The 62,202-nt window shown below is 56.1% G+C and overlaps 1 protein-coding gene and 1 long non-coding RNA gene across 8 annotated transcripts; one reads left to right on the forward strand and one right to left on the reverse strand.

Moving 5' to 3' along the window:
* The first annotated feature begins 704 nt into the window (after positions 1-704).
* Positions 705-50,660, forward strand: KIF21B (kinesin family member 21B). Of its 6 annotated transcripts, none has more exons than XR_006707018.1 (37): positions 708-1,083; positions 14,381-14,603; positions 14,934-15,116; positions 17,468-17,617; positions 17,701-17,835; positions 18,234-18,401; positions 18,741-18,856; positions 19,372-19,567; positions 20,698-20,887; positions 21,879-21,942; positions 22,049-22,267; positions 22,605-22,686; positions 23,138-23,255; positions 24,096-24,287; positions 26,101-26,300; positions 29,499-29,606; positions 30,075-30,143; positions 30,547-30,779; positions 31,141-31,288; positions 31,534-31,728; positions 31,827-31,928; positions 33,163-33,328; positions 33,537-33,588; positions 33,774-33,831; positions 34,598-34,803; positions 34,882-34,956; positions 36,730-36,843; positions 38,573-38,611; positions 40,558-40,694; positions 41,635-41,815; positions 42,993-43,157; positions 43,493-43,610; positions 44,442-44,612; positions 45,157-45,356; positions 45,883-46,066; positions 46,502-48,947; positions 49,215-50,660. XR_006707018.1 is itself a non-coding variant. In XM_045456551.1 (35 exons), exons 1-35 carry the CDS (start codon positions 1,043-1,045, stop codon positions 46,554-46,556), a joined length of 4,869 nt encoding a protein of 1,622 aa, XP_045312507.1. In that variant the 5' UTR covers positions 705-1,042; the 3' UTR covers positions 46,557-50,660. The 6 variants fall into 6 exon arrangements, 2 of the variants coding, with proteins under 2 accessions (XP_045312507.1, XP_045312508.1); XR_006707019.1 differs by having other exon boundaries at positions 46,502-47,072; XR_006707017.1 differs by having other exon boundaries at positions 46,502-50,660.
* On the reverse strand, positions 8,256-11,108 carry LOC123586921. Of its 2 annotated transcripts, none has more exons than XR_006707021.1 (2): positions 10,549-11,108; positions 8,256-8,822 (listed from the first exon to the last, which is right to left on the reverse strand). It is a non-coding gene; the product is annotated as an uncharacterized LOC123586921 (long non-coding RNA). The 2 variants fall into 2 exon arrangements; XR_006707022.1 differs by lacking the exon at positions 10,549-11,108 and adding an exon at positions 9,426-9,866.
* Positions 50,661-62,202: the final 11,542 nt, after the last annotated feature.

The following is a 62,202-nucleotide window of genomic DNA, read 5'->3' on the forward strand; positions in this document are numbered from 1 at the left end:
GACCCTCTGCCCCCACGGCCACAAAAGAGTGTGAGGCAAGCTCAGGGGGTCATCTGTGGGTCATAAAGGTCAGTGGAACCACTTCGGTCTAGCAGAGGGAGGGGCCCATCTGGGCGAGGAGCCTAGCCAGGAATCAACCAAAAGATGAACTTTAAAATGCTGCAGGATGGAGGTGAAGGGAATCTTGTTAGTCACCAGCAAGAATCTCGTTCAGTAAAGGTTGACACATTCACTGTCATAAATCAGAAGGGAAGCTTTCCTGGTGCTTTCAAAATATAAACCGCTAATCGCTGTGGGATTCTTTGAAGTGAAGCACTCTGCTCCGGAGACCTGGGTTCTTACCCCTTGCTTAGCCACCAAATCTGAGTGACCTTGGGTGGTTCCCCTCTTTGCGTTCCAGTTTCCTCATTTATGAAACCGGGGTCCCATCTAGGCTGAGATTCTGCCACTCGGGCGGCTGGGGGGGGCAGAGGCTCCGGCGTGATCAGCTTCTGGGCCCTCCTCTTCCCCAGCCCTCCAATCCCGCCCGCCCCCCAGCGAGCGGGTGGACGCGAGCCAAGAGGTCCCTTTAAAGGCTCAAGTCCTGCCCCTGCCGTTGCCCGGGCCTTGGATTGGTGAATGAGGGGCGGGGCGGGGCCCAGTGCGGGCTCGGCGGGGCTCGGGGGCGGGTCCCGGGCCGGGCCGGCCCCCGCCCCCTTTGTTCGCGCTGCGGCGGGAGGTGGCTGCGAGGGTGGGAGGTGTGTGCGCGCGTGTGCCGCGCCGTGGGGAGCGGCGGGTCGCGCCGCGGGCTGTCAGCTAGCTGCGCGCCGTCGCCCGATGGCGCGAGGAGGCGCGCGGGCCCAGCCCCGTGGGGCCACCCCTGGCCGCGGGTGAGCCCCTCTGCTTGCCGCCCGCGAGCATGTCACCTCCAGCCGCCGCGGCAGACTCCGCCAGCAGTGCCCGCGCCCCCGCCTCCCGCAGCCGCAGCCGCAGCCGCTGCCTGGGGCATTGGCCCCCAGACCCCCGCCCCTGATCCACGCCCAGACCCTAGAGCCAGAGGACCATGGCCGGCCAGGGGGACTGCTGCGTCAAGGTGGCCGTCAGGTAGGGACCGGCGGCGGGGTGTGGGGGTGGGGGGGAGGGGGCGTGCGCGGAGGGGCTCGGGCTTTGTCTCGCGTGGGCGCCACTGGATTCGGAGCCCGCACTGCCGGAGGAGGGGTCGGCCTAAGCCGGGCTGGAGGGCGCGGTGAGCTGGACAGGCTGCCGCAGGGGATCGGCGGCCCGCGGGAGGCTGGAAGGTGGCTTTGTTTGGGTGGTAATTTCGGGCCCCTCTTGGGAGCCCTTAATGATCAGAAAATCGAATAAACAAGGAAATCCGGTATTTCACACCCAGCCCTGGCCCAGGCCGGAGCGTCTGTGTGTTTCCTCTTCGCCTCCCCTTGGGGCTGCTGTCTCATACTGGGATACTGGAGGGGGGAAATTTCCCTTCATCCACCCTAGTAGGCTACTTCTGTGCCCTTGGTCCAGCTGAGAAGGCAGCACACCCGGCCCCGGGAACCGGCTTGCAGACAAAGATCGATTGAGTGCAGGAACGAATGGAAGGGCTGGGATGGTGCCTTGGCCTTCCGTGGGGGGTCAAGGGCTTTTGGACAAAACGTGCTTGTCCTGTCCCCAACAGCTGATGGGGCTAGGAGAAGGAAGAGGTGTATCTGAGGTTCTACCTCTGAGAGGGCAGGAGGGTGAGACAATGATACCCCATCTTCAGGCACTCAGATAAAATGGAGGTAGGGTGGTGCATGGACTTAATCTGGGACTTGACAGAGACATCCTGACAGAACTGAGGTGTGGAGAAGACATGGCTGGGGGGGGGGGGAGGGAGCTTCTGTTGGGAGGGGTACACAGAGGTGCAAGGCAGGGAATACTGCAAAGTTGAGCCATCTGTGTCCTTTGTGTTGGGTGGAGATGCTTTACACCAACACCACCTCTCCCTGTTTTTGTTTTACGTCTTTCTCTTTGAGAGGGGGTCTCTTGGTGGGAGAGTGCCAATCTGGGACTGGTCACCAAGGCAGAGATGATGGCGAAATACACCCATCTCTGCCCCAGCTCTGTGTGATGGGGGTGGGGGTATGGAGGCTAAGTCTCCAGGGTGGGTCTCTGAGACCGATCTCTAGATTCCCTAGGTTGTAGGTGACCCAGATTCCAAGAGCCCATGGAAGTCACTCTAGACAGGGCCAGAGAGGACTATGGAAAAGCTTCCCCCTCCTTCCCCCCCGGGAAGATGCCCCCCCCCGGCAATCCCGCCAGTCCTCTGCAGCCCAGAGAGGAGGAGTGGACTGCTGATCGCGGCTCTGGGCTCAAGGAAGGGAGATTGAGGTGCCTCCCACCCGTGCATCAGGCAGCCTCAGCATCACTTGAACACAGCCTTGCTGGCCCTGAGCAGCCTGAGAGACAAAGAGGAGCCCTGCAGGTGCCTGGTGGGCTGGCCGGGGCGGGGCCTGGCTGCTGCTGGGGCTGACATTGCAGTAGGATCCTGTGGAGGTCGAGGGAGGGAGGGAGGAAGGTGGGGGGGGGGGGGGGGGAGTGAGAAATGTAAATATGACATCTGCAGCAGACAGGGAGAGTCCAAGTACATCATAAAAGGGAAATGAAGCCCTGACCCCACTCACTGTGAACCAGGGCTGGGAAGGAAGGGACATAGGGTGCTCGCTCCTCCCATGGGGGCTTTCCTTTAGACTTCATCTTATAGGAGAGGTCCAAACAAAGCCCCCTCTACCGCCACCACTGTCAGCCTCCCCAGGCCAGACTGAGGAATGGTGAAGTGTGGAAAAGCCCTGTGGAATTGGCACTTTGTGCAGTGGAGAGAGGAAGAGCTGGGGTTGCCTTCTTAGCACAGCCAACGGAAGGTTTCTGAGACCCTTTCCAGAGAAGGGAGTGTGCCTGCCCACTGCACCCAGTTCTTTATTTAGGGTGATGGACATCATCTCTGCTTCCCACTCAGATTGCTCTAGTAGTGTCCAGAGGCCCCCACTCCTTGCCTTGAGTTGCTGATCTCAGATGGAGGGGTGGGGAGATTTGAACATCAGAAGAGCCAGGCTAATTTAGGGGGCTCAGTCCACTTCTCCCCTCCCACTCCAGTGTGAGCGCCCAGCCTGGCACACGCCAGACCTCAATGGGCAGCCGGCCGTGGAAGGCAGACAATGCCTGGACAGAACCCAGTTTCTAATCAGAGAGCTGAGGGGAGGACCAGACTAGGGCTCCGGCCGGGACAGGGAGCAGATGGTAACCACTGAGGAGCTGTAGGGGAGAGTCCCCCACACTTTTGGATCCCCGTCAAGCTCCCATCCCCACCTCTAGAAGCCACTTGTCCCACCTAAAGGACTGGGTGGTGGGCTGGAGTAGAGTATTGGAGGAGGGCATGCTGCGAAAGGCCAAGGCTTTGGAACTGCCGAGGACCCAGCCTGGTGCTGTGTTCTGCTGTCTTTCTGACTTCCTGCAAGTCCTTTCTTGTATCTAACCAAAGTGCTTTCTGAGTCCCCATGAGAATATTATGGTGAGCCCTGGGTCCAACTCTTGGGACAGGGATGCCAAGAATGAGACAGACTTGGTTTGGGGTGTGTGTGTGTGTGTGCACACACACATGCATGTGCGCACGTGTGTGCACACACATGCGTGGGCAAGGGGGGAGGTTCTGGCGGGGCCTTTTAGACTAGGTGAGAAGTGCCAGGCCCAGGGCTCTTGGCCCTATAATCTCCTTGGCAAGAGGATCAAAGCTGGCTGTGTGCAGATCTCTGCAGGGCAGGCCAGGGCTGGGGAAGGGCTATAGGTGGAAACTTTCAGGACCTGGGGCTGTGAGATAAGGGCAGAAGGTCTAGGTGTGAGCAGACCCTATAAGCCCTACCCCAGGCCTCCCCAGAGTCTGGCCCATCTGTGTGCCCCTGAACCCAGGCTAGTTGCCTTTGCACCAAGGGATTCCCAGGCCAGCCCCTCCAGCCTGCCCTGTGATCCTTTTATCCATTAATCCCCTGTAGACAAGGACTCAGCTTCCTGGGCCTCTCTCTACCTGGGGATGGGTGGGGGTTGGGAGGATGGATGTTTGGGAGAGGTGAGGCTGAGCTGTGCCCTGCCCCAGGCTGCAACCCAGACCTGACTAATGTGGGGAGAAGGGGAAGGGGTGGCTGTTAAGAAATGCAAGTTGACAAAGTTGAAATTGGGGAAGGAAGCCAAGTCACATGGTACGTTTGTTTAAGACCCTTTCAAGCCCCACCATGAGGGGAGCCCTCAGTGCCTGTTATCTTTTCCTGGTTTCCTTTAGCTTCCTTCCTGTAGTGACTGGGGAGAGGAGGTGCCTCTATGGGTCCCACATCCATCCATGGAAACTACAGTGTTGAGCAGGGGCTGGAGGCAGATGGGGGAGGGGGACACGAGCCAGGGACCCAGGGAATAGTGTTAGATTGCACCCCTGTCCTCTCTCATTTGGGTTCTCTACCTGTCGTTATTCCTGTAGCTTCAGGCTACCCTGAAATCTTGGTCAATGTCTGTATAAATGTTGAATCACGAGAATTGATGGCTTGGGACAAAGAGACCGGAGAAGACCGAAAAGACTATGTGAGGGTGCCTTCAGAGTCCCCCTTCTCCACTCTGACAGCCCAAGGCCGTTCAGTGCCAATCAATGCCAGCTGTGTCCCATGCTGCCCAGGTTATAGATCTGGGGAACCCAGGCTCAGACAGGACCTCCTCTGCATGGAGACCTGAGAATCTTAGTGGTGGCCTCCTGCTGCAGAAATAGGGCTTATGTCATCACAAGGAAGTAGAGTGTAGTAACCACAGGCCCCGGAAACCGACCCCCTCCACCACCCAGCCAGCCTGCCTGACTACCTTGAAGCTGATTGGATCTCAGCTTTTGAAAACCTCAGAGCAAAGATGGGGTGGGGCAGGGGCTAAGGAAGTGGCAGAGGTGACATGAGCCTGGCACCCTTACCCTTCCAGTTCTGGGGGCAAAAGGCAGGACTGGGGCCAGTGCAGTTCACCCATTGGCTGGGTCATGGGGCTTTTTTTCTGTTTGTCCTTCTGGGCTTCGGTTTCACCCACTGTAGAACAGGAACAATTTGTTCATTTGTGAAGAGCAGTGGTTTGGATGAAGCAGAAGGCATATAGCCCATAAAGGGTGGACTCCTGAGGAATTTTTTATGTGAATAAAATGTTTTGAAAATAAGTTTTAACTTAAAGCCTACTTACGAGGTGTCTGTCTGGTTTGAGCTACAGAGAGTGTTTGGTACAATGAAGAGTTCGCCTCGAACCTCCTCCCCCTCCCTCCCTCCCCTTCCTTCCTTCCTTCCTTCCTTCCTTCCTTCCTTCCTTCCTTCCTTCCTTCCTTCCTCCCTCCCTCCCTCCCTCTCCTTCCTCCTTTCTTCCACTTATTTATAGCAGAAAGCACGCCAAGGTGGAAAGGAGACTGAACTGGAAGGTGGCTCAGCATTACCTCTTGAACACATGCCCTGTGCCAGGCAGTGTGCCTACATTGTCCCACTCTCCCCACCTGGAGCCCCACCAGCTGACTGATGTTTTTCTCATCTTATAGATGAGCGAACGCTCATAGCCAGTGAATGGAGGAGTCTGGATCTGAACCCAGGGCACCCTCACTTCCAAGCACATGCTCCTTAGACTGCTCTGAGCTACCTCCCAACACAGCTCTAATTAGCTCTTAGCCTCAGTTTCTTCATACGCTTTACCGTGCCGATTGCCATAACCACAATGCAAGAAAAGTACCTAGGAAGGCATTTGGTACTATGCAGATGTGCACCAAGGGGACATGGTCTGGATTTCCCTTTCTGGGGTTGCTTAGCCTGGGGCTGCCTGTCCCTTCCATGTCCTAGCTGTTTACTCCCTCCATGTCCATGCTGTTCATGTGTTTGAGGAGCTTCTCCCTTCCTGCTGGGTATGTGTCCATCCGTTCTCTCTTTCCTTAGATCCCTGCAGCGGTCCCTAGAATTTGTTTTCCTGCCTGAGTTCCATCTTGACATTCTCTAGGAAAGGAAGTTCTGGGGACAGCCACATTGCCTCTTGCTACCCCTATACACCCCCACACCAGTCACAGGGCAGAACCTCAGGTGTCTTGGGTCTCTTCTCTCATTTTGCCTTCTAGACATACGGCCTGTTGAGGAAAGCCAGAGGGACACTGAGAGGCTGCTAGGCTGGGTAGGAGAGGATGCTTCCCTGCCCTGGGAGGGGAGCCAGGCTGGGACTGGTGGACATTGGTCCCAGAGAATTACCGCCCCATGCCTATGGGCGTGGGGGCTGTGGAGCTCTGTGGGAGGGGCTGTGAAGCCCCCACGGCAGGTGACAGCATGGCCGTGTTCTGACCTCTGGAATACTTTCACCTCTGGCTGTTCTGGGCTGTGGAAGGGAGGCAGTGCCATGGTCCCCTGTCCCCAAATATCTGAGTCCCTATCCCTCTACCTTGCTGGGTAGAAGCCCACCATCAGAGCAGTGGTGGAGGCCACCTGTCCTTTCTCTAGGCTGGCTGGTCCTGCCTGAGACTGGAGTTAAGGCGCACTGAGGAGGGCCTGGCAGCAGGGACTGAGGGCTGAGGACCGAGGACCAGGGACAACATGCTGGGGGAGAGGCTCACTGTGCTCCATAGCCAGCTGCTCGGAGGAGGCCAGCCGCCTGTCACTCCGCATTCCTCAGCAGGGGAGGGTCCCCAGGGCTCAGTTCACACTGAGCTGTCCTCCATGTGATGCACATGCCATCACAGCTCTGGGCTCTGGGCACTCCCCACTCAGCCCCACTCTGCAGAGTCTCCTGTCTCCTGGGAGGTCATGGGAAACCCCTGCCAGATGCCCTGAGAAGGGAGTGGACAGGGAGAGCCATGCTGGAGCGCAGAAGAGCAGATGTTCCCTGCGCTGCGCTCACCCCTCTTCCCGGGCCCCTGCAGGGGGTGGGGGCAGACCTGGCCCCTGGCAGGAAGCCCTGGCCACTGCTCACGGCCCAGCCTGTTCATCTTCCCAGCTCAGGACAGGGCCCAGCCCCCTCCCTCAGCTTCTCCTGGCATCTCCGCTCCCCAGCCTCTGACACCTCACCCCGCTTCTGCTGGGGCACAGCTGAGATCGTGATGCCCTGGGGGCCATGAACAAGACTCCCCAGGTTCCCTCCCCTGTCAGACTGCCTGCCCCTCCCTGGTTGTTACTCAGAAGCCAGTGGCCAGGACTTGGATGAACTAAAAGAGAAAGGTCAAGGACATGTGAGGAAGGAGTGGAGGCTGAACCCCAGGTGCCCTGAATTGACACCCCAAGGCTTCCTATAGGTTTTCTTGGAGTGTCGGCACCCTCTCCCTGTGCACTTGGGAACATATTTGGGGGCAGAGGTCAAGCACAGAGGGTTGACAGGCCCATTTCACCAGATCTGCTAGGGCCTCATAAACCCATGCTTTCAGACCCCACAGTACAAAGCCTTCTTGTTTAGGGGTTCCGTGTCTTCTCCCTGAGGGCAGTCTCAAGCAGTGCTGGGGGAGGGTCTGAGAGGCCAGGAGAAGGTCCGGTGACAGGGCGACGAGACCCTCTGGCAGTCGCAGGGCTCTGGTGGCCCCCCACTCGGTATCCCTGCAGCTACAAGAGCCAGCACCCTAAATTGGGTCTCACCACCCTATTTTGGAGAGGAGTGGCCTCTAGGGGAAGACGCCTTCTCCGGGCTAAGTCAGCTAAAAGCCCCCGGGTGTCTGGGAGCCAGACTCCCCTGAGAGAGCAGGATTTTGCTTCCAGCCGTCTTCCCCAGAGCTGGCAGGCTGCCACGGGGAGGAGGGGGGAGAGGATGCTCATTAGAGTGGGGGTGTAGACGCCCTGTTTCTGCAGCAGAGGGGAGCTGCCTTCCTCTGGCAGGGAAGCAGCCTCCTGGGCTCTTGTCTCCATGCTTCTCCATGCTCTAGGCTTCGGCTTTCTTAACTACAAAACGGGGAAAAATGCTTTCCCAACAGACTGCTCGTGGCGCTGCTGGCAGCTGTTGGTAGGATCAGTCCGGAGATTCTCGGAGGGGATCATTTTTCTCCAGTCCGACCTCTCTCCTGCCCTGGTGCCGGGTTGCTCAGTAGATGCAGTGGGATTGGGCAGAGTCAGCTTTGGTTTGAATTTCATTTCCACCATTATGAATTGTGTGACTTTGGGCTTGTGAAATTTCACCTTCTGAGCCTCAGTAAAATGGGGGGGGGGGAATGGCCCTTGCTTCACAGGGTGGTCCTAACACATTACATGTGTTCATGTATGTAAATGAGCTTGACACATAGGTTCTCAAAAAATGTTAGGGTTTGTTTGTCCTTATCAGACACGGCACGGAAGAAGCCACAGTGATACCAGTGACTATGATTTCGGAGCAAAAAGATTCCACAGACTCCCAGGCTCCCCTTTCCAGGGCTTAACAATCTTTGCAGGCAGGAAGTTCTTTTTGCTAGCTTATCTAAATCCCTCCTGCTGTAGCTGAGGTCCCCTTTGATCTGGCTCTGTCACTGCTGAAGAAGAGCTGGTCCCCGGCAGGTCACAGCATGGCTAAGTGACTCGGTGTGCCAGGCAGACTAGGAGTCCCAGTGCTCTTCTCTGTGCTCCCTGCCCCCCACCCACACTTGCACACAACAGCTCAGCTCAGTTCCAGTTTACCCGTGCTGCCCTGTGGTTGGAGCCAGGCAGACCGCTTGGGGCTGGGCAGAAGGGAGGTCGTGGCATCTGCCCAATCTCAGGCTTGAGGGCAGCACACCTAGAGACCAGGCGATGAACTTCCTCATTTCTGCATTTCTCCCCAGGCTGTTCCACTAGCCTCTGGGGGCTGCTTTTCAGGATTCCAGAAGGGCATTAAGGATCCTATAGAAGATAAAAGCAGATAGGCTTATTCCCCCTGGGGTCTCTTCCAGAGGGACTACTTACGCTGGTTATTTCGGCCATCTGAGGGGTGATTCCAGTCCAAGACCCTGGTTCTTCTCCAAGCGTTTGAGGCAGAGCCTGGCGGGAGGGTGTCTCCCAGCCTGGAAGTCCCCAGAGTGCAAATTACTCACAAGCATAGCTGCTAACATACTAGTACTCTCCAGCTCTCCTCCTGGACTGAATCTTTGGGGCTGATGGCTAGTAAAGGTAGTCTTCCTAGAAGAGCTTGTTCTTTATTAGCTATGTGACCTTGAGCCCAGTTAATTTCCTCTGAAGTCTCATTTGTAAATTAGGGGCATTAGAATGAAGAATGATCTAATGTGCAAAAGCATTGTGGGTACAGTGTCCAGCAAAGAGGCAGTCTTGCCCCATAGTATGGTGGTTGTTACTAACTGGAGGAGTTGAGTAAGCGGCGATGTAAAGGGGTTCCAGGTGCCAGCAAAGAAAGGTGTCAGGAATCACAGACCATACAATTGTAAGAATTTTCTAGCACTCTGGAACAGTTAGTTCTTGATGAGTTATTTTAATATCACAGGCTGTTACCTCTCAGTGACGAGACTCTTCAAATAGAAAGAACCTGGGGCTGCACCCTTAAGAGCTCGGGGGACTGAGCTCCTAACTGGGGGGCAATTCAAGTTAAGAGCCCAGGGAAGGGCCCTAGCCAGCTGATGGGGTGGGACTAATTTCACCTGAGAAGCGGAGCCAACCCTTAGGAGCCCAAGGTCACTGGGCGGAGCCCCTGGGGGGGTGGTGATTGGCTGGCTCTGTGTGATGTCACTGAGGAAGGGGCGGGGGCGAGGGGAGCTAGCCTCATCCTCCCCCTCCTAAGCCAGGGGGCAGGGTGTGGGGGCTCCGGGCAAGCTACCCTTCGCCGAGGGAGCTTTTCTCCTTGGCAGTCTCTCAGCATCCCCCTTCCCCCCCCCCCCCCCACCCGCCCGGGGCCTGCCTCCTCCCGGTCTCTGTCCTCCCCTTCCGCTCCGTCCTCCTGGCTTCCCAAAGAGCTGAGGAACCGCTGACCTCAGCTCTTCCCGCAGCGCTGGGCTCGGGTTCGCGGCCTTTGTCCCGCCGCCGCCGCCGCCGTGGGCACCGACGGGTGGGGGGCCGACCCCGAGCCGCCTGCGCGTCCCTCGGCCGGTGCACATCTCTCCGGCGGTGGGGGAAGGATATTAAAATACCCTCCCACATCACACCAGTCCCTGCTCAATTGTGAGCAGAGGAAGCCCAGCGGCCACGCGCCCGTGCCAGATCCTGCCTCTGAAAAGCCCTGGGCCCTTTCTCTTCGCTCTCGCGCCCGCTCCCACCGCCGCTCGGTCTGCGGGTTGCCAAGCGGCGAATAGACCCGGCTCTGTTCCGGGAGGTTCCGGGAGCCTTTCTGCGCGGGGCTGTCCGGCCCGCCCCCTTCCCTCCCTGCCCGGACCTTGAGAAGCAATGGAGCGAGGCTTTGTAGGGGTAGGACCTGGGGTGAGGGGCTCCCTGGGTGCGATTCTAGTGGTCCCCGGACAGAAATGACATTGGATGTGTGGTCCACAAACGCAGAGCTGGCCCCGCGGGCCATTGTCTGCCGATTGGAGTTTCTCAAAGATTGCATTAAATTATAGTTTATCTTGATTACTGAGTTTTTTCATACCCCCTTAACTTTTGCACTTGTGGCGAATACCTCACTCACCTCATCCTAGTCCTGGATCTGGTCCACAGCTCCCGGAGTCTGTAGTTTACTTGGAAGACCCTAGAAATTGGTTTCCATCCCCGATCCCCCCTCCCATGCCGATCCCCCCTCCCATGCCGGCCAGGAGGAACAGGGCTGTGCCTGACTCCTATCCCTTCCACCCTGCTGCAACTAGAAAGCCTCCTCCTTCCCTTTATCTGGGGCAGGGCAGGGTGGAGTTGGCTAAGGGCAGCCCATAGAAGTGACCTCACCCAGGGTGGAGCCAGGAGGGGAGGCTGCTGGAGGGGAAGGTGATGATGGAGTTCTTAGAAAGTTAAAACTGGGAAGAGATCTTCTAGGTGACACAGGAGGAAGCAGGGGCTCACGAATAAGAAGAGAGTGGGGGCCGAGCCTTGTCAAGGACCTCGGACTCTATCTCCCAGCCCTCTGGTCTCCTACCTGTGGGATGTAGGTTTGAATGCTACACTGGGTGGTGAGGAGTGAACCCCCAGACAGCTGAGACACAATGTCTGCCCCTGCTGGATTGCAAGCCCTGAAGGCAGGGCCAGCCTGGTGCCTGGCCAGGGTCATGCATGAGCAGACAGATGTAGCAGGATTCCTTCCAGAGCGCGTCCCTGTCTCTAATGGTGGTGCTGTGGGAGGAAGCTTATCTATTGATTTGGGGATTGAGAGTTTCCCCAGGCAGGAGGTAGCTGGAGAAGCAGAACAGACTGCAGGCTTCATAGTCAAGCAGAACAGGAATTGGTACCCAACTTCACTGTATTTACTCTGTGTGTGACCTAACCACTTCAAGCCTCAACTTTCCTCTCTGGAAAATGGGCATTGAAATCCCTAGCTCATTGCATCACTCAAGTGAGCTAGTCTGTGGCGGGTGCCTGGCCCAGCTAGCATATATAAACTCTTAATTCTCTTTTGCTTCCACCTCTAGCTACCCATTCAAGTCCCATTCCTAGGACCAACACTGTCTCCCTCTTCCGGGTCAGTTGCTTTGGGAGTTAGTGACTCTTTCTGAGCCCATGTCCTCTGTCCCCCAGCTTGTACCCTTTTCTCTGAGTAACATTGCTCACCATCTGCACCCTGCAAAGCACCCTGGTGCCTACAGGGAGCCACCCTGGGGCTGGCTGGTGTCTTGGCCTCAGAGGACCCCCACATCAAGATGTGCTGGGCCTCACATCCCAGGATAAAGACCCCAAGGGGAATGCCTGACTGACTCCACAATTCCTGGACCCCAAATTCTGGAACCCCTCTTCGACATCCTCTTTCCCAGACTGCTCTTCTGCTAGCTCTCTGGTTCTTGGCAGGTGGGCTCCCCAGTGTTCTGGGGACTGGCCGTTGAAGGAGAAACTGCCCCCCCCCTCCCTGATGGGCCCTGACAGGCAGGGCTGCTGCTCCCCCTCCCCTGCTCTCACTGTCTCCAGGGATCCTGATTCGATTTCCTCCAATCATCAGCAGTGCCATCTGCCTGGAGTAATTAAATGGTATTTGAATTGGATCCAGAAATCCTATCACAAGCAGCCCACATGGTAGGGAGGGTGTCTTCCGGAGTTAGTGCTCGCCAGCAATGCTAGAAACTCCTCGGAGCCTTCCCAGGCCAGCCCCTGGGCTCACCTGGGAACATCTGGACGCCCTGGGCAGTAAGTGTTTGGCCCTGGGTCCCACGGGCCTAGGGGCAGAGCCAGGTCTGAGGGCCAGAGTCCCAGGTACCTACCCGGTGCCTTGTGAGCAGTGGCACTCCCCTCCTCTGGAGGTGCTATCTGTCTCCCTGTGTACCTGAGCCACTCTTCCCCCACCCCGGCCCACTGAGCCCTGCCCTTACTGACACCGCAGCACGGAAGTGTTGAAGAGGCCCTGCACACCCATGGTTCGAACCCCCACTCTGCTCCTCGCTGTCTGTGACTAGCCGGGCATCATGTCGTTTCCTCCTCTACAAATGGGGATGGCGGTATTCACCTCGGATGTTCTCTTGACGATCAAGAGGTAGTAAATGTCCATATGCTTAGACACCCCCTGGCATAGAGTGAGTGTGAATGCATGTGTCAAGTGCCACCCTTAGTGGTCGAGGTAGAGTCGCTGGCCCAGTCCTCTTCCTGGTGTGGGTCAAGTGCTAGTCTGCACGTCTAGACAGGATGAGCGAGTATCAGCTGCTCCCTTCTCAGTCAGAAAACAGTTCAGTGGGGAGACTGGGAAGCTGAGTTCTAATTTCGACTTGACCTGGAACAGCTGGATAGGGGGGACGAAGGTGGTAACCTCCCATTGCCGGCAGCCTCGGCGAGGGGAGAGCCGCTGGCCTATGAGAACCTGTTGACGCCTAAGGGAAAACACTTCTGAAGAAAACCCAGGCCACCATCTGTGGTGTGGACTGGGCGTGGTGTAGCTAACTTCCCCAAACCCTCCCCCAGGGAGCTACCCCGCCTCCTCCCAGTCCCCTTTGACCCTCTGGCAGCAAAGTGCAGGCAACAGGCTGACGGGAGCATCTCCCCTGGCCTGCAGCTCTGAGTGGGCCTTGGGGGCCGGGGCAGCCCTAGAAGGGACAGGATGGCGACTTGGTGGCCCTGGCTCTGTGGCTAGGCGCTCCTGCCTGGGCCCTGGATGCATGCTGGCCTGGCCCGCTCATTCTTTTCTTCTCTTGGTAAATGTTGGCTTTGGAAAAGGGAGCCTGACAAGCAGCTCATTGTAAGCGCCTGGCTGATAGGGCTGGCTTGTGTGAGCCCATGAGCGACAGCGCCTAACCCACCCCCCTTTTACTTTAGGCATTTGGGAAGTGCTTTTCTGCCAGTCCCTACAGCGCATGCTCACTGACTCACACTTGGTTGCCATGGGGACCTTACCATGGCAATGGCTGCTTGGAAGAGGGAGAAGAGGTGGCTGGATGGAGATAGCCCTATCTGTGGCTGGCTCCCACCCAGCCCTGGTGCCACTTTTCTTCCTCATCATAAGGGGTCCCAGCAGGATCTGGGATTGGGATCCAGGCCTGTGGCAGGCCTAGTATCCCTTCTAGAGGTCTCTGCCCTTCTCAGTGGACTTTTGACTTGGCCTGCTCTGTCAGGGCTGTGTTTGGCCTGTCCCCCTTGGCTCCTGGAGAGGAACCAGAGCTGGTGCCTAAGAATGTTCCGCCAGGCTCTGGCATCCGAGAGGGGGCTCTGCAGCTGGAGGACTGTTGCAGCCCCTGCAGGCCTTGGCAGAGGCTCAGGTTTGCTCTTTAATTCAGTCCTGAGGGGAGCAGCCAGGCCTGTCCCTCCGGTCCCCACCCTGGTGCTGAGCCTTACCTCCCCAGCAGGGGGCAAGCTGTCTTCTCTTCCTGATCTGCGGGACACTAATTCTAGGGCTCTCCGCTCAATCAGGAGTGTGTGCTTTAATGTCGGACGTGGGTTTCGTTCTGTCATATCCCACTGGACAACCTTAGGCAAGTCACTTCAAGTCCCTCGGCCTCAGTTTTCACATCTGTAAAATCAGGCAGATACACATCTCACAGATTTATAGTGAAGAAGACATAAACTCATTTAGGTAAAATACTTTTAACACAGATCCAATATATACAGTGCTCAATAAGTATTAGCAACTGCTCAATAAATGTTTGGGTGATATTTTTATTGATATTGATATTATATTTGGTATAATATTGATATTATTATTACTATTGTGGTATTATTACAAAAGTTGCCTCCATCCTCTGGGGAGGCTCCTAAGCTTCCTTCCTTCTCCTCCAGTTTGTGGGAGCTGTGGGGGGCGTCTGGGCGAAGGGGAGGCTTGGCAGGCAGGTGAGGGGGAGCGGGGGGCCACAGCACTCCCCTGCCAGCTGGGTCCGACCTGGGGCTCTCCCCGTCCCCGGCAGGATTCGGCCCCAGCTGTCAAAGGAGAAGATTGAGGGCTGTCACATCTGCACTTCTGTCACCCCGGGGGAGCCCCAGGTCCTTCTGGGGAAGGACAAGGCCTTCACCTATGACTTTGTCTTCGACCTGGACACCTGGCAGGAACAGATCTATTCGACCTGTGTGAGCAAGCTCATCGAGGGCTGTTTCGAGGGCTACAATGCCACAGTGCTGGCCTATGGGCAGGTAAGCCGCCTCCACTCCCACCAAGGGCTACTCTGACCCCCATCACCCCACCCGGTGGAAGAGAGAGCCCTGCCCCCTCAGAGCAGTGGCAGTGGAGCCATGGTTTTGTCTGTTGTCTGAGGATGCTGCAGCCTGGCTAGCTATGGGAGGGAGGCTGTCAGAGGAGACTTCCACAGGGTGTGGCTGAGGGAGGAGGGAGGGGCCAGGAGGGACAGGTGACCCGGGCTGGGAGGTGAATGGTAAGGAATTCTGCCCGGCCTGGGGTCCAGGGCTTGCTGATGTCCCCCAGAGGGTGCTGTCTAACACCTCCTTCCATCTTTGCGGGTGCAGACAGGGGCCGGGAAGACGTACACTATGGGCACTGGCTTTGACACGGCAACATCGGAGGAGGAGCAAGGCATCATTCCGAGGGCCATCGCACACCTCTTTGGGGGCATTGCTGAGCGGAAACGGCGGGCACAGGAGCAGGGTGTGGCTGGGCCTGAGTTCAAAGTCAGCGCTCAGTTCCTGGAGGTACTGTGGCCTCGTAGGGTTGGCAGGAGGGAGACTTGGGGGACAGCAAGACCATGGAAGCTGGGCTTACCCCCAGGACAGTGGAATGAGCCTAGGAAGCCGTGGTAGCATCTATAGCTGATAAATATCCTGCTGCTGGAAACATCCAAGCAAGAGCTAGAAGACCACTTGGTAGGACACTCTTAAGTGGTTTCCTGTATCAGAAGGGGCTTCAGTCGGGGCATCTGGGTGGCTCAGTCAGTTAAGCGTCCGACTTCAGCTCAGGTCATGATGTCACGGTTTGTGGGTTCGAGCCCTGCGTTGGGCTGTGTGCTGACAGCTCAGAGCCTAGAGTCTGCTTCGGTTTCTGTGCCTCCCCTCTCTCTGCCCCTATCCTACTCTCTCTCTCTCGCTCTCTCTCTCTCTCAAAAATAAATGAACACAAAAAAAAAGAAGAAGGGAGTTGAGTCAACGAGAACCTTTAAGATCTCTTCACACCCTGACTGATTCTCAGCTCTGACACTTACTAGCTATGTAACCTGGGGCACATCATGTCACCACTGCACAATGGTGGCTATAATATCTATTTCCTTACGAATTTTGTAAGGATGACACAGAAGCATATGCCTGGCACATAGTGAGAACTCCTCGGCTCTACCAGGTTGCTCCCCAGTCTCAGAGCGCCTGCCCTATCCCTTTCTGCCCGAGATCCTTCCTGACCCTCTGAGTCTTGTCTGACCCCAGGCCAGGAAGGTCCAACAGAAGGAGCTTTTCTTTGCAATAGTTCCTGCCTCTCTCTGGGAGAATGTCAGTGTGTCAGGGCCAGGATTTTGGCATCTGGGGGTTTTGGGGATGGAGGGAGGGATCTTTGGCCTATAAAGGGGCCTCTCAGAAGGGTCTCTAAGGAAGCAGGTAGACCTGGGTACTGCTCATAGGTGCCTGACTTGACCAGGCACCTCCTTTAGGACACTTGAACCAGGTGTCTTCAGTTCTCAGCATCTGAAGCTCCAACCCATAGATCCCCACCAACCCCTGGCACTGGGGCATTTGCTGGGTATGGAGCTGCCCTGGGCTCTGACTGTACCCAGGTTGTCCTCTGAGGGAGGGATGTGGCTCCAGCCCTCTGTAGGTCTTCCGTGGCCCACCCTGCCCACCGCACCACTGCTTTTCCCTCCTGGGCACTCAGAGCGACTACTTTCCCCTTAGAGGACCCTGTATTTTAGATGTGAGAGTTTTTCTTTGTCCTTCTGGACTTTTTGCTTCTGATAAATTGACTGCCTGTGTGTGTGTGTGTGTGTGTGTGTGTGTGTGTGTGTGTGTCCTACGGCTGTGTATCTCTATAAGCTTTTCCATCTCTTTGTTTTCTTCTTTCCTCTATCCTATTGCCATGGGAATCCCCAAAGAGTAGGGCAGTTCCTAGAAAACTCATGCCAAAGGGGGAACCACAAGGGGTTAAATGATGGTGCGCCTGTCTCAACAGACAGACAGACACCATGGCACCCACCTCTGCACCAGTCCCTTCCGTTTCCCCTTCCCCTTCCTGTGGAGTATTTCTGTTTCTTTAAGGCATCAAAGCCTCGGATGTCAGAGGGCTGTCGTCTGCCCCTCCCCCACAGGATTCTGTTGGCCGCTGACCAAGCTGCCCTGTCCCTTTTCCCATCCCCCAGCCCCAGCCCCCACCCCCAGCCCCGCCCCGCCTGGAGAATATGCCAACCCTTCAGCAGGTGAAGCTTTCCCTGCAGGGATTGCAAGCACAGGAATCTCCAAGATTGAGAGCATGTAAAATAAGGTGACTGCTCCTGGCCAGGTCACCTCTCCCAGTGGTCTCTGCAGGCCCTCCCCAGGATGCCAGGCCCTAAGGGCATGCTCTCCATGCCCACATTCCTTCCCCATTGGGAGGTAGTCGTCACCTCAACCCCCAGGGACCATCAGTCTCTACTGAGCTCTGCCTTTCCCTCCCTCATCTGAAACCACGTCCCTACCCCCTTTCCTAGCTTAGTAACAAACATAATAGGATCTGCCCAAATCTCGGTCATATCTTCCTCATTTACATCTAGGACGTTGAGTCCCCTTGTCCCCTTTAGGTCATTAGTCCCTTGCCAAGACTGAAAGCTGCTGAATGCTGGTTGCTTGGGCAGTGGAAACAAAACCTCAATATAGTTCTTCCCAGGACCCGGCTGCCCCCCCATACCTGTTCAGGAGAAAGATCATGGAATCTAGAACCTAGAGGGAACCAGCGTTGACAGGTTCACCTCCCAGAGCCTCAGTTTCTATATCTGCAAAATGGAGCTGATTTACAAACATGGGAAAGCCCCTTGGGGCTCCACCCCATGTGCCACGTGAACCCAGCAGCTGTTTCTGCCCCTGCCCAGCTCTACAACGAGGAGATCCTTGACCTGTTTGATAGCACCCGTGACCCTGACGCCCGCCACCGCAGGTCCAACATCAAGATCCACGAGGACGGGAACGGTGGCATCTACACCACGGGCGTCACTTCCCGCCTCATCACCTCCCAGGAGGAGGTGAGTGTCCACTAAAGGTCCGGGACAGGCAGGGGCTGACTGCGTAGCTGGTCTCCTGTCCTCACGTATGCCTCCCTCCCCAGCTGATCCAGTGCCTGAAGCAGGGGGCCCTGTCCCGCACCACGGCCAGCACCCAGATGAACGTGCAGAGCTCCCGCTCACACGCCATCTTCACCATCCACGTGTGCCAGATGCGAGTGTGCACCCGGCCCGACCCAGTAAGAAGCCCGCAGAGGCCCAGGAGCTGGCACATTATGGGGGCTTCTCAGGAGAGCAGAATGAGGAAGGAGCTGTGGATCTGAAACTAGCAAATCTGGGTTTGCCTCTGCCACTTGTTGATTTTTCTTTTTCGTTTTCCTTAAGCCTCAGTTACCCACCTGTACAATGGGGCAACCATGCCTCTATGGTTTTGAAGATTGCATGAGAATCGGGCATGTGCAATTACTGTGCACATTGCCAGATGCTCTGCCTGTGCAAGGGGAGAGGCGCCTGCAGCCTCCCTGGCTCTCGGCCCCACAGCGCCCCAGGCAGCAGTACTGAAGGACAAGGGCTGAGAGCAGAGGAGCAGCAAGGTGGGGCGAGGGCCAGGTGACTCAGACGCTGGCTTCTGCTGCAGGTGAATGAGGCTGTGACTGGGCTTCCTGAGGGCACGGCTCCCACAAGTGAGTATGAGACACTCACTGCTAAGTTTCACTTTGTGGACCTGGCCGGCTCAGAGCGGCTGAAGCGGACGGGGGCCACTGGCGAGCGGGCCAAGGAGGGCATCTCCATCAACTGCGGCCTGGTAGGCACACGCGGCGGGTCACCAGCCCCAGCAGCTGGCACAGCTCAGTCTCAGCCCCTCTCCAGACCTTATGGCCCATGGCTGCCCCGTCCTCCTTGGGCCTCTTGTTGGTTGCTGCCCAGGGCACCCATATGTCACTACTGTGAGGCCCTTGGTCCTTCACCCTCACTCTTACCCCAGTTCCTGATTTCACCGAATGATCACATCTGCCTAGAAACCCTCTGAGGGAGCTTGAGGGCTGCTGGGTCATCGAGGCAGGTACAGATGGCTTGGGGATCTCTTGTCCCGACTCCCTCTCTCCCTGAGTGCCTCCCAAGTGCCAGGGTCTGTCTCCCGCAGCTGGCCTTGGGCAACGTGATCAGCGCGTTGGGGGACCAGAGCAAGAAGGTGGTACACGTGCCCTACAGGGACTCCAAGCTCACCCGGCTCCTCCAGGACTCGCTGGGAGGCAACAGGTACCCTATAGCCAACATCCAGGGAAGGGGCAGGGTAGGCAGGAACCTCCTGGAGAATATCGATGTGAGGGTTTGATTCATGAGGACCTTGTGGATGAGGAGGCCTTCCCACTGCGGGCTGTGGGCTTGGGAGACAGCAGCCTCAAGATGCCGTATGACCTCTAGCCAACATGGTCAGACTCAGCTTCTTTGTCTCTGCAACCGGGAGAGATGGTCTCAAAGTGACAGAGCCCAAATGGGGCAATGGATGGGAACTACTAGGCAGACACAGAGCTGTGACTGGCCGTGACATATCACAACCTGCCAGCCGCCTTCACTGTGGGTTACCACCGTTGGAAGGAAGCCCTTGGCCAGGTGGTCCGGAGCCCCACATCCCAGGTTCTGCCCTGGTGAATGCCCAGGGCCTTAGGGCCTTAGGGCAGTAGGGGAATGGGTTGGGAGCTGCGCCCTGAGGCGATGCTTCTGGGGGCCTGGCTGTGCCCCTCGAACCTCACTCTCCTACTGCACCCTCCCAGCCAGACCATCATGATTGCCTGTGTGAGCCCCTCAGACCGGGACTTCATGGAGACGCTCAACACGCTCAAGTACGCCAATCGGGCCCGCAACATCAAGAACAAGGTGGTGGTGAACCAGGACAAGACGAGCCAGCAGATCAGTGCTCTGCGGGCCGAGATCGCGCGCCTACAGATGGAGCTAATGGAGTACAAGGCGGTGAGCACACTCCTGGGCGCGGCGGGCCCTTGTTCTTCAGCGTCCCTCGCACCCTGCCATCACCTCCCCACCCTGTCCCCACCACGTCCTGAGTATCGGCTCTGTGCATAGGGGTTTCCCTGGGTGAAGTGAGCACGGTCAGAGCCCCCCAGGGTTTTAGCATACTAAGAGAAAGGAGGGAACTCAGCTTCTGTTGCATAGCTCTTAAGCACAGGATGGACGCCCTGCTGGGTGTTTTCATGTCCGCTGAATAGGCTACGTTGGACCAGATGAGACTCCTAGACTTTGGTACAGAAGAAGAATTGATGGGGACCGCATGAGTAGTCCAGTGTGCCTGGGGGCCGGGCAGGGGAGAGAGCTGGCCCTACTCGCTCAGGTGGTCAGTCAGGGAAGGCCGCATGGAGACGGGGGCCTTTTATATGGATTTTGAAAAGTGAATGAGGTATCATCAAAAGCAAGTGGACCAGGCGTTCTAGGATGCAAACGAGCCATGTGCAAAGGAACAGAGATGGAAAAAATGGGTGCTTCTTGGGGAAGTGCCTAATTCCACATGACTGAGGCAAAATCAGTGGCTGCCTAGTAGCCCGTGGCTTGCATCTGGTACACGAATGGGTTTTGGTTTGGCTTGCCCTTTGTTTTAAAAGAATACAGCTTTGTTGTCTGCCTTTCTGAAAATCAGGAAATTTCAGTTTTTCCTGAAAAAGTTGAAGATCTAATAACATAGAGCACTAAGTTGGCTGGGGTAGCATATTGCTGCCCCCTTTTAGACTGAGTCTGTGACTCTGTTAGCTCCAGTCCCCACCACTCCCTGTCGTCTTGTACCCAGACTAATTTACTCATATATGCCAACTGCCTGGGCCCTTTGAGGTTTTGGCCCTTGGGTTAGCACTTATGGTGATATGAAGGTAGGTGCTGGAAAGGTAAGTCAAGGTAGGATTAGGGGAGGCTTGGAATGGCTGGCTGTAGAATTTGGACTTTCTGGTTGTCAAGGAGAGTATTGGGAGACAGGAGCTATGTTTTAGAAAACGTGAGGCAGGGGGAGACCAGCAGCACTGCCATGTGCATCATCAACCCCTCCCCGCACTACGTGCTCTGGCACCTGACCCCCCCCTGCCTGCCCCTCCTCCCAGGGCAAGAGGGTGATCGGAGAGGATGGTGCCGAGGGCTACAGTGACCTGTTCCGGGAGAATGCCATGCTGCAGAAGGAGAATGGGGCGCTGCGTCTGCGTGTAAAGGCCATGCAGGAAGCCATCGATGCCATCAACAACCGCGTCACCCATCTCATGAGCCAGGAGGCCAATCTGCTCCTTGCCAAGGCCGGTAAGTTGGGGTGCGCCAGGCCAGCTCAGACACCAACAGGCTGGGGCTCCTTCTCCCCATACCCACCCTAGGACATTAGGGAGGCTGGGCTAGCCGACCAGTCCACACACAGATCGATGCATTTAAGCATTTTTTTTCCAATTGATTTCATTTATTTTTTTATTTATTACTTTAAAAAAATTGTTTAATGTCTATTTATTTTTGAGAGAGAGACAGAGCATGAGCAGAGAGAGAGGGAGACATAGATTCCGGAGCAGGCTCCAGGCTCTGAGCTGTCAGCACAGATCCCAATGTGGGGCTCAAACCCACGAACCGTGAGATCATGACCTGAGCCGAAGTCGGACGTTTAACCGACTGAGCCACCAAGGAACCCCTCCAATTGATTTTAAACCTTTTTTTACGACACAAGTAATACATGAATACGTCTTCCTTGCTTAACATGCATGCATAGAGGTTAAAATCCCTTCTCACTGAAGTCTCCATTCCGTGTCTTCTCTACTTCTTAGAGGTAGCTCTGGGCACATTTTCCCATATTTTCCCATACCTTTGCTCCAAGTGTGGCTATGTATTCATATGGACGTACACACATATGTGTGTGCGAATATATACTGCCTTTTTTCTGTATGTGAGATCGTATGTGTTGTCCTGCGACTTCCCATTTTCACTTAGCCTTATGCTTTGGAGATCTTTTATTAAACATATAAATCTACTTCATTCTTTTAAGCTGTACAGTGTTCCATATGTGCCGATCATCGGCAGCAGCGCCTGCGGATGGCCCTCGGTTGTTTCCGATTTCGTGCTTTTACCAACAGTGCTTGTGTGTATCTGTGCACACGTACGCACCTTTCTTTGATGTGAATTCCTTTTTGGGAAAGGTCCGTGTGTGCTGTCCTACCGGACGCACAGGTACAAGACCACCAGCTTTGAGCCGCAAGTCCTTACCCTTCCTTGTCTTCTTTACTGCCCTCTCCTTGCCCCCTTCCCCCTCCAGGTGATGGCAATGAGGCCATTGGTGCTCTGATCCAGAACTATATCCGGGAGATTGAGGAGCTGCGGTGAGTAGGCCCCAGCATATCTGGGAACGGCAGAGGGCCTGGGCTGGGCCAGAGCCCAGGGCGATGTCAGCTCACCTGGCCCCGACCACTTACTCTCCCCACGCAGGACGAAGCTCCTGGAGAGCGAGGCCATGAATGAGTCCCTGCGCCGCAGCCTGTCTCGGGCCTCAGCTCGGAGCCCCTACTCGCTGGGTGCATCTCCGGGGGCTCCCGCCTTCGGGGGCAGCCCGGCCAGCTCCATGGAGGATGCCTCTGAGGTGATCCGCAGGGCCAAGCAGGACCTGGAGCGGCTCAAGAAGAAGGAGGTCAGGCAGCGGAGAAAGAGGTGAGTGGGGAGCCCCCACATCCCGGCGGGCTCTGCAGGAGCCCTGCCACCTGCCTGTGTTTAGCGGGGAGCTGCCCCAGGGCTACTTGGGAAGTCTCTGAGCACTTTTGCTCAGGCTTTTGGGCAGAAGCCACTCTCCTTTCTCTAATGCTGCACCTTCCCCCGGGGAGAGGGAGGGTGGAGATTACCCAGGGTTAATTCTAGATTGGGGGTAGAGAAGAGTAGCCACATTCTCTGCAGAACAGGAACCCAGCCCCATCCTCCTGCCCTATCCTACCCCTACCACCCCCCACCACACGCTCAAAGCTAACCTGGCCCACCCTTCACTCCTGGGCAGTCCAGAGAAGGAGGCCTTCAAAAAGAGGGCAAAACTTCAACAGGAAAACAGTGAGGAGACCGACGAGAATGAAGCTGAGGAGGTGAGGGACCGTCCCTGTCCCCTCCCCTCTACGTGCTCACTCCTGCATCCCTACTGAGCAGAGGGGTCCCCATGGCTACCTTGGCAGGATGGGAGAGGGGCTTAGGTGTGCCCCCAGTTGAGTTGATCCCGGAGCTTCCTTGTATGGCTAACTGGTTGCCCTGGCATTCTCCATCCCTCAGTCCCCCACCTCATTCCAAACGGGTGAGGCCGGGTGGGGAGGCTGTCCCCGAGGGGCTCTGCTCAGGCTGCTGGGGGAGTTGGGTGGTACTCTTTCAGGACTGGGGGTGGGCACAAGGGGCCCTGAGCCTGGTCTGCCCCGTTCCCCACCGTCTTGACACGCCTGGGGCATTGTCCAGACTCCCTCTGCTTCTGGACTCCCCTCCCCGAGGCCAGGCGCAGCCTGAGTGAGGAGGGTCCGTGGGCCTCCCCTAATGGTGCTTGGTGCCCAGGAGGAGGAAGAGCGAGACGAGAGTGGCTGTGAGGAGGAGGAGGGGCGTGAGGATGAAGACGAGGACTCGGGCAGTGAGGAGAGCCTGGTGGACTCGGACTCAGACCCTGACGAGAAGGGTGCGTGTGCCCGGGCTGGGGCAGGGGGAAGCGACACGTGGAGTAGTAGGCGCACGGGGTGGGCTGCCCGTCAGCCCTGGGCCCAGAGAAACTGCGTGGACCTTCCAGACTCAAGTCTCTGAGCCAGATGCTCCGAGGAGGGTGGGGGGGGGGGGGCGGGGAGGGGAGGTCAGGCCCCTCTTAAGGGGGTCAGGCCTTAACTGAGTTCTCAAAGAGTGTGGATGTCCAGGGCCCGGAACTCCCAGATGTGATATCGCCATCACCACCACCACCACCAAAGGCAATAGTAGTGATTAAGGATGGCAACGCTCATTATATGCTGGGAACTGCTGACCTTTGGCCTGGGTCGTTCAGTTCTCACTACAACTACAACCCTGTGCAAAGATGTTAGGACTGTCTCCCCCCCCCCCCCGCCGCGCGGCAGATGCAGAACCAGGCCTTGAATGTAGGTCTGGCCGGTGCCAAAACCCACTCCTCTAAGTGGGGGCACCCACCCTATCAGCTCTGCCCTGCTGCCATTTCCTGACCCACAGCCTTCCTCCTCCACCCCGGCTGGGTCCCATGCCATCTATGACAGGTAGACGTTGGCCTCTGGGGCACAACAGGGGTGGTGGGATGCCTAGACCACCCCCCCCCCCCCAGCTCCTGGGCCAGCCTCGAATTTCTGAGGCTGGTCTTCAAATATGTCACCCCATCCGGCAGCCCCTACCCACCATGGGACTTATCATTCCCTCCAGCCTCTGCTCGCTAACTGGGCGCGGCTGACCAAAGGAAAGCCCCAGCGCCCCCATCCGGCCCTAAGCCCCTGGAACTGGATTGAGCCTGTCTCTGCCCCCACAGAGGTGAACTTCCAGGCAGACCTGGCCGACCTGACGTGCGAGATTGAGATCAAGCAGAAACTGATCGACGAGCTGGAGAACAGCCAGCGGCGGCTGCAGACTCTCAAGCACCAGTATGAGGAGAAGCTGATTCTCCTGCAGAACAAGATCCGAGACACGCAGCTGGAGCGAGACCGCGTGCTGCAGAACCTCAGTGAGGCCACCACCCCGCCCTCGCTTTCCCCTGAGGCCCCTCCCTCCACTGTCACAAGCCCCGCCCAGCAGCTGGCACCTGTGGGATTTACCTGGTCTCCTGGGCAAGGGCTTCTGACCCGTGGACTGTGGCCCTTTGACCCACTGTCATCAATGTCTTAGGTCTAACCCTAGTTTCGTGCTACATTTTACATTTATTATTCTTTTATTGGCATCTTTGGTATTAGAATCCTTTATTTCCCTAGGCACACGGACCTGATGCTCCTCAGCTTTTTTTCTGCATTCCGTTCCTGGAGCATTTTCCTTCGAACCTATTTACAAACCTACTTGTCACATTCTGTCTTCTTTATACTGCTTTTTAGCAGTAATTCATTCAATTACTGTTTCACTCATTCATCCACTGATTCAGCAAACATTTGTTGACTCTGTCTTATAGAGCTGACATTGTTCTAGGTCCTAGAGATATTGGGGTGAGCAAAATCCCTGCATCACGAAGTGTACATTCTGATGGGCAGAGACAGACGTAAATACGATAAGTAAACAGAGTGGGTGACATGTCCGATGCTGATAAGTACCAAGAAAAAAATATACAGCAGGGAAGGAGGTCAGGGAGTGTTGGGGAGTGGGTTAGAGTTTTAGAAAGGATGGTCATGGAAGACTTCACGGAGGAGGTGACATCTGAGCAGACTTGAAGGAGGTGAGAGAATGCCAGCACAGAATGAGCACAGGGCTGAGCATTCCAGGCAGAGAACAGAAGATGCCAAGGCCCTGAAGTGGGAGTGTGCCTGGCATGTTGGTGGAACAACAAGGGACAGACAGCTGGAACACGGTGAAAGGGGGCAAGTGGCAAGAGATGAGACAAGAAACACGGGACCAGGTCGTGTCCGTCACTGGAAGGACCTTGCTTTATTCTCTGAGGGAGATGGGAGGGTGTGGAGTTTGGAGAGAGCGATGTGACGTAGATTTTAAAAGCATTTTGAGAAGAACACTCTGGCTGATGTGGAGGGGAATGAAAGTGGTAGCTTGAGACTAATTAGAAACTGTTACAAAAGATTCTGGTGAATCATTGGGGCAAAAAAAGACAGCGAAGAAGAAATAAATAAAGACAGTGAAGAAGAAATAAATAACCGTGGTGAAAGAGGATTTAGACAACATGGGCTTGAGGAGTGGTCCAGTTCTGGATCCATTTTTTAGGTAGAGAAAAAAGCTTTTGTTGACTGGGTAGAAGACGTAAGGTGAGCCAAAAGTGTCTCCAGGGTTCAAGCTTCTGGAAGGATGGTGATGGCATCTACTGAGAAGGGGAAGCCTGCTGGGGTGAGGGGGACAGAGATTGCGAGTCTGGTCTTGTGCCTGTTAAGTTTGAAGTATCTGCTGCACATCCCCAAGGGGACGCCTGTGGGCATTCCGGGCAGCAAAGGTCAAGGGTAGAGAAATCAGTTTATTCCTTCTGCTCTGGCCCGCATCACTGTCTTCTTACTAGCTCTTTCCTTCCCACTGGCATGGTTCTTTCCTCCAGTTATGGGTCAGAGCCAAGCCAGCAGGAGTGGCCCACAGGACCCTCCCAGGAGGCTCAGAGGTCTCAAGATGCAGACACCCCCTCCAGGTCCAGTAGAAAGTCAGAGCAGGAAGGGGACTTGGCATCTTCCAGGCTGATCCCTTCAGTGTTTAAATAAGAAACAGGCACACAGAGGCGTGTGACTTGCTCAGGGTCCCGCAGTGAGACTAGAACCCGGGCTCCCGCTCCCGCCCCCCACCCCCCACCATCTGAGCCCAAAGCTGACACAGCACTGACAGCCGCCTCTTGCTGCTCTCAGGCACCATGGAGTGCTACACGGAGGAGAAGGCCAACAAGATCAAGGCGGACTATGAGAAGAGGCTGCGGGAGATGAACCGAGACTTGCAGAAGCTGCAGGCCGCACAGAAGGAGCACGCGCGGCTGCTCAAAAACCAGTCCCGCTATGAGAGGGAGCTGAAGAAGCTGCAGGCCGAGGTGGCTGAGATGAAGAAGGCCAAGGTAGGGGCCGAGGGGGTGCGCAGCAGGGCTGAGGGGTGGCCGTGGGACGTCCTCTTAGAATCCACTTACTGTGTTAAAAATAACCATCGCGATCAGCGTGGAAATCTTCCCGACGCACAGCATTGCGTAATTCAACCCCGTCCTGGCCCTGGACACTGTCATCTGAGCCGGGTTCACGGTCCAGGGTGAAGCCACCTCTCCCAGTAGAGGGGCAGGGGAGGAGCTCGCGGGACGCTGCTCAACACTGCCCCCTGTGGTAGGAAACTGCGCCACAGTTACCCCCAGTCCTCCCAAGTACATGTGAGGGATCGCCCGGGTGCTGGGCCTTGGCCTACAGTGATAACAATCATTACTGTTGTCTGAATGCTTACTGTGGTCAGGCTCTAGGCTAGTGGTCTCACATGCATGAGCATACTAAGTACTCAGGAGAACCTCATGAAGGAGGCCCTATTATTATTCCCATTTCGTGCATGGGAAAGTGAGGCTCAGAGAGGTCCCTTCCAGCTACCCAGAGTTAGCGCTGAGATTCAAACTCACTTCTCTGCCTCCCAAGCCAACTCGAGTCCTGTGTGGCATGGTGCCTTTTCCACTTTGCCGTCACCCAGAGTACTTAGTCTCTGGGGCCTGGAGTCTGCCCCTGAAGCTCTGGTTTCTTGGCTCAGGTCTTCTGCCTCCGGTGTCTGAGTGTGTTCTTGGTCTGGCCTGCGGCCCGGCACCTCCACGCTCCCTTCGTGTCCTCGCTCCCCCTGGCCTTCCTGGCCCTGCTGTCCTACCCTGGCCCTTAGCCCCTCATGCATTCCAGCTCTCCCCAGCCCTGGGCCAGGCCCTGAAGCTAGACCCCCTCGCAAAACCTGGCATTGGCAGCCGTCCCAGCAAGCTGTGGAGGGCTGGCCTCAGAAATGGGAGCACCAAAGGTGCTTCAGGCTGATGGGACAGCAGTATGGACTTGGGGAGCCATTAGTAACTGTGGCCTCACCACTGACTCATGTGTTGACCTGCGTGCAGAGGAAGGAGGCCATGCGCTAGTGATGCATTCTGAGAGGAGGTGGGCTCTGAGCCATCGGGTGGTCCTGGCCACCTCTCCCGGGCACGCTCTGTCTCCAGCCTCAGCTGGGCCACAGATCCAGGGGCTCCATCAGCCTGGCCAGGCTGTTGCTTTACTCAGGTTGGCTGGCCTGACCTGGTCCCAAGGAGTGCCCTCTGGTGGTGTAGAAGGGAGTGACCAGGGGGCCTTGGTTTTTCCCTGGGGGAAGCAGCGCACCCATCAAGGTTTGTGTTGTGTAGGCACTCCTGGGTGGTGTATCTGTGTCCTCACTCTGTGTCTCCCTGGAGCCTCACTGGCTAACGCCCCTGCAGCCTGAGCTGGCCAGTGCACATCCTAGCTGGGGTGACCCTAGATAGAGCCTCATAAAGGAAGCCTGGCGAAATAATATGATGTCCAAGATATCCGAAGGACCGAGGACCCACCAATCTTCCTGCATTTCAGTCTCAGGATTGCCAGGGCCCTTCAGCCAGCTGCCCAGATCTGCCCATCTAACTGTGCTCTCATGAGCCCTGGCTGGAGGTAGAAAAGAACCTTCCAGGGGTGCCCCAGCAGGGCCCAGGGTTCTGTTAGAAGGACAGATGGTGCAGCAACCTCGGGTTCTTACCTGATGCCATGAGAGCCGGTTTCTAAGAACCCTCCCGCCTCGGTTCAGCTGCAGTGTGATTCACAGAATTGAACCCGTGTGGGGTCCACGGTCCCCAGGGTCTCCTGGGAGATGAGACAATGCCTCCTACTTCAGATGTACAGAGCAATGCTGGTCTCAGGCACTGTGACCCATGTCCACACTGCCGTGTGCCTGGGATATGCCTGCCCCTTCTGAGACCTTCCCCTTTGTGCAACTTGGCCACACATGTGAAGTTGGGTGGGTGGGCTTCTGTCTAGGGGTACACGGTTCTTCCCCAGGAAGCCTCTGACCCCTGACCCCAGCAGGTGCCGTCTCAGGTTTGCACACAGCTTCTAACATGCTTCTAACATGTTCTCAGGTCAGCCCGGGGCTGTCTGCTCAATGCCAGTTCTTTGGGAAAAAACTCATTCTTGACCTTGAAGACCCAGCAGCTGCCAGCCCTCCTCTATAGATTCACCCCTGCAGGGCCTGCCCTCTGAGGGAGAAGCCAACCTCGCCAGCCCCCAGCCCCCTTGGAGCCTCCTTCCTTCCCTCCCATGCCATTTCCACTCGAGACTGTCCTCAGGGCACTGCAGGCTGGTGACATTCCTGGAGATGTCTGAGGCCTCAGTGGCAGAGAAGGATCAAGCTCTGTGTGACTTTCATTACCCTGTCACTTGGAAAGTGTCTAAAACCCTGTGTACATTGCCCTGTCCTTCTTTGGCCACCAGCACTTGGCAGGAGGGGGCGGATGCCGTGAGGTCCCAGACACAAGCTCTCTATCATGTTGGGTCATCTCTGGCCACTATGATGATGCTCTCTGTGCCTTTGCCACAGCTCTGATAACCCCAGGTTCTAGGCTTTCCAAGCTTTGATCACTGGCTTTGCTCTGAACTGGCATGCGGTCCTCCCTGGGGCTAGAGTAACAGCTGGAGTTTGGGGACAAAATGACCGGGGCCAGAACTCTGACCGTTCATTACCAGTTTTATGACTCAGTCATTGGTCTCTCTGGGGCTCACTTCCTTATTTATAAAACGAGAATGGTAATGCCTCTCTCATGTGACTGTCACAAGAACAGTGTCTGGCGTATTGCATGTTCTCGATAAATGGTGGTGGCTTTTATTGTTGTCACTGGGAGCCTGGCCCTGATATGTGGCCTTGACCCCCACCTCACCCCTGTCTGCAGCTCAGTTGTCAGTGGGAGAGAGGAATGTGCCCCACCCAGGTAGGATTACCTGCCTCCAGCAACCTGGGCTGGGTCTCCAGGGGCCAGAGCCAGGACCCGGGTTTGGGTAAAAGCCACCAAGAGCTGTGACATTTGGAAGTGGGGGGCCAGGATTAGACCTGGCAGAGTCATTGCACCTGCACATCTGGGCTGGCAGCTTGCCCAGGCATGGGGCAGCTTCAACTCCCACGGAAGAGGAAGGGCAGACCCCTGAGCCCCGGGCCACCACCCCTGCTCAACATCCCCAGAGCCAGCTGCTCCCCGGAGGGTATGGGCCCCCCACTGCCCAGACCCCCTCACCCCTGCCATGCCTGCCCGTCCCAGGTGGCCCTGATGAAGCAGATGCGTGAAGAGCAGCAGCGGCGGCGGCTGGTGGAGACTAAGAGGAACCGGGAGATTGCTCAGCTCAAGAAGGAACAGCGGCGACAGGAGGTGCGGGGCAGCCCTTGGGGACCCCCAGCCTCCCTGTGTGTCTGGCTGCCCCTCGGTTCCCACAGCGGGGCATGGAAGGGCCAGGGCACGGCAGGCTTCTGGTCCAGCCCCTCTAGTGTCTGGGGGTGGGGGGCGCAGGGCATGGGGGACCCGAGCCCCAGATGGCAGGACCCTGCCCAGGGTCACCAGCAATCCAGAGCCGGAACTGTGCAATGTCCAGCCCCGAGCCCTCTAGTCCCGGATCCTTTGCTGTGCGGTAGAGAAGAGGCTCAGGGAATTGCCTGCATGGAGAGAAGGGTCTCCACTGTGACCTCCGGGAAGGGAAACCAGACTCCGCGTCCCCTTTTATCAATAAGTTTTGGCTACACAAGAATCAGCCCGAAAGCCAGGCCGTCGTCACCTACAGAGGTGGGCAGACCAGGCTGCGGGGCCGAAGTGTGGACCCCAACCCCCTTCTCTCACCCACAGTTTCAGATCCGAGCTCTGGAGTCCCAGAAGCGGCAGCAGGAAATGGTCCTGAGGAGGAAAACCCAGGAGGTGAGCGAGACACAGTTCCCCTTCTCCTGAGTTCCTCCAGAGCCGGGAGGGAACAAGTGGCCGCCGGCAGTGGCCCTGGCTCTCCCTTTTCTCTCAGCAAACACGATGGAGCAGAGCCTGTGCGAGGCCTGCTGTAGGGCCTTGCTCAACAAGAGGGCCGAGGCCTGAAGACAGGCTGCAGGCTCTGGTCCCAAAGGCCTGAGACCTTAATTCAAAAGGTGGAAAAGTCTCTTGTATTCATTTCATATCAAACAGAGAGCCCTTGGCTCTTTCTCAGTCCCAAGCTCACCCTGGATGGAGCAGCTCCTGTAGTCTCCCCTTCCGGCCCCTCCCCCGCCAATTTGGGCCTTTTCACAGGTCCCCGGGTGCCCTGCTCACTGGGTTCCTCTTTTCTTGGCCACAGGTTTCTGCACTGAGGCGCCTGGCCAAGCCCATGTCTGAGAGGGTGGCGGGGCGTGCAGGACCGAAGCCACCCATGCTGGACTCGGGGGCTGAGGTGTCAGCCAGTACCACCTCGTCTGAGGCCGAATCAGGGGCCCGCTCTGTCTCCAGCATCGTGCGCCAGTGGAACCGCAAAATCAATCACTTCTTGGGGGACCACCCCGCGCCTGCCGTCAACGGCACCCGCCCCGCCAGGTGAGCCGGGCGGGCAGTACCCTGGCTTCCATGGGCAGAGCGGGCAGAAATATGGGGGCAGGAGCAGAAAGAGGCAAGCTCAGGGGAAGTGTGGTCCTGTGACGGGTCCCCATGGCCGTCGGCTCAGGGCTGAGGAGGACCACGGAGCTACAGAGGCTGAGAGTGCTCCCTTCCAGGTGGGGGGATGGGAATTAAAGAGTACACTTTTCATGATGAAATAAAATGATAAAAAACATGCATTTGCCCCCAAAAGAACATATTATTAACATTGTTTAATTACAAAATACATATAGAGAGCCTGGGGGGGAAAAATGTAGAAAGGGAGTGTTCCCAACCAATTTCCTTCGCCTCTGTCTCCCAGAAAGAAGTTCCAGAAGAAGGGGGCCAGCCAGAGCTTCAGTAAGGCTGCCAGGCTCAAGTGGCAGTCCCTGGAGCGGAGGATCATTGACATCGTCATGCAGAGGATGACCATCGTCAACCTGGAGGCTGACATGGAGCGGCTCATCAAGGTGGGCCTGACCACAAGGAGCCTGGGGCTCCTGTCTCCCCTTCCTTCCCGTCTGCACTCCTCCGCCTGTCCTCTGCCACTTCTGACTCCTCCAGCTCATCAGACCTTCTCATCCCCATTCCGCTCGCTCCTTGTGCCTGCTCTGGAATCCGGAGGTGCAGGGGGACCCAGGGACCCCACCTGGGGGGAGCTGTGGGCAGGGCTGGGCAGCAACCTGAGGCTTGTCCTCCATCACCCTCCCTGCAGAAAAGGGAGGAGCTGTTCCTCCTGCAGGAGGCGCTGCGGAGGAAGCGGGAGCGGCTGCAGGCTGAGAGCCCGGAGGAGGAGAAGGGGCTGCAGGAGCTGGCGGAAGAGATCGAGGTGCTGGCAGCCAACATTGACTACATCAACGACAGCATCACCGACTGCCAGGCCACCATCGTGCAGCTGGAGGAGACCAAGGTGCCCACAGGGCCTGGCCTGGCCTGGGCGGAGGCAGAAGGGATGAGGGGGGTGGGGGACAGTCTCAGTGACAAGGGCTCTCTACCTCCCCATCGTAGGAGGAGCTGGACTCCACGGACACATCGGTGGTCATCAGTTCCTGCTCCCTGGCCGAAGCCCGTCTCTTGCTGGACAATTTCCTCAAGGCGTCCATTGACAAGGTGGGCCAGCAGCTCACCTCCCGGGCAGGGGGCCCAGCAGTCACAGGCGCCTCCGTGATCTACCCTCATGGTGAAGCACACAGGCCTGGCTCCTGAGCTGTGTCACTTACAGGCTAGGGCAAGCCGCCTCACCCCCGAGCCTCTGATTCCGAAGCTGTAAAGCTGGGGTGATGACAATAGCAAGCTCTTAGCTTGCTGCGTGGCTTTAACAAGATGATGCATGCAAAGGGCTTGGCATGATGCCTGGCACATAGCAGGGCCTCCATTAGAAGTGACCCTACATGTCTGGTCCAGGCCCATCCACAGCAGGGCTCGAGTCTGCTGGGAGAAGCATGTATCTGTATGTCAGGACAGGGGGAGCGGGAAACAGACCACATTCCACTCAGGAAGATTTACACTCGGACATCAGATCAACCTGTCCTGTGCTCCTGTCCTCTCTCCCTGACAGCTGGCCAGGGGATGGGCCTCCTTCCCCCTGGGGCCTGTGGTCTTTGGGGACAGACACCATGTAGAGTGTCTGGCAAGGTGGTGGGGAGACCCGCTCTGCTCGCACTAAGCTCTTAGCTCTACTCTGTGTTTTAGGGGACTGTGTTAGTCTCCTAGTGCTGCCATGACAAAGGGCCGCAGACTGGGTGGCCTAAACAACACAGATTGATTTTCTCAGTTCTGGAGGCTAAAAGTCCAAGATTAAGATGTCGGCAGGATTGGTTGCTTCTGAGGCCTTTCTCTTTGGTTTGTAAGCGAGTGCCTTCTCGCCTCGTGCATTTTTCCCTCTGTGTGTGCCTGTGTCTTAATGTCTTCTTATTAGAAGGCCTCCAGTGATACTGGATTAGGGCCCACCCTAAGAACCCCATTTTAACCTAATGACCTATTTAGAGACCCTATCTCCAAATACAGTCACATTCTGAAGTCCTGGGGGTTGGACTGTCAGCATGTGAATTTGGGAGGGTGGGGGCACAACTCAGCCCATAACAGGGGAATGTATCTAAGGCGACCCCTCCTGACATGTGTACACGGGGAAAGTTAGAAGGGTGGGGTTGCATCTCTGGTCTGGGGCAGGTACAAGGGTGATGTCTGGGAGTTAGCCCAGGTCTGGGACAGCAGGTACACGGGTGATATCTGGGAGGGCCACCCTCCAAGGTGCCTTGGGAGCAGGTTGTCTGAGGGTGGTGATGAAGGTGCCCACAAAGCCAGGCTGGGAATGGTAACCCCTGGCCTGGTTCCTTGCCCACAGGGGCTACAAGTGGCACAGAAGGAGGCCCAGATCCGGCTGCTAGAGGGACGGCTGAGGCAGACAGACATAGCGGGTTCCTCCCAGAACCACCTGCTCCTGGATGCCCTGCGAGAGAAGGCTGAGACACACCCTGAACTGCAGGCCCTCATCTACAACGTGCAGCAGGGTATGGTGGGTGTGGGAAGAGGCCTCGAAGCTCCTAGATTCTTCTAGTGCTCCCTAGCTCCATCCCCTGGGGGGGGGACCTTCACCTCCCCAGAACTCCCCCAGAAGTCCCAGTCTGATCCCACTGGGTGAGGTGTGGGAGGGAGGCCATCCCTTCTCCCCTCACTCTGTTGGGGCCTCTCATTACTCATCCCTCCTCCCTTCCACAGAGAATGGTTATGCCAGCACAGATGAGGAGATCTCAGAGTTCTCTGAGGGGAGGTGAGTTTCCAAGTCATGAGTGAGAGGACAGCTCATAGCATGAACCTAGGGCTGGGGGTGGGGGTTGCCATAGGGTCCCAGGGCTAAGCCTAGATTTGGGGGCTCTTTGGAATCCATGAGTCTAAGGCTCAGAGAGCCAGAGGACAGGCTCTCAGTATCCTGAACTCCCTCTGCTTCTTCCTTAGCTTCTCCCAGTCATTCACCATGAAGGGTTCCACCAGCCATGATGATTTCAAGTTCAAGGTGAGCCCCATAGGAAGGCAGACAGGCTGCAGCAGGGCCAGTCTCCCTGTAGCCTGGTCTCCTGTCTTTCTGTAGCTCTGCCCCCACCCCCCAGCCCTGACCCAACAATATTGCCTCCAGCTGGGATGGAGATGCCCTGGGTTGGAATTGGGAGGTGCTCGGATATGTAACCCCGGTTACAACCCAGCCCTTTTTGAGATAGGTGGAATGTGGGAGAAATGGCTGGAGTCACAGCCTAATGATGTCACCAGAGCCAGAGGCCCTACTTTCAAAAATTGCCCCATTCCCCACCAGACTCTGCCTCATGCTCTGAGTCAAAGACTAACTTGAGACCTCTAGTTATTCTGCATGCAGGTTATTGATTCAATACTATGGGAGTCAACAATGGGGGAGTTCACCTACCAGTGAGGGGTCAGTTATTAATCTGAACCAAGAAAAAGAAGTTATTAAAGAGAGAAGGGTGGGGACTGCAGACTGGGAACAGTGAGTTGTGCATAGTTTTTGGATAAACTGATAAGCTGGTGACCAGGAAAGAGGTCAGTCTGGGCATTCTGTGTGTGCAGAGTCCAAATAAGGGCAGTAAAACCCTTTCGGCTGCTTTGGATTCTCTACAAGTCTTGAGAGATGGTCTCTGGGTGGTGTTCACCTGGATCTTCCATTAGTGGTTTCACCATCGGCCAAGTGGCACTATTTCCTTCATTAGAATTCTCCCAGCTCTCCTGTTATGTTTGGGCAAGTTGGTTCACCCCAGTCCTTCTGTTCCCAGGGTGAGCCCAAGCTGTCTGCCCAAATGAAGGCTGTGTCGGCCGAGTGCCTGGGTCCCCCACTGGATATCTCCACCAAGAACATCACCAAGTCCCTGGCCTCCCTTGTCGAGATCAAAGAGGATGGAGTGGGCTTCTCCATCCGAGACCCCTACTACCGGGACAAGGTCTCACGCACCATCAGCCTGCCCACCAGAGGCAGTACTTTGTAAGGAGGAGGGCCAGCCATGTGGGTCAGGGTGGGCAGGGAGTTAGGTCTGGGCCTCACTGGACTCTTCTGTTCTAGCCCCCGGCAGTCTCGAGCCACGGAGACATCACCGCTGACCCGAAGGAAGTCGTATGACCGAGGGCAGCCCATTAGGTGAGAGCATGTTCCGGAACCTGCACCAGAGTCACTGCCGTCCTTGGATGCATGAATCGCTGTGATGTTCTACTCTGTAGATAATCAGGCATACTTTAATCTGGGCTGGTCTGACTAAGTCATTCAGCTTCCCCCAGTGGCCCCTTCCCCATCCTGTCAGGCATGGGCTCAGGAAATATCATCTCCATAAGCACCTTAAACTGGATGGCTAAGCCTGTTGCCCAAAACTGTTGGCTGATATGAGCTCAACATTGGTGGCTTTGTCGTGGCTTCAACTAGTCATTGTACTGATATGCTTCAGCTCCTTTTCGTAACCACGGGTACTTGGGAGGTCTCAGCCCTTTCTAAAGTCTTGTCATGTGAGGAGCGTAGAAGTTTAAAGAAAAACCAGGTGATGATTGCAGAATGGTGGCCAAGTCTTTAATTAGCCATTCATAGCACTATGACCCACAGAACTTCTGCTGGTCACCAGATGCCTCCTGGGGTCATCTGGCATGCACTTAGTTTTCAGAGAGCTTTGATGCTTTCTCCAAGTCATACAGCTTTGTACTAGAAGAGCGGGGGCTCAAGATGACCTCTTGCCACCACGCGACCTGATGGGAGGCAGGAAGATTTGCTCAAGCTCCCAGCTCTCCCTCCAGTCCAAAGCCGGGGCAGATGCCCATACCAGTGGCTTGTGGTGGGGGCCTTCAGTGGGGAGGAGTTGCATGGATATCTGTATACTAGGGGCCTCACAGACCATCATCACTTCACCCGGGAACTGAGAGAACACACTTGAGCTGCGGTCTGAGGGCTTTAGGCTGAACTCATGAAGACCCTTCAAAGGAAGGGAGGGTGTGGGCCAAACCCCATGACAGCTTTCCAAGGAGAGGAAATGTTGGGCTATTGCAATGGGGTGGTACAGTGAAGTCTTGGACCCTTCCCTGACGATACAGTCAATCCTCAGTATTCATGGTACTTAACGTTCTATCTAGTCACTGTGAACATGGAATTAGTTCACTGAACTAATACTGAACTACTGCTTGTGGGGAAATTCAGGGGTAGGTTCCGGAGAGCTTCCGGTCATGACATTTTTGTCAGCCAGTCGATATAGAACCTTGTTTTATATGTGTTTCTGTTTAAGACATCCCATTTAATATATATTGTCAATTCATTAACATTGAACTTGCAGTCAACAGCACTGTAACTCACACCTGAATGAAGCTTTTCTAACACATGTATTTTCTCCATAAGACACATTTCAGCCTTCATGTGCTTAGACATGTGCCAGACAGCCCTTCAGGACTATGCTTTGGGGGCATTTTAAGCAGTGAAATCACCAACGAAAAGCACAAAAATGCAAAAAACATGGCCCTAAATAGACCACAAGAAGGCCACTTGTTTACGGTAGGAGAGCAAGAAGGCAGAGGGACGCCTCATTTGACCTCTGCTGAGAAGGTGTGCATCTGGGGACTTGAATTTTTGGCTGCTCTGCTCCATGTCTGGGAATGACCCCGAAGCACTGTGAGAGTTAATTTGGGATCACAAATCCGTTTTAATGCACAAGTAAACTCCCAGATACAGAAGCCATGAATAATGAGGATGGACTGTTTCAGAACGGCATCCAGGAGCTTAACCCGGAGCCGGAGCCGGGAGCTGGGATCATTGCACAGCAGGCCCCGCCCTGCAGGCCTTAGAACCAAGACAGAAGGTGGTGCGGGAAACAGTGCGCGTGTGAGGCTGTGGGCTGGGGGTGTGGTCACTGACAGATGCTGCTGTGTCCCCACTCGCCAGGTCCACAGATGTGGGATTCACGCCCCCTTCGTCCCCTCCTACTCGGCCCCGCAACGACCGTAATGTCTTCTCTCGTCTCACCAGTAATCAGAGCCAAGGGTCGGCACTGGACAAGTAAGAGCCAGGGCGGGCCAGGGAGGGCGCTGCAGAGGTGGGCTGATCCTTGACGCAGGCAGGGTTGGGGCAGCCGGCAGACCCTGACCACGCTGCTCCAGCCCCTCTGAGAGACGAGGCTCTGAAGCTCTTCTGCTGGTGTCTCTGTTCTTTCTATTCTAACTGTGGACCCTTCCTCCCACCCCCCCACCCCCCAGCATGCTGGGACCTCAGGAGAGGGCAAGAAGGAAGCCACAGGGACAGGGGGCAGTCAGGTGGGGATGTTCACACAGGTCAGGCCCCCCCAATAGGGCCTCACCAGAACTGTGCCTTGAATCCTCTGCTGATTCTTTGACTCTTGGATTCTTCTCTGAAGCCCCTTCCTGGCACTTCAGCCATTCCCTTCCTGCCACACATGCTCAGGCGAGGTCCCAGTGGCCCTTGTGCACTGTCCCAGCAGAAAGGGACTCCCTAATTGCCTTCACATGGCAGGATCAGCCCGACTGATGTGTTCAGCTCCCACTGGGCTGCTGTGACTACGGATAGTCGAGTGGGTATTAACAGCAATCCTGTGCGTTCAGAAGGTGCCTTCACTGTGCACCCTGTTTTCATATATGTGATTCACGTGGACTATAATCAACCATGAGAACTCTCTTCCCTATTTTACAGAAGAGGAAATGAGGTTTAAAGAGGTCCAAGGACATTTACCTAGAAGGTGGCAGACTTGGGCCCAGAACCTGGGGCCTCTGACGTGCTCCAGCATACGTTCCTCCCAGTGGGACTCTGCCTTGGGAGAGGGGGGACCCTGTCCTCCCCGTGCACCTCTCTGTGCTCCCTACACTCTGGACCTTGCCCCAGCCCTCTCCAACTCTCTGCGGCCTCTGAGAGGGCTCTTCTCTTGGCTCCCTAAAAGCATCTCTACCCTGGCAGGGAGGAAGGCGGCAGCGCTGTTGTTCAGGGCAGCCCAGGCTAGAAAGTGCTAGTTCTTGCACCTGGTACCTGACATCAGCCCTTCTCCACAGAACTGTCTCTTGCCGGGTCAAAATACTGCTCCCTCCCCAAACCCACCTTGGCTCAGTTTCCATTTCGGAAGGAGCGTACCGAGCCTGGACCAGGCCCACCAGGGTGCCCCCACCCCCACCATACCTTTACAGTCAGCAGGTCCCTTTTCCGGAAGCATGGAGGTGGGACTCTGGCCATTCCAGCCTGGTTGTCTTGCAGACCTTGGCCCTGTCCAGTGGACCAGATCTTGGGGCCCAGGCATGGTATAGACTCAGCTCCTAGGCCCATCCCAGCGGGCTTGCTGGGGACAGTGGGCTTTGTAAATAAGTCCCTGAGGAATCTCTGGAAGAAGCCAATTCCCCGGGGGTGGGGGGTGGAGGGGGCAGATAGGATCAGGCATGGCTTTTGGCCTCAGGCATGTAGGAACGTTGCTGGGGCAGGGCAGGGTGTTCCCAGCTTGTACGATGGGGCAGCCAGGGGCTTGGAACCGGCAAATGACCCACGAGCTGAACATCGCCCTGGAGCGTGGCCCTCTCCTCACTCCTACCCTGTTAGCTGAGGGACCCCCGGCGGCCGGCCCCTCCCCACCTCCTCTCCTGCTTCCCTTAGCGCCCTTGCCCTCTGCCTCTCCCCGCTGCCCTTGAAGAGAATAACCTGCCCTCTGACCTTCCACGCTGCTGCTGCCTCTGCCATCCCTTTGTGTGTTTTCCTCTCTCCCCTAATCCAGCTAATTTTCTGCCCTCCCCAGGTCTGATGACAGCGACTCCTCTTTGTCGGAGGTCCTGAGGTACACACAGAATGTCTCCCGTGTTGGCTTCCCAGCTCTCACTCTCTACTGTCCCCTCTCTGCCTCTTGCTCCACCTCCCCTCCCGCCTGCACACCTGAGTCCTCAGCATGCCGCCCTCCCCACTGGCCTGCCTCTCCCTCCCCCGCGGTTCCTCCCTCTCAGGGTTGCTGCGTGGCCTCAGACTGGCCAGGCCCGGCTGGAGCTGGGGGCTTGGGGAGGGGTGCACAGTTGCTTGCCACAGGCACTGTTCTCTTCTTATCACCTGGGCAGGGAGGGGGAGAGCATGGGAGCCCGGGGTTGTCTGGGGCTGGGACCGAGCTCTGCTGAGGGGCTAGGGTGAGGGGGCAAGGCTGTGGAAAGCCTGGGGGCCTGTAGGGCCCAGCTGGGCAGGGGTTGGTGGCTGTCCCCAGCATCCTGTGACTTGCTCAGCTTGTGCCAGTGAGGTGCACATTTCAGACCTTGGCTCTGAGAAGAGCAGCAAGGGGGGCGGTGCCTGCTGCCCACATCTCCTGGTACGTGGACCTCGGGTGCTAGGAGACCTCCTTTCCCAGCTTTGGGATGACCAGTGGCCAGTTTCTCCAGCTACCCCAGCATAGCACCCTACTACGAGGAGCATGTCCTAGGACCTGGTGGGCCTGAGCTCCTGCTGGGCGGAGAGCTCCCTCCGGTTCTCCCAGTGCCCACTGCTCACTGCATCTGCTGCCCGGGCTATTGATGTCTTTGCAAACCTGCCTGCAGGGAGCGAGGCTTTACCACCGCGAGAAGCTAGCCAGACTACCAGCCTCTCTCATAACCTTAAAGAGGGTTATCCTTGTGATACACTTTCCACAGCAGTCTTGGGCCCGAACCAGTGTCCGAAGCAGGTATCTTTGGGGGCTCATGTGTGTGACATCCAGCTGGCATCTGGCCCTGTCTGATTGCCATCCTTGCAGGGGGGCCTGGCTGAGTCCATGGGGGCTCTGACCAGCACTGTGGGAAGAACACTGGTCACTTCAGTAGCCCACAGGCCACGGCATCACTGTCAGGAGCATTGTTCTCTTTGGAAAAGAACTAGAACATATTTTTAGACTTGCACATAACTTGGCCAGGGTCTCATTCCAAAAGACCCTCATTGAGAAAAAAAAAAAAAAAACATCCCCAGAACCTCCAGCAGGCCGGCGTAGCAAAATCCTCTTGCTCACTGAGGACAAGCCTTATTCTCCCTCCCAGAATGTTCGTGGGAAACGAGGAGGTGCTTCTCCAGGTGTATGTGGCCTCATTCCCCAGGGGGCCTCGACATCCCTAACCCAGAGCTGAGCTGAGGGCCCCTAAAGGGATTAAATTAGGCCTTTGTAAATGACAGCCACAGGTCTGACCCTGCAGGTCCAAAAGGGGCTCATGGGTGGGCAGGAGTGTATGTGTGCACACTTGCACGCACGTGTGCATTTATCAGCCCCAGAAGTCGCTGACAGATGACACCGAGGTGCTTGGGGGGTGACAGCCTGAGCATCCTCCCTCTCTGCACCCCTCACCTCACCCTGGGTTAACTGCAGCAGCAGGGAGGAGTCATAGTTGCTGCAGGAGCCAGTGCAGCCCTTGGGCCTCTGCCCTGCCTCGCCGGGGCGTCCGTGCATTTACGTCTCAGGATCTGGTCGGGCGGGCATCAGATGGCAACTCCCCATGGGCAGGGCCCACGTCTCCTTCCTGCTGTGCCTAGCACACGGTTTGCTCCCCGAAGTGCTCAAGATGGTGACTGACAGGCTGTTGTGCAGACAGGCCCTCCCCACCTGCACAGCCTATTCCCAGCTCTCAGGCACTGAGGACATTTGGCCGGAGTCTCTGGGGTCTCCTTCATTAGGCCTTAGTCCTCTCTCCGTTCTGCCCCCTCTTATCTGTGTACCTCACTCAACCCGGCCTCAGTCTTCCCGGCTGACAGGTGCCCCCTTTCTCCCTCTCTCCTGGGAAGGGGCATCATCACCCCCGTTGGAGGAGCCAAGGGTGCGAGGACAGCCCCACTGCAGTGCATCTCCATGGCCGAGGGCCACACCAAGCCCATCCTCTGCCTGGACGCCACGGATGAGCTGCTGTTCACAGGATCCAAAGGTGAGTAGAACCCAGACTGGCCTGGTAGGGTTAGGTCTCACACCCATCCCTGCGTCCTTTGCCAGAGTGGGCTGTAAAGATGAAAACACAGAGCCCCCAGGAGTTGAGGACGTGGGGTCGGCTTGCTTGCTACCTTGTCTCATGGCTCTTGCCTTGGCTCAAGGATCCCTGGCTTGGGTGCCCCTGACCAAGTCTCCCCTCATAGCTCATCCTAGTGGCTCCATCCAGCATTTCCTTCCGAAGCTTCCTCAGAAATTCCAGGAAGCTTCTCAGGTGCCCCACCCTGTCTCCTCATCCCAGGTCCCCCAACACTACTACCCCCTGACATCTACCCCAGCACTTTCATCTAAGAAATCCCTATGATCTTGGCAGTGGGACGTCACACAGTCACGATTACTTAATCACAGCGACAAAATCAGAAAAGTCTTACCAGCAAAAAGAACAGTTCTGCAGTAGACCTGTCAATAGAAAGACAGTCATATACATATATATTTGCACGGCGAGAAGGGGCCGAGTTGTCAATCTAGGTGTGATCTGTTGATTCCAAGTTTTCTCCGTAAGATTTGCTCGCCGTTTGTTCATTGATCATGTCAGCTATTAACAATTGTAGGAAAAGACACCAAAAGCTTAAGAATTTTATTTTAGCCCAGGGCACCTTGGCCACACACACAGAACTCTGGTCTTTGTATAGAGTTTGCTTGAGAAACCCTGGCCTAAAGTTCTAACGGACTTCTCGCCGGGGTTTTTCTGTGCGCACAAACACCACGTGAGCATGCACAAGCCCATCTTTCCCTCCCTTAGACCTAGGGCTCCTCCCTCTGGATGTCTGTGGACCGTCTCCCCCATCCTCCACAACCCCCGTGCGGGGGGAGCGTGCGTGACCTGGCCCCTGCTAACGGACACCTGCCCTCCCCCCCGCCTCTCTCCCTGTCCCTTCCAGACCGCAGCTGTAAGATGTGGAACTTGGTCACAGGCCAGGAGATCGCGGCGCTAAAGGGCCACCCCAACAATGTGGTGTCTATCAAGTACTGCAGCCATTCCGGGCTTGTGTTCTCCGTGTCTACCTCCTACATCAAGGTGTGGGACATCCGGGACTCCGCCAAGTGCATTCGGACCCTCACGTAGGTACTCCCCCAGTTGGCTCGTGGTGGTGGGCTGGGTGCCAGCACTCAGCCCTGGTGACCTACTCAGTATAGCCGAGTCCAGCTCCTTGGACACGGAGGCCCTTATAGTCACATGGATTTGACCTGAATCTGGGGGGCAAAGTGAGATCCCTGGGCTAGGGGACAGCGTCCAGGGCAGCAACTTGAATGAGCCTTTGCACCATTTGGCCCCCACGCTTCATCTCAGCCTCCCGGGCCCTGGCCCTGGGGTGTGCTGGGCGGCCCCCTGTGAGTCTGAAAGGGGAGCCAGGAATCAGGGTGGCCCCAGCAGACGGCAGCAGACTCCAAAGCCGCGCTGGCCACCTAGCTGCCTAAATGAACCGCCAGAGCTGGTCCTGATCCCCGACCCTGACGGTCTCAGGTGGACAGACGTGCGGGAGACAGAAGTGAGACAAGGGCTCCTGCAAAGTGAAATTGTTTCCTAACAGAAGTCTTGCTCACCCTTGTGTTTACGTTATAAGCTGTCATCTGTGATGTAACTTGATCCTTTCAAAAGAGTAAACACAGAGGATTTTTAGGGCATTGAAACTCTGCTGTGTGAGACTATAATGGTGGATACAGGTCATTACACATTTGTCCAAACCTCACACCATGAGTGAGCCCTCAGGTCAGCTGTGGACGGCGGGGGATTATGATGTGTCCATTTGGGTCCGTCGGTTGTAGCAAACACACCCTTCTGGTGGGGATGTTGGTAAGGGGGGGAGGGCTGTGCATGTGTGGGGGCAGGGGATATGGGAAACCTTCCCCTCAATTTTGCTGTGATCCTGTAATTTCTCTACGAGTAGTCTTTTTAAAAAAACAAAGAAGCACAGGAAATAGAATGCGTATTATCACCTCTTTTTAAACTGAGACTCAGAAAGATTAAGCGTTTTCCACCAGACCCCGGTTCAAACCCAGTCCCCTGACTGAGTCTTACCGTCTTTTTCTGCTGGGTGGGGAGTGGCACTATCACCATTGGTCTCCCCCACGTCAGACTAGAAACTTCTAAGAGGAGCTTGGCTCCTCTCCGTCGGTCAGGGAAGACTTCTTGGAAGAACTGGGTTATCAGGCCTGGTCTGAGTGAGGTTTGCTCGGTTTCCTGCCTGTGTGGATGGACCGCTTTGATCTCTGACCTTGCTTTCCTTGCTTGTGGCAGGTCCTCGGGCCAGGTGACCTCAGGCGACGCCTGTGCTGCCACATCCACCCGCGCTATCACCAGCGCTCAGGGGGAGCATCAGATCAACCAGATCGCCCTCAGCCCTTCAGGCACCATGCTGTATGCTGCCTCGGGCAATGCCGTCCGCATCTGGGAGCTCAGCAGGTCAGGGAGATGCGTGGGGGGCAGCAGGGGGCTTGGCGTGGCGGAGGTGGGTACGCTGGTCGCGGCTCTGGGTGCCACACTTCAGGGCTGGCAGGACCCGGGGGTCCTCTGCTTCCCCATGCTGTCGGCCTTGTGTCCCTGCTCTGAGATGCAGGTCCCGTGTTCCCCAAGATCCCTGGGACCCAGGACAGCTTATGTCTAGATTGTTCATCTTGTTTTGAGGGAGGGAGAGTGCCCTGGCCAGGTCTATTCGTTCCAGGATGGACCCGGCCACCACAACCCAGGGTTCCCTCTGATCTATCTCCCCCCACCGGCGGGCCTCTCCCCACCCGCAGGTTCCAGCCCGTTGGCAAGCTGACTGGCCACATTGGCCCTGTGATGTGCCTGACGGTCACCCAGACCGCCAGCCAGCACGACCTGGTGGTGACGGGCTCCAAGGACCACTACGTTAAGGTACCTGAGAAGACCTCCCTCTGCGGCCTGGGGCAGGGGGTGGGGGGCATTCTCTGCGTTTCTTCTGCCTGCTCCCCCCACCCCGTCGCCTTGGAAATACTCATGAAATATAATGAGACTTCTGGGGATTTATGCGGAAGAAATCACCCCAAAGAAGCAAGCAGGTGTGTGCAGAAAGTAGATGGCAGCGATATTTTGTAAATGGTGAAGAATTTAAAACCACTAAATGTCCAAGGGTCGAATAGCAGTCACATAAATTAGGGAAAACCTACTGAATGGGCTGCAGCGCACCTACTAAAATGATAAAATGAGAACAAAACAACACTAATTCCGTTTGCTCCCCGATTGCATCATTGAAAGCTATATGTACACGGTCAGAAACTGGAAAGCGGTAGAGAAGCAGAGGGTGGTCGGTGCTATGATGAATGTTTCTATTTAAAGTACAAGTAATATTTATTACAAAATAAAAGGAATTTAAAAGGAGGTTCACACCCCAAACCCACCTTTCTCCAGATCGGCTGCATGTTGAGCTGTGTTAATTTCAGCCAGTCTCCCCCTATCCCTTGCCCCGGTCCCCTTAGGAAGGGTCAAGACCCGAGCCTTCAGAGGCCTCTGTCCTTGGAAGAAGCAGTGTTCCTCCGGGACCCCTTTCCTGCTGGGGACGCCTCTCTCCCCCAGGACAGTGGCTACTGCCCTGGGCCGGGCAAACTGGGTCTGTGGGCTCCTGGGGACCACAGTGCTGTGTGATAGCAGGGGGGTGGCCCTGGCCCTGGCCCTCCTCCCTCGGTCTCTACTCCCTCGGGCCCTCCCTACCAGCCTCTCCTCCTGCAGATGTTCGAGTTGGGCGAGTGTGTGACCGGCACCATTGGCCCCACCCACAACTTTGAGCCCCCGCACTATGATGGCATCGAGTGTCTTGCCATCCAGGGAGACATCCTCTTCAGTGGCTCCCGGGATAATGGCATCAAGAAATGGGACCTGGAACAGCAGGAGCTCATCCAGGTATGGAGGGTGGAAGGGAAGGGGGGGGCGCTAGGGTGGGGCCGTTCCCCAGTCCAGGCAGGGCCTTGGGGACCCAGGGTCTTGGGCCAGAGCCTCCTCAGCTTTCCTGTTATCCACCCTCTTCCCCTTTGTGTCCACTCCCCTGCCTCCCTGCAGCACCACCCGCCCCCCCCCCCCCCATTTTCCCCATTACGCAGCGGCTTTCAGGAAAGGGGGCTGCTCTCAGCCACTAGGTTTAACTCTAAAGCTGAGTCACCATGTTCCCTTTCCTGAGCATTTAACCCTGGGAGGGCTGAAGAGTTCTCCACCAGTGCAGGATCTTGGGTTTGTCCCGGGATGGGGGGGCACCAAAGGACCCATCTCTGGGCCCCTGCAATCCCTACTATGGGCCCGCCTGGCCTGCCTCCTGGACCAGTGATGCCTACCTGTGGACCTCAGAGGCAGAGGGGATCCTGGTAGCTGTCCTTCGTGGCACAGGGTCCTCTGCTGGCTTCTGCCCACTCAGCACTGGCCCCAGCCCTCACTGGCGCTGTTCCTTCCGCAGCAAATCCCCAATGCACACAAGGACTGGGTTTGTGCCCTGGCCTTTGTCCCGGGCCGCCCCATGCTGCTGAGCGCCTGCCGCGCGGGCGTCATCAAGGTCTGGAACGTGGATAACTTCACGCCCATCGGAGAGATCAGGGGTCACGACAGCCCCATCAACGCCATCTGCACCAATGCCAAGCACATCTTCACTGCTTCCAGGTGAGTGCTGGGCAGAGAGGTCTGCTTTTGTTCCCCACCCCGGTCCCCGGTGTGGGCAGGGCAGGCTGGGGAGCCTCGGGCCCCCCTGCAGCTATCCTAACAGGCTCGGTTCGGTTCGTGGAGCAGACCCCACAGCGCCTGCTAGCCTGTGCTGGCCTTCAAAGAGTGCCCAGCGGGGGCAGGGGAGCAGGAAGGTGCTGGGCCCCAGGTCAGGACTCACCCCCTTATCTGCAAGCCTTTCCTGCCCCTCACAGAGCAGCCCCTACCCTGCTGTCTTTACACCCCCCTCCCCCATCCACGAATCTCAGGCCACAGAGCAGGCCTGCCACCCCCTGGACTCGCCTCTCTCCCGCCCCAGCTCTGGTCCCCATCCAGGGGATGGCCAGGCCCTCTGTCCCACAGGGGAGCTCCTCAGAGGGGTCTCTTCTTTTTCCTTCTCGTCCGACCATGTCCCTTCTCTCCCCTCTTTCCCTCCCCATGTCCTCTTGCCTCTCCTCTCTGCCTCTCTGCCTCTCTCCCCCAACAGTGACTGCCGGGTAAAGGTGTGGAATTACGTCCCCGGACTCACCCCCTGCCTTCCTCGCCGGGTCCTGGCCATAAAGGGCCGAGCCACCACCCTGCCTTGACACTCCCCTCCCGTCTCCTCTCTCATTCCCCCCTCTTTCCTTTTCCCTCTCTTTCTCCACTTCGGTCTGAGCTGCTTCTCAACGGTATGAGATTATTTTACTCCTCCTCCCTACTCTCCCTTCACGCCCTGCCTGGCCTGGAGTGAATGCCCTGCCTGCCCTTCTTCCTCCCACCCTCCTCTTCCGAGCATGACCAGTGGGACAGACCCCCAGGAGAGGGGTGCCAGGTGGCAGAAGGCAGAGGGGGGAGCAGCCAGGCCTGGACAAAACAAAACAACACAACACCAACGAAAACCCATGATGAGAATTCTGTTGGGGACGTTGAGAGCACAGGCCCTCTCCCTCTGCCCAGCAGCCACCCCTCCACCCCTGCAGTCCGCCCTCTTCCTAAGCAATGCTTGCCCTTTGGCCCCAGCCACATTTGGGGAGTTTGGGGAATCTGGCTCATCCTTTGCTTTGGGGGTAGCCAGCCAGGCCCCCTTCGATCGCTGACCAGTCCCTCTCTGTCCTCCACCCCAGTGACCTGACGGTGAAGTTCTGGAGTGTTCGGCGGTTACCCGGTGGCCCACCCTAGGAGCACACAACAGTCCTCACCCTGGCTATCTTTCAGAGGATGGCCCCCAGACCCTCGGCCCCTGGCAGCCTGGACAGCACAGAAGGGAAGCTGTGGCCTGACGGGGCCAACTGCCCTAGGGACAGAGGGTGTGGGCATCGGGTGTTGCCCCTCTCCTGTTATCCTTCCCCTCCCTTGACCTTCCTATGGGATACTATTCCCCCAGCCCCTGCCTCTTGGGGAGAGAGGGAGGTTGGGGGGGAATTTAAGCTGTGAAGCCAAAGGGCATTTTCCCTCTCATTTCTCTCCCTGTAGCCCCTCAGGCTCCCCTTGCCCTCCCTCTGGCCACATTTTCTCCTGCTGAGCTGGCCATGCCCTTCCTCAAGCCTCTGGCCCAGTGGTGGGGCCCCGTAGGGGAGGTGAAGCGTCTCCAGCCCCTGCTGCGCCCCCTCCGATGAACAGGCCTCCCCCTACCTCCCCTAATGCAGCCTCTGGAGCCACCGCACCTGCCTCTGAGCCCAAAATGATAGTCCTCAGGTAACCATGGAAACCAGGTGGAGGCAGCTGGGCCCTGCGGCTGACCCTTAGCCCCTTGGCCACCAACAGCCATTCCCAGATGACCCCAGCAATTCCTTGGGGTCCCTTTCCGACGGGGCCAAGGTTAGAGCTGCTAGAAAAAATTCCTTTGGGGAGATAGTCAGAAATACTTCAGCTATTTAATTTATTTTATTTTTATTTTTATTTTTTGCTGTTGCCTCCTGGAAACTGACTTGAAGTTTCTCCCCACATGTTCTTTCCCTCTGCTCTTGGGGGTCGGGACTCCCAAAGGGAATCCGCCCTACCAGCCCCTCCAGGACCACCTCCTCTGTTTGCTTTGCAGCTCGGGCCTGTCCCCAACATTGCCCCCAGGGACCATTCTAGTGCATCCCTGACCTCTAGGCCGCCTGATGCTTCAGTGCCTTCCTCCACCCCGGGGCCTGGCACCCATGCTGGGCAGCCTTACACCAGCCATGCCCGCGGCACCACATGTGTCTTTTCACTCGCGGGGTCTCATGCCCGCTGCCCCCCAAAGGCGGGGGAGCTCCGCCCCACAGCCCAGGGCCAGGGGTCCCCCGTTCCCAATGTCCCGTGTGGGCCACGTAGGAAGCAGCTCAGAGGATTGTGTCTACCAGGAAGTGGCTTGGATGGTGAGGATGGCCCAGCCCCTTCCCCAGCTCACCTGTATTTTCACCCTGACTGGGCAGGAAGTCCTTCCAGCCTCTTTCTCTCTGGTTATTCAAGAGAGACATTTTCAAGCCTTAAAGCTGGCATGGGGCAAGAGGTCCTCCCCTTTAGATTAGCAGCGAAGAGGGGAATTCCTAGTTTCTTTTTGCTTTGGGGCTGTGGAGTCAAGGCTCCAAGGATGTGGTTAAATCCGTGTTCCAGCGCCCCCTGTTGGGGCAGTTCTGAATTTACAGGACTGGGCCTTGGAAGGAGTCACAGGACATCCCTCCATTCCTGGGCCCCAACCCGTCCACAGTGTTTTTCCAATGCTTGACTGGTCTTGTGCTTCCTGTCCTCAGTGAGGGGGCCAGGAGCCCCCACTCTGTTCTGAGATATGCAGTGACTTTTAGACTTTCCAGAGGTAGCTCTGTGTTTGTCCTCTGTGCCTCTCCCTATTTGCCCAGGGGATCGGAGCCCTCTCTGTGTGGTCCCCGGCATGGGAGTGTGCCGGCGCACGGGGCAGAGGAGGCGGTCTTAGCTGTGAAAGGGAAAAACACCTGCGGGGGCCTGAGTCCCCAGCCCAGCCTCTCCCCTGCTCAGAGCTGCCCCCAGGACTAAGAAGGCTGTCCTGCTGTTAGTGGCCCCTGCTGGACACGCTGGTGGAGTCTGGGTCAGCTGAAGCACATACCCTTGAGTACTGGCCTCCCGGAGGAGCCGGGGACAGTCTGTCTTCAATGGCCGGAAATCCCTCCTCCTCCAGTCGTCACAGGGGTGCCCAGCAGCTCCCTCAGCCACTTGGAAGTAAGCACCTCTCCCCCTCCCCAACCCTCTCTCCACCCGATCAGAAAGCTTCAACCTTGCAACCTGTAAGAAAGAATCTGTCTGCATGACTGTTTACAAACTATAGAAACACAAAAGACTGCACTGTCCCCATGGGCCAGGGAGGCCCCAGCCTGGGGCAACTGTACTGTAGCTGCAAGGCCCGTTCTTGCGCCAGATACGACCTTACGGCCTGCGAGAGGTGCTCAGCGTCGTTGCCCGTTTCCTGCTGTTTCTGATGGCTCAGCTACCTCATGGCGGGCTGGCTCTAGCTGTCCTGGCGAGTATCACTGATTCGAAACTTGAAGTCCCCCGGGAGCCCTGAGCCCTTCCAAAAGCTGTGCTCCCAGAGCATTGGAGTCTCTGCCTACTCCTTCAGGGATGTCCAAGGTACATAGTTAGGGGGCAGGCCCCCAACATCCTAAAGGTTGGAAGCACAAAATGGTTGTGATTTGAGCACAATAGCAAGGCTTGTGGCAGGTGGCCTGGGCAGACCCGAGTCCGGGAGGCTCACCCCAGCTTGGTTCTGTCCAAAGGTAGACTGGGTATGTCTGTGTCTGGAGGGGCCTGCCCTCACTCAGACGAGGCCTCGGCCCATGGCTTGTCCTGACTCTGGGCTCATCATACTGCTTCTTACTTTTCTTTGCCCATCTGCAGCCCTGAGTCTGGGCCAACGCCAGCCCAGCCACATCAGAATGCGTAGCTCCCTCACTCGACCCCACGCCCCAGATCTTTAAACGTCTGAGCCCGGACTGGGTGCCAGCCCTATTGAGCCTAAGGAGCCCAGAGCCACAGTGCCTGTCATCTAGGCCGAGCCCCCTCGAATGCTTTTGAAGCTGACCGCCCGTGGGCCTTCTCCGCACAGTCCTGCGCCGGGCTCTGTTCTCAGTATTAACCAGTTCGGTGTTTGCTTTCATCTGAGTGGCCGATTCGTCCATGACAGCCAGAATTCCCCAGGGGAGCCCCTGCAGCTGCCCTTGGAGATTGCCAAGGAAGAGGAAAGGCACACCCAAGCCTTTGACGTGGTCACGGCGCCACCTTCAGCCCCTTGGGAGGGGACACGTGTGGATCTGGGAGTGGTCTCCGTGCCCACCCACCATCACTACAGCATCAACTGAGGACAACCCTTGGTTGTCTGGCCCTGCTGCCCTCCTGGGGCGGTGTCGCTTGGGCAGAGGGCAGCTTTAAAGCACAAAACCACCGTAGGGAAGACTGTTGCTGGGACTTTCTCACGCCACCCATTGTGGTGGAGACACAGGCAGGCCGCTGCTGTGAAGTCAGAAACGCCCTGCTCTCTTCCATCACGCGGACAATGCCGACTCTTGGGGGCATCCTCGGACGCAGCCTGGGCTGGGTGCAGGCACAGCCCCTGGCCTCTTCAGCGCCTGCCTGTGCCCGATGTGTTCACCATCGTGTTTGTCTGGACAGGGCCTGCCCTGCAAGAGCGGTGAGTCTCTTCCCGCCAAGTGGCCCAAATCTGTGGCATCTGTCCGCTTGCCATCCCAAACAGGAAACTGCTTACTGCTCTCTTAGCTTAGCACAGCCTCCTGGCCTGGCCTCAGGAGCCAGGGCTTGGCCACTGGCCCCACAGGCCTCCCTGGGCCTGGCCTTCCTCTCCTGGCTCCCAGATCCCTCACTGCCCTCTTATGTGCGAGGACAGAGTCTACAAGGAAAGTTCTGTTTTCTGTGGCATCTTTGTTCTATCCCCCGCCCCCTACCCATCCCCGGCACTCAGATGAGCTCCCAACCCTTACCGTACCCCAGTCCAATTTTTTGAACCCTTGTCCCGAGAGCTTTGCAGGGAAGTGGGAACGACTCCAAGAAGAGCCAAGGGTCAGAGAAGACCCCTGAAGTGAATCAGGGCCCTGCCCTGCCCACCAGCTCTTTTCTAGTGATCACCCCCTGCCCAGGCTGCAGGGTTTCATTTGGCTCCGGCCCTCCTCGCTATGTGGCTAGCACAAGATGTATATATGTTTTGTACCTCTGCCGACGACTGTACATAGTGTATGAAAGTTATTTAAGCCTCATGCTGTACATTTCTGTTCCCAGACTGGATGTGTGTGTTCAAAGAAGTTGTCCTCAATAAAACCCGAATGACCATCATCTGTCGTGATGTGGCCCCCGAGAACTGCCCGCTTTTAGCTGGCGGCCCTTCTCTGGGGTGGGAGGTTGGTGCTAGGCAGGTGGGGCAGGCCTCTGGGTGAGAATTCCTGGTCTGTGAGTGTGGGGCTTAGTTAAAAAACGGTGTTGAGAGTGTTGCATTGCCTGCAGACTCCGTATGTTGTCTCCTGGGATGGGTACATTCGCTGCAAAGGGGGCACCAGCATTTAATGAGCACCCGCTGTACTCCAGGCACTATTTCGGGCATTTTTCCTTAGATCTTCGCTCCCCTGGGTGACAGGTAGTGTTCTCATTTTCTGAAATGGGAAAGTCTCCGAGAGGAAGTGACTTGTCCAGGATCTGAGCTAGGAAAGACAGCGCCAGGATTGGAACCCAGACCTTCGCGACCACAGCACCCGTTTTCCTTTCAGGCACGCATCGAGTGCCTTTCCTAGAGCCTGGAGGCTGCCGTGCGTGACACATACAAGACATCTTTCCTTCCCTTGCCACTTACGAAGGGAAGACAAACCTTCAAAGCTCGTATAAGAAAACAGCTCCACAGTGGTCTTGATTTTTGTTTCTAGATCAGTGCTTTTCAATTTTTAAAAACTAATATTCCCTTTTTTTCCTAAGGCCCTAAAATCCTGCCTCTGCCTATTAGCCTCATTATTTTCAACATAAAGAGAAGTGTGAGAAGATGCCAAGCAAACCTGTGATGGGCTCTTCCCCCCGGGAGATGCAGGGTCGCTGCTGTGCACCCGAGATACTCGCGTGCTTATAACTCCACGTATTCGCCCGTTACCACTGATTTTCAGGAGCCCAGGGCCCCCATATAATTTTAGATTGTGCTTCACTCACTAAAATTATATGGCACCAGTGGCCCTATGTTCGCTCTGTGTGCAATTATCCAGTTTGCCAGGCTCAGTTCTCAAGAAAATATTTTTAATGCAAGTTTTATTGAGATATAATTCCCACACCATAAAACTCACCCTCTTTTCTGTTTGAGGCTAATGATTTTATTCTGGTTACTTCCATGTTCCCTGTCAGTGCCTCGTGGCGACAGATGCCAAACAGGCCTTGAACGAGTGGGTGAGCCAGTGAACGAAGGAAGGGCAGAAGTGGCATATTTGGGAGCACTGAGTTATGGAGTGTCATGAAATACCTTCCCCGAAGTTTTCCTTTGCTTAACGGTCACCTTCCCTTTCGATAACCACAGATCATGCCACCAACTCCTGGAGATTCTGGCCCATCCCCTGGGCATGGTGGCCTCTGGGGGACGATCTGCATCTTCGTCACCAGCCAAGACTATTCTGAAAGCTTTACTTTCTGAGTCTTGCATTGTGAAGACAATAGGGTCTCTCTCTGCTGTGTTTTCCGAATATAAAACCGAGTTTGTCCTGTCAACCTACACAGTCCGTGCTGCTTATCTAGACCTATGGCTGTTGACAGGTGATCCAGCCGGTGAGTTCTGTGGATCCGTGGGAGGCAGAAGTTATCGTGGGTTGGAGGTGGGAGGCTCCCTGAGGGGGCGGGGGGGCGGGGGGGGGGTGGAGATCCACCCAAGAGGCTCCTGGTCCTCAGAAGGGTCTTGGCAAGCAAAAGGGGACCTCGAACCACAGAGGGGGACCCAGGTGGGCAGAGTTGCCCTGATTTCCCAAGGCCGTCCAGCAGGCACAGGAGCCTGGCCACCCTGGGAAGCAAAGGTAGCTTCTAAGGATGGTTGTTTTTGGCCGGCTGACCAAGCCTTCCCCATGCCACCCTCCCTGCCCCACCCTCCCACCTGGTCTTGTCCCACCCTTGCTCCCCACAGGCCCTTCTTTTACAGAAGATCCCACCCTATGGGACAGAGCCCACTGTTGACTGTGGGAGGTGACGATTGGGTGTGGCCAGCTGCAAGCCTGGGGGGTGTGGGTGAAACCAGAAAATGGAGGCCCAGGAGCTGCTGAACTTGTCAGGAGCAGGGCCCTGGAACAGACTCCAACTGGTTCTACCTTGTGACTGTGCCGCTCCCCTCACCCTGCAGAGGCTTTGCCTCCAAAGGTGGTTTTTTCAAACTCAGGTCACCCTGTGTCTTGAAGATGCCAAAGCACTTAGGGGTAGGGAGGCAGGAACACCAGGTGAAGGGACATTGTTCTTTTATTCTTTTAATGTGGGATTTGGTTCCCTCCCCCGCCAAACTGTAACAGTAATATCTGCTTATTATAGAAAATTTGGAAAGGAGAGTGTGAAGCAGAGAAATACTATTTAGGATGTAATAGCACTTCTCAGAATTTGATAGGAGCCATCCGTTGTCAGGCCTGGTGGCATCATCAAAGAGGGTTTTTTCCAACGCTCTCGATTTACAGATGAGAGGGACGGAGGCCCAGAGAAGCCAACAGAGTTGGCCCCAATCCTACCAGGACAGAGATGGCCTGATGGACTTCCATTACGTCCCCCATGTGGTCTCTTCCCATCGTGCCTGTTAACTTGGCTTGACCAACGTGAGGGGGTGACTTGGGGAGGGGGGGCATCAGAACAGTCCCTGAAGTGGGTCCCGTACAGACACACTTGACCCGATTGTGCTTCGGAGGTCAGGGAAGGGAACGTGAGTGTACCACTGTCTTGTGCTATTCTCTGCTCACCTCCGTCTATAAAAGGTGCAGCTGATAAGGCCCCCAGCATCAGCCGGCGGCTGCTGATGTGAGAACCAGAGACCAGGCCGAGGGTAGTACGTGAGAAGAGCCCTCCGGCCAACGCAGACCTTTGTGTGGGCTTTAATGCTGCCTCCCTCTGAGGTTTGCAAGCAGACCCAAGCGACTCCAGCGTCTGCACCAGGGCTGAGAGAATGCTACGAGGAGCATGGCCACCACCGAGAAGGAGGCCCGTCGGGGTGGAGAGGGTGAACGAGGGCAGAATGCCACATGTTCCTGGGGGCTTGGATGCAGGTGACAGTAGCTGAGCACTGCAGGACGAGAGCCTAGGAATCTGCTTCACTGTGGCCCGAGCTCCTTTTGAGTCAGAGCAGGTATGGCCAAGGGGGAGCCCACATTTTAGGACATTGGGTTACTGTCCTTGTGCCCAGAGCTTTGGGACCCGGCTGACTGAAGGTCAGGCGCAACAGGTGATGCCTGGCTCAGAGGTGGGAGTGGGCAATGGGGGGTTGGAGGTGGCATGGGAGCATCCAATGACCCTGTGTAAACCTAAACTCCAGGGACTGTGAGACAGCGCTGGGTTAAGACGGATTCTAACAGGAGCCCCGGGAGATCGCGCTCACCCAGTTCAGCCCTGGGAGCGGGAGGAGGAAACATCCGGCTCTTTGCACAAATGGTGGCGGAGCTTCTGAGAGCCGGTCCTGAGTGTTGTCACCTGGGCTGTGGTTTGGGCTGCGCAAGGGGGCAGCCCCACTGGTGTTTTTATAGAGCCGCCCTGTTCCTGATGGGTAGTCTCCAAACTCTCTGATCTCCGGGGATATTTTATGAGCTGACTAATGCCCTTTAATAAATCACTGCCCTGCTTAAACCTGCCAGAGTGGACCCTGTGGCCTGCCACCGGGAACCCTGCCCGGTGCAACCGGAGGCTAGAATACCTCACGTGTCCCAGTATCACTTTCCTCCCACTTTGTAGTTCAGGCTGATGTTACAGGAACGTCCCACGCTCCGGCCTCCGATCGCCGGGCTCCGTGGGAGAGGGGCAGGAGGGGCAGGGCTGGGAGAGGCCAGCCTGCACCAGGTGTTCAGGCAGAGGAGACAGCTCACAATGAAGGGCTCTGCCCCCAGAGAACCAACTGGAAAGGCCAGGAAACACTCCACAGAAATTCATGCGTCTTCCTTTTATTACAGAGGTCCTGCAGGGACACATACCCACTTCTAGGACAGGGCTCAGGAGTCTGGCCCCACTGTCACCATTGTCACAGTCTCGATCGCCCTGGCCGGGACCCAAGGACGCAGGCTCAGGAGTAGGTCTTTCATGGCCTCCTGCTGCAGAAGCAAGAGGTAGGGGGGTTGACCAGCAGCTTCTCCTTGGCTTCCAGGATGTAGAGGGTCTGAGCGGCGAGGCAGCTGACCATGGAGTCGGGGTCTTCCCGCATGTACTTTAGGGCTGTAACACGGAGACCGCGAAGGTGCTTGGAAAAAGTAATGCCGTGGGGCTGGACACAAGGCCTGGGCCCGGCCGGTGGGCTCACCAGGACGGCTGTGCAGAGCGGGGCAGCACAGGGGGCTGGGAACCGGCAGGTTTTAAAATCCGAGAATTCCCGCTGGGAGGGAGTCCACACTGCTCAGTCACAAGCAGGATGCCATGCCCGCCCCGGGCTCAGGGAGCCGGCCGCTTCTTGTCCTGCATCCACAACCAACCTATTTGGCCCCCTCCACCACCCCTCCTGCCCAGCTGTGCTGTCCTCTTTTCCAGAGAGTACCTCTGAGTGAAGTCCTCTGACTTCAAAGGACTTCGGGCAGTACCAGGGAACCCAGCGGTGGATGAGATATGGGACTCGAGACAAACAAGGCAGAGGAAAAGAGAAGAGCATGGGGTGGGGGTGGGGGGGAGGGGTCGTGTCTCAGAGGGATGGGTGGAGAATACGTGGACCATAACTGGAGCGGTCCTGGGGGCTCCACAAGGGAGGGGCTGGAAACCCCTACATCCCCCAAGTGAGAAAATCATCATCATCCAATGATGACCCTTTTATCAAGAGTTGAAGGAACTGGGGCGCCTGGGTGGCTCAGTCGGTCAAGCGTCCAGCTCTTGATTTCAGTTCAGGTCATGATCGGGCCCCGAGTTAGGTTCTGCACTGACAGCGTGGAGCCTGCTTGGGATTCTCTCTCTCCCCCTCTCTCTGCCCTTCCGCCCTGCTTGCCTGTCTGTCTCTCTCAAAATAAATAAACATGAAGAAGAAGAAGAAGGAGGAGGAGGAGGAGGAGGAGAAATGAAAGAGTTCAAGGAACTGTCCTGGCTGATGAATGGCCTGGAGTTCAATGCAGCTGCGGGTCAGTGAGTGGACATGAAGAGGAGGACGACTCTGGCCAATGCCCCAAAGCTAAACGCCTTTAAGATGAACCTACCTCAGGGGCGCCTGGGTGGTTTCAGTTGGTTAAGCGTCTGGCTTCAGCTCAGGTCATGATCTCATGGTTTGTGGGTTCGTGAGCTCGAGCCCCACATCGGGTTCTGTGCTGACAGCTCAGAGCCTGGAGCCTGCTTTGGGTTCTGTGTCTCCCTCTCTCTCTGCCCCTCCCCCTCTCAGGCTCTGTCTCCTTCTCTCTCTCAAAAATGAATAAGCATCTAAAAAAATGTTTTTTAAAGATGAGCCTACCTCTCCATTCTTTCCAGTGATACTTTTCATGAACTATCTGCCCATTCTCCCTCATTTCTGAGACTTCCCCACCAACACCACTACCCTTAAAAGATGCAAGAAATAGCAAGCGGGTTGCTACTCACCTGTATATACTTCCTCAATTTCATTGGCCTCTTCCGCATCCAGGGTTTGGATGATCTGGCCTACAGGGGCACACACAGCACCTCAGGGGACCCACAAAGACCCACAGGACCCTGGCTGCACCTGCTCTTTTGTCCCTTCCCAAAACGCACACTTCCTTTGGTCTATGTTCCCCTCCCCCTAACTGGCCTTGCCTGGACTTTTTCCGCAAGTAGAAATTACTTCCCTTTCTTCTGTCATCAGCGAACTGAGCTGGGGCAGGGGGAGGGTATCCCTCTGCACTAAAGACGCCTGTCCTTGGGGTGACACGAAGCAGTCCTCACCAGTCTCTGAGTTTTGTAACAGAGCAGCACCCACACCCTGACGTCCCGCCCCTTGGGAGCTTTGCTGGTCTGGCCTGGCCTGCCAGGACCTGGCCTGTTCCACTGGGAAAGGTCCTCAGGCTGTTTGAAGGAACTAGGACAAGGACACGGAAAGTGGTACCTGCAAATCGTACAGCTGTCTGGCGAATGGGGGCCTGCGGGCTCTTGAAGAGAGCCAAGCACTGCTTCAGAAACCAGAGGGCTCTGTTTGCCTCCTGCTTCAGCTGTAAGAACAGGAACTGCGTTAAGTAGGGAACTCATGGCCAGGTCTTCTGCCTGCCCCTCCCCCGCCCCGCCAATCTGGAGACATCTTCTCAGTGCCAAAGCCCATCACAGCATTCTAGCGGTGCCTGGATGGTTCGGAGCGTGCAACTCTTGATCTTGGGGTCATGAGTTTGAGCCTCCCATTGGGTATAGAGATTACTTTCAAAACATAAATAAATTATATTTTAAAAAGTTCTACATCTCCGTCCCCTCCCACCCCAGCTCCTGAAGTCTTGTTTCCTCTATGAAGCGTTCCTGGATTGATATGGGGATCGCTTTTCCTGTGGGAGGCGTGAAACCTGAATAGATTTACCCCAGTCTTTTGCTCTTGCATTTTTTTTTCTCCTACTCCCAACCATAGAGGATTGAACTCAGTTCTTGCAATATTGTTTATTTACAGCTTGGCTTAAAATCTGCAATCTCACCATCATCCACGTTAAGTTGCAACAGAAACAATCATGTAACAGAAACCTTTCTGTTTAAACACAGCCTAGCAAGGCCACATATAATTAAGTGTTTTAAGACCTTCCCCTGCCTAGGCATGCACCTACTTCTGCGTGCATCCAGACTCTCTCCCTTGAAGGTTCTGGGGGATGGACGTGTCCTGTCTTTTGCAAAGGCCACCAACGGTAACCCCATCCCCTGTGTGTCCTTCTTAGCGACTCTTCTCCTCCCCCTTTGCACAGGAGCCCCAGTTCTTAAATGGGAGGCTCTATCCATGGTGTGTCGGACTTTTTTGGTAAAAAAACAAAAACAAAAACAAAAAAACTGTTCTTCAAATAAAAATCCTAACTGGAAACCTAATATTCCGACCCAGCAGAAGAGGGTCTATTCTGGTCCAAGGTGGTGTGGGCGGAGCCCCACCCACTTCTCATCTTCCCCGGGTTGGAAGTTACCCTGAGGAACTCTTGGGTTCTTTGTGTGCTGGTCTCCGTCTACCCTCCAACTGATCGAGGTCTGGCTCCCATGGTCCCAATCCAACAGGCACATCCAGTCTTTATCTCCCTGGACTTGTGCTATTTGTCGCTACACTGTTAACCACTCACTGCTTTTCCTGAAACTATCTCCTTCCTAAGTGACCACCACCCTCCTCGCCTAGCCTGGTTTCCTTTCCTAGTCTCCTGCATGGGATCCTTGGAATTGATGCTTCCTGGGGTCCCAATATTGAACCATATGCTTCTCCCTCTATGCTATTTCCCTAGATGGGTGCAGCCAGGCTCGTGGTTGCAGCTCCCATCTACAATTCAGCTGTGTGCTCAGTGTCCACAAATCTGTATCTTTAGCACAGCTCTGTCCTCCAAGCCTCCGTGGTTCAGTGAGCGCATCTACTTCCAGTGGGATAGATCTCACGAGCTCTACAAACTCAACACATGCCAAATCAAGCCACTCTCATCTTCGCCTCCACACCTGCTCTTCCCTCTGTATTCCTGACCTCAGTCCATGACACCAGCATCTGCTCGAGTCAGAAACCCAAGAGGTGACCTTTACCTTCACACACTCCACATCAGATAGCTCTCCAGCACCGGCCACTCACTCCATGTCTTTGTCTTCATGACCTCATCTTCTCTCCCTGGACCCTCTCAACTACAGACCCCAATCCTGTCCCTTGTGAACTTATCCTCCAGTCTGCAACCAGGTGGTCTGTCTAAAACACGCAGCTATCTAACCGTGTTATCCCCTTGCTTAGAGCAGTTCAGTGCCTCCCCATTGCCTACAGCATCAAATCCTGTTCCTTATTGTGCCCAAACCCCCACTACACGGTACAGCCCCGACTCCTGCTTCCTGCTTCCCATACCAAGCCCGCACACTGCCAGTTCATGAGCTAAATCCAGCTTGCAGATTTTTTCTGTCTTTTGCTCCACACAATGTTTTAAACATTGTAAATTATTTGCCAATAAAATGTAGTAAATATCACCTAAAGTCAGGATTTTCTGCTTGTCTTAAGAAAGTGGAAAATCTAGAAACACTAAACTCACTCTATGTCATAGAATCAATTAGTTGGTTCTCAAGCCTCTCAAATGGGGACTATACTGTCCCCAGGGGAATTCAGAACTTGGGGGGGGGATGTTTTTGGTTGTCCAAATGATGAAAGGGGGTACACTAATTTCCAATTCCCCACTGCATATTTGTATCAAAGATCTGTTTCTAATTATCTGTGCCTAAAACCCGACCCTGTCTTTGATATAAACGCAATATTTTTTCACAGTTCAGATACACACCGGATTTCCCAGGGATGCACCTACAATATAAAGCAAAGAAAGACTATACTTCATTGCATGTAGATCTTCACCAAACATTGTCCCTCTCTTTGAAAGTCATGTCACCAACGACAGCGCTTCTTATGGCATTTGAGTCCCCAGCACGACAGTCCGGTACCATTCTGCATTTGTAATAGGTCAAGTCACAGAGGTTCCACACGGAGGGACAAGGAGCCAACTCTTCATCGTGTCTTCCGGGGGAGTGAGGCCCAGACGCTTACATATACTATTTATGTTCCATTCCATTGCTCGACCTTATGTTCTGTTATATCCTGTCATGTAGTCGCATCATTTATGTTATATTGTGTTCCATACGTACACATTATTTCATTTAAAATTACTTTCTCCATTGGAGTTAGGGCATCATATCGATTTTGGAAATCCATATAGGTAGACGGTATCACCTATGAACTTCGTTTTAGGATAGCAAGGGAGGCGTTACTGAGTACGTACTAGAACAAGGCTGTGCGGTGTCTGACCATTCTACAAGGCGCTGCCTTTGCTGGACCCCAGGACCTTCGATTCTCCTCCAGGCCCACCCAGTCGGCTTCCCTCATTAATGTTCCCTGCACAGCCTTGTAGGCCTTTGAGTTTTCTGCCCCTGCTCTCACTATTCCAAGTCCCTGATAGCCGCCCCGCAGACCAGGCTCCTCTATCCTTATTTCCCAGGATCAAATTATATAAGGCGACATATGCAAACTCCCCGGAACAGAGTGAGTGCTTTGCTCCACATCCCTGTGTATGACAGCACTTTGGCCTGCACTGCCGATTGCTTCTCTTTGCCTAAGTGAGATCCTGCTTTCCATTTCCCCCTCTTCCCAGATGACACCTCCTCCAGGAAGCCTTCAATGCCCAGACTGGGCCGGGCACCCCTCCTTTGTACTATGAAGTACCTTCCTCTCTTTTAGCCCTCATCACTGAAATCGTCCAGGGGTGTGCCTAGCTCCCCAACTTCGATAAGGAGCAATGGGAGGAGGGCGGGAACCAGGTTTAGGTGCTGGGCTGAACTAGACGCTCCGTGGGCATCTCGTTGTGGAACTACAGCTGCTGCAAATCCCAGACGCCTCGGGGAACAGCGCAGACTCGCTGGCCACCCCGCAGCCGCAGAACGGTGAGTAAGCTGCCGCCTTACCAGGGCTCTGAGGATAGTCCACACGTCTTTCTCGGCAAATATCGCTTTGAGTCTCGACCAGCCCAGTATGGTGGCCGTGCGGCAGAGGGCAGGCCGGCAGATCTGGAGGGACAGGAAAGCGCTGTGGGAGGAGTTACGGGGGTGGGGCTGGGAGGGGACACGGAGGGACACAAAGAGGGGAGACAAGCAGCAGTGAGCCCGGCCCTGGAGGGATGGAAGTCTCCAGTGAACCCAGAGGGACCCAGGGGTGAGGAGGAAGGCCGGGTCTTCTAGAAAGTTTGGCTTTGCTTACACCTGTTTCCCACTAACGAGCAGGTCAAAACATGTGGTTGCAATGATTCTCCCAGTTGCTATGGTGCCGCCCCGAGAGCCGGCACAATGAACCTGTCCACCTCCTAGCCTCAGGCACCCACCACACGGCTTCCCACCCCCCACCCAAAATAGTCTCTCTGAAACAGATCTCCCCAAGTCTTGATCCCTCCACTGGCGTGGTCGCTCCTCTGAATCAGGGTGGGTGCTGTCAGAACTGGGTTCCCTGGGAGGGGCTCCACCCCACAAAGGTAATATCCCAGCGTCATCGCTGGTTCCAGCAGCTTCCTCACATGTGCCCATCAGGGGCCTCGCCCTGGCAAAGTATCCCCATCTGGAAACTCAGCGTCCTGTTACCAACCGCATCGGCCACTTTGCAGCTTTCCCTAGCGGCAGCCCACAGCCCTGGTCCCCCAGAACACGGGCCAGTTCCGGGCTCGCTCTGTCCCGCCCACCATGCTACCTCACGGGAGCCTCTCTGCTCAGGGAAGCCCCTCTCAGTTCAGCGCAAAGGAGTGTGCGGGGAACAGCGTGGAGGGAAGGCCGCTGACGCCAAGGGCAGAGAACCAGGGAGAGGCCCTGTGCCTGACGGTAGGATTTGCCTCCCTGGCGTCTTTACACCCACGTCACATCCCACTGTGTGCTGCGGGCCAGCTGGAGAGAGCCAGGAGCTGGAAAAAATCCCGGCGCAAGCATCTGGTCACATCGGGCCTCTCGCTGCAACTCTCCAAGGTCAGAGACAAAGCAACTCCTTCAGCAGCACCTTCCAATCTTGCTACAGCCCCTTCCTTAGCATCTAACACCTGTTAGCATTTACCTCCTGTGACAACTGGGGATGGAAGACCAGGCTCCGTGGCCTGGCCCTCTCACCTGAGCCACGTTGACATTCGCATCCTCCAGGTGGAGCACAAGGAGGACTATCAAGTTGAGGACCTGGTGCTTCAAGGGGAAGACAAGCACTGTCCTCTTGACCTTAGCCAAGAGAGCCCCGTAGATCTCAAAGGCCATCAAGCGCAGATGCTCTGACTCCTGGGTGAGAAGACACACACGTTCACCCACCTCTGTTCACCCACCACCTCTGTTCACCCAGGAGGGACAGGTGGCCCCCGAGCTCGCCCCTCCCACCACATGCCCCTAGGCACCCTCCTGTCTCCCCAGGGATCTGCTTTGACTGTGCAGCATCCTGATCCTCCCCTGTCACTGCCGTCTGCTCTCGCTGCCGTTCACCCCTTTTACAGCCATTACCCAAGAGGACGTACACAATCAGACCATTACAGAATGGCCTTGCAGAAAGGCCAGAAGGGCCTTTCAAGATAATTCTGCCCAACTCCCTTGGATGCCCAGAGACGGGAAATGGCCCCCCAAAGGGCTTCACCTCCTCAAAGAGGGGCCCCAGCATGAAGGTGAGCTGAGTAAGGAATGAGGAGGAATGCTTCCAGGTGAGGTGCTCGACGAGACGCTTGAGCACCGTGAAAGTCTCCATCACAATGTCATCATCCAGCGAGTAGCAGCAGCCCAGCACGTAGGGCTCCAGGATGCGGAACTGTTGCACCTGCCGAGGGAGAGCTGCTCAGGAAACGAGGAGTCAGAACAATTCCTGCTACATCAAGGGACTCGCGTTTCCACTCAGGCTGACCCACAAGAGCCAGTGCTGACGCGCTCTGGGACTGGGACCGGGCCGGTAAACGAGTGGCAGTCCTTTGTCCTCATGGAAAAAGGGGAGAAGGCAGGGGAGACCCTTCTTCCCACTAGGCCCATAAGCACCCATCTCCATGGCCTTTATCATCCCTGGTGATGACATCAGACATCAGAC

The sequence above is a fragment of the Leopardus geoffroyi genome, chromosome C3 (assembly GCF_018350155.1).
Source record: "Leopardus geoffroyi isolate Oge1 chromosome C3, O.geoffroyi_Oge1_pat1.0, whole genome shotgun sequence".
Lineage (NCBI taxonomy): Eukaryota > Metazoa > Chordata > Mammalia > Carnivora > Felidae > Leopardus > Leopardus geoffroyi.

What these genes read in the sequence shown, in the direction of transcription:
- KIF21B (XM_045456551.1), top strand. Translation starts at nt 1,043, where the DNA reads ATGGCCGGCCAGGGGGACTGCTGCGTCAAGGTGGCCGTCAG. An exon ending in CTGAGATGAAGAAGGCCAAG is followed by an intron (nt 26,301 to 29,498) that starts GTAGGGGCCGAG and finishes TGCCCGTCCCAG; the next exon opens with GTGGCCCTGATGAAGCAGAT. An exon ending in CCCACCAGAGGCAGTACTTT is followed by an intron (nt 34,804 to 34,881) that starts GTAAGGAGGAGG and finishes CTTCTGTTCTAG; the next exon opens with CCCCCGGCAGTCTCGAGCCA.